Below are 72,089 nucleotides of genomic sequence, written 5' to 3'. Positions count from 1 at the left end.
ATCATTTGTTAGTGTGAAAAATATGAATGAGTGCAGTTTTAATGTAAAACATTTGCAGGTTTTCATATAAAACGTGCTGCTTCACTCACATAATGAAACAGTTTCGAGATGTTGTGCAGCAGAACTCTAAAAGAATCTGTATTCTGCCTGAACGCAGCAGGACATCTGTCAGAGGCCTCGTGCAGATACACCACTGCAGATCAACTCAATGCTGAAGCTGTGTGGAGCCAGCACAGAGGTATTTACAGCAGGGGGAACGTCGCCCTAATAACACTGTAATATTATACTTACTCCTTATTTTTCTTTCAAAAAGTGCATGTGTCATATTAGGCTCCCTCCTACAAATATGAATTGAGGGTATTGCACCGTGGCATTTCTGTCTGGCTCGTGAACACACGATCCAAATGGAACCCAGGTCCCGTCTCTCTGCCCAAAATGGCCCAGTTGTTAAGAAGGAAAATATATGAGACGAGAGGCTCTGAGATCAGATTATCATTAAGTAGCACCAGATCCTCTGGTATTTTGTCAAAGATTTTGGTATTAAATCTCCGCTTCAAAGCGACTAATTACACTAAGTCCTGATTTCATGGTCACAGCTGCACTGTATTACCAATCACAACAGCTCGACGTAGACCGCTGTGGTTTCTCTGCACGAGGAGATGCTGCGGCTTATCTTTGGTGGTATCGATGTCACCGAGATGCTCAACAGAACCATCTGGACTGATAGCTCCATCTCATCTTCATCAGCCTCAGCAGCCACCACAGACAAGACCCACATTCCAGGGGTTTACCTTCGCTTTTTGTGTTTGAGGTAAACGTTTTCTTTCTCATCACCTCCCTCCATCCCTCTGCCTTCACGCTCTATTTCATGACTCACACACACTTTAAGCAACATGTCACACTTGATCGACAGAGGCACCGGGAGTCCTGTTATACAGTACAGAGCTCAGTGACCACGGGAGCTCAGCCAGTGTGTGGCTGGCCAAGAAAAGATGTCCACAGCACAGCTTAACTTTATGCATCATCAGCTGTCAACAGCCAATCAGATTTGTGTGCTTCCCCGTGTGATTTAGTTTTATGAACAAAAGATCAGCCGTTGAGTATAAAATGTCAGGTTTTATGAGCCATGGCGTCTCCTGGATACTGCAGCTTCATTACAGTTCACAGTCAGAAATAGTTACACAGAATCAACAGTGTCCTGAGACTGTGGGCAAGAAAGCAGGTTACAGGTCACACAGCCTCATTACTTCTACCAACGACTCCCGAAACATCATATATCACTGTTCACAACTCAACAGGACTGTTGCAGCGTACCAGTGACGGACAGACGGACCCTCGTCGTGTACGCTTGTTAGGTTTAGAGAAACAAAGAAATGTTACGTAGTTATTTAACTTCACTGTACCTATGTTACAGTAATGTTATGTACATGACATAACTTAACTACATTACTAATTTAAAATAACTCACCTTTGACTTTCGCTCTCACACTGGACCAACTGGTTCCTCTGCTTCCAAATGTTCTGCTGGTTTTAAGTGGGAGAAACAAACTGATGTGATTGGACAGTTTGGACGGACGTGTTTACCACCCAACCAATCACAGGAGTCTCCTGTGATTGGTTCACCCGACTGTTCATGCCCCTCCTCCTCCCCATGTGGACTTTGTTGCTCTTTACACTACTTTACCTGACTTCCTCCTTTACGGCCGTAATAATCACTCCGGCCACTAGAGGTCACCACCTCACAAGAGACGTAAATATGGCTCGTAATAAGCTGCGTTCACAGTGGAAATATAGGGTTGTTTTTCTGATGAGGACCAGCTGGTTACATTAGCTGACATCTGTAGATTGAATCATCACAGTCTGTGCACGTTTGACCTCCTGTAAGACATTAAACACACACTTAATGTTTCTGTCACATCAACACTTGTTCTGTGTTAACACCAGTGTTGGTTACTACTAAAAATGTAATCTATTACCTATTACTAGTTACTTTCTTTAGAACTTTTGGCCCACTGATATCACAGAAGTGTAATGATGATGCAGAACAATCAAACAGCCTCGACGTCTTTAAAAAAACCAGCAAGGAGACGGGTCGGACCAAAGTCTGGTCAGTTATGTATAAACGTCTCTAGATTACGCCTGATCATTAAGTTGTGTCCTTTTTTCTGTTAAACTCAAAGTAAAGGTGGTATACCCATGTTGAAAACACAGAGTCTGACTTTACAGCCATTTCAGCATCTTGCCAACACGACTCTCTTTCAGGGGAGATATTTTCTGGCGGAGGTGACGTGATGTGGATAAATTCTTAAAATCACATTAATAACCACTTGATTTTTGTTGGTTGGGTCACTGGATGGAGCAACTGTAATAATATTACCAACATCCTGTTAGATACAAGGTTTAGTACTCCTTTGATGCTTTAAGTAATATATAACTGTAACCTACTTTTGTGTCACATTACTCCAGGCGGTGGTTAACATGTAAACTGCCCTGTCCAAATAGTGCTCATTTCCTCAAAGTCACATTTTGATAACCCACTGTGTAAAGGCAGTCTCTCTCTCTCTCTCTCTCTCTCTCTCACACACACACACACACACACACACACACAATCAGATCCTCCATACATCAGTGCCAGTCGGTCTGCTGCGGTGCTGTATGAGCTGCAGCGTAAACATGATACTCAGACCGAGGAGCTTGAAGAGATCAGTGTCTAATTTAAACCGACACACCAATTTCTGTGGTCTGACGCTCAGAGCACACAACAATCACTCGACTTAGTTTCTCTTCTAATAATGCATGTCTGCTGCTCGCGTGAGATTCCCTCAGAGCAGCAGGCACAATCAAGCTAATGTTTTCATCTTGAGTTACTAATGACTAGTAATCATAGGCTAACATCGTGGAAATATTAAGTCCAGCCCACTCAGCTGGGCTGTGCTCCTCCACACAGGCACCATAGCATAGTGAAAGTAAGTTTCAGTATATTCTCTGATAAACTCACTGCAGCTCCGCCATGTTTAGCAGCTGCTGTAGAGACACGAGCTGATGAACATGGTGGAGCGTTCAGCAGCTAAAGAGCCAGATGTTCCTCCGAGGCATCACAGAGAGGAGAAGCCAGCCTGAGTCCGGTCGTCCTGCTGTTCCAAAATGTTTTATTTCATTTTAATAATTAGATTTTGTGCCAAAATGGGCACAAAATTGCATCAAACCTCGATGAAAACAAGTTCCACACATGCAACACACAAAAAATGGACCTGCACCGGAGGAAAATGACATGAAAACTGTGTTCCACATAAAACATCATTATGAAACATTGTTTACATCCATGTTGATCTGCAGGCAGTTCTCTTCTTTACTGCCCTCCCTGCAGTACTGCCGTTACCTGCAGATCAGTTGAAAAGTGTAAAACACTGTCATGAGTAAATAGCTCAAATTTTGAATGTGTACATTTTAAAATATTAAAGTAGGTGTGGGTGAGAGAGGCCTGGACTTCACTCTCTAACATACAGCACACCTCTTCAGTCAGGGCTGCTCCTCCCTCCATGGTTTCTTCTTCTACTGATTCATTCAGTTTCATGAGAAACGTGATAACATATGTAACCGGATGGTTTTATGTTTATATACATTTCATTTCTCTTCTGTGTCCCTCAGTCTTTGCAGCAGGCAAGACGATCGCAGCAGGTGTGTGGCACGCCCCTTACCGGCACCTGTAGTGTAGCCGCGTCATTGGCCGCTAATGCGGACCTGTTTATATATCCCCGCTGTTTGTTTAGTCGCTCTCTCTCCTCTGCCGAAGCGAGTGCTGGCCGGTGTGTGGCTCTGGTGATTCGTGGTATGTGCCGTGTGTTCGTTCTCCAGGTATGTAGCACAGTCTCATCATGATGGGAAGATGTTATAAGGTGCCGTGTTGACAGTCCTCTGTTGTAGGTTGGCGTGTCGAGCTGAGATGCTGTGTGTGTGTGTGTGTGTCCCTTCCGGTTAGCCGCTGCTACCATCATAGCTGCTAGCGGCGAGAGCATCAATGTGAGCTGGCTACAGCTAACCACGCAGGTAACCAGAGCCTCAAGCTTAGTGCTAGTTGTCTGCTAGTGTTTATGTGTTATTCCTAACAGCTGGCTCTGTTTCTTTTAAAGCTTGCCTGGCGTTAGGCTGCCATTTGCCCTGCCTTGCCTCTAGCCTCCTTTTCTTTCCTTTTTGTTCGCCTCGCTCATTCAGGCCTGTAGTAAATAGTCGCTCTGCGCTCTGCCTTCGTCGTGTAGACGCTCTTAACGTTATGTGTTGTAGTTCAAGGTGGTCAGCCCCAATCAGACTCTTGGTGGGGGGGGGGTTAGTACAGCAGTTATAGTGGAGGACCTGCCAAATTTAAGCACGTTTTCTTGTTTTTCTTTTGCTTTGATTTGAGTTTGCATCCGATTTGTATATAGATATTGTTTGGTTTCGTTTTGATTATTTGAGTGTGCAGTGACCTCTGCTACAGCTAAGCTACTGAAATTGCCTCTCTTCCTAACTGAACCACTGTGGGTTACTGTGTTGGCTGAACATAATATTCTTTGGAAATAAAAAGAACTATATAAATGTGTTTTAGAGAAACAGAACTTAATAAAGAAATTATTTTATTGTGAGTAATAAATAAAATCTGTTAAATGATCTTACATCGTGCCTGTATTCATTTTGTGTACTTACCTGTGCATGGGTTGTGTTTGTGGGAAACCCTCTGAGAAGTTAAGGTTAAAGCAGTATACTCTTTAGGTGCAAGTCCTAAGGTGGCGTTGTTGGTGTTGCATAGATTCTCTAGATCTGTCACTCGCAGTTCAACTGAGATTGCCACAATTTTCTTGGCGTTGTTGGCAGGATATTCACAATCAGGCACGTTTGTAGTTTTATTGTTGTAACTAGTTTAGTGAAGCAGAGCTGTGTGTTGCAGAGCAAGGCTTAGTGGTTTGTTTTAAGACTGGTTTGAGCTAATAGTAGGCAAAGCTTTTTCTCTTTTTATTTGGAGGCAAGGCAGTGGCTCAGGCTACGGACTGCTCTTTTCTGGCCGCCCTCTGAGACGACGGCTGAGGTTCTCTAAGATGACGCAGGACCTCCAGGGTCGGGTGGAGCAGCTCCAGGCCGAAAATGATCGCCTACGACGGGATCGGGATGCAGCCCAGGCGGGCCCAAGTTCAAGAGGACTCTCTGTGAACTCTGCCACACCTGAGCGTGTTGTGTATCTCCCACGTGAGAGACGATGTCCTGTTTTCAGGGGCAGTCACGGTATTGGTATTGATGAATGGATTGAAGAAGTTCAAGTCAGCATGAGGGCTAGACATTTGGGACCCAATGACCAAGCATGTTTCATATATGATCATTTAGAGGGTGAGGCTCGAGATGAGATAAAATACCGGCCCCGTGCCGAACGAGAAGATCCTGAACGTGTGTTTGTTATTTTGAAAGAGCTGTATGGGTGCCCTAAGTCTTATATCTCATTACAGCAAGACTTTTTCTCTAGGAAACAGCTGGGAGGTGAATCACTCCAAGAATTTTCTCATGCATTGAACTGTTTAATGGAAAAGGTTGTCGCAAGCTCTCCAACTAGAGTTCCTAATTCAGACATTTTGTTACGTGACCACTTTGTAGAACATGTCAATAACTCTGACCTTCGTAGAGAGTTGAAGAGACTGGTCCGTAACGACCCTGACCTGACCTTGCTTGACGTTAGGGCAGAAGCTATTAGGTGGGAGCGGGAGGGAGGGCCAGTTAGTAAGGGTAATGGTCACACTATGTCTGCTTTTTGTGCTACCCAGACCACCAGCCTGCAGCCTCAATTTGACTGTTTGCCAGTTAGTTCCACTTCTTCCCAACTGGCAGCTTTAACAGCTCTAGTACATAAGCAGCAGGAACAGTTAAACCAGATCACCCAGACACTAGCAGCCATGCAGAAACCTCCAGCATCCCAGCTTAGCCGTCCAAACAGTGTTATTTGCAGACGATGTCAGCGTCCAGGCCATTATGCTAGGGACTGTGAGAACGAGCTTGTCCGCCCTCGCCCCGTTTCCACTGTCAGCGTCTCCCAGGTAGCAGCCACTAGCCCTCCACCGATGGAAAACTAGCTCCCCCTAATGTGCAGAGCCAGACATTAGGTGGGGACACGCAAGGCTCAGACAGTGGTATGATTGATGCTGCATTAAAGGAACGCCTGATTGCTCCCTCTCCCCAGGTAGTCATTAAGTTGGCAGGTGTGAATGTTAAATGTATTCTTGATACAGGGTCCATGGTTTCCACCATCTCAGAGAGTTTCTTCAGACAGAACTTCCGGAATAAGTTAAAGTCCTGTCACTGGTTAGAGCTGAGAGCCGCCAATGGGTTGGAAATCCCATATCTGGGTTATTTGGAACCAGATGTTGAGGTGCTGGGCTGTGTAATCCCCAGGCGTGGTGTGTTGGTGGTTAAAGACCCACCTGAGCAAGTAACACCTCCTGAAGTGCCAGGCATCTTAGGCATGAACATTATAAAGGCATGTTATCAGGGGCTCATCCGCCAGTGTGGCCCTGAGCTGTTTGACCTCTCTGCGGTGGTGGAGCCATCCGGGCCCTGGCTGCCAGCTTTTCAGTTCTGTCAGCAGGCAGAGGTCCAGTCCTCTCCTTCACGTTCCTGTTTGGCTAGGTTGAGGGGTAGAAAGCGGGTTTGTATACCTGGAGGCTCCACTAAGATTGTAGCTGCTACCTGTTCTGCTGTGTTTGGTGCCCCCAGGTCCATTTTGGTTGAGCCATTGAGCCCTGAGTATTGTTTGCCTGCTGGCCTGTTGGTGTCTTCTGCCCTAGTATGTGTTGTCCGAGGCACCGCCTACATACCAGTAGTTAATGTGGGAGTGGCTGCAGTTACCCTTAAGCCCCGCTGTCCCATAGGCCTGTTGTCGTCAGCAGAAGTGGTGAGTCTTCCTCCAGGGCTGAGTGAGGTACAGGGTGAGGTAGAGCGTGTTACTGCAACCATGATGTCTCAGACTGCAGGGGTGAGCTCAGTTCGGAAGGAGATCAGGGACCTTGACCTATCTGTACTCCCTGAGGCAGAGCAGCACAAGGTTAGAGCATTGTTATTAAAACATGAACCAGTGTTTTCTGCATTTGAAGGTGACCTCGGTTGTACCACGTTGATATCTCATGACATTCCCCTTTTAGACAGCACCCCTGTGCGGCAGCGGTACAGACGTATCCCCCCTTCTGAGTATGAGGCAGTAAAGGCACACATACATCAGCTGCTAGAAACCCAGGTAATTAGGGAGAGCAGTAGCCCCTATGCCTCACCCATCGTCTTGGTGAAGAAAAAAGATGGCAGCCTGCGGCTATGTGTTGATTATCGCCAGCTTAACAAGAAGACAAGAAAGGATGCCTTCCCCCTTCCCCGCATCGAGGAATCCTTGGATGCACTGTCTGGAGCCAGGTGGTTTTCCACAATGGCTCTGGCAAGTGGATACAACCAGGTACCTGTGGCTGAAAAAGACAAGTTAAAGACTGCATTTTGCACACCATTTGGGTTGTTTGAGTTCAATCGTATGCCTTTTGGATTGTGTAATGCCCCTGGGACATTCCAACGCCTCATGGAGCGAATGTTTGGAGCGCAGCACTGCCAGACTCTTCTGTTGTATCTAGATGATATAATTGTCTTTTCTTCCTCTGTAGAGGAGCACCTGAGCCGTATGGATGTTGTGATGAGCCGCCTGGACCAGGAAGGGCTCAAAGTGAAACTGGAGAAATGTTCGTTCTTCAAGAAGGAGGTGCAGTACCTGGGCCACCTCATCTCTCAAGAGGGTGTGTCCACAGATCCCAGTAAGGTCTCTGCTGTGGCTGACTGGCCACGTCCCACCACTGTCACTGAGCTGAGGTCGTTCATTGGGTTTGCAAGTTATTATCGACGATTTGTTGAAGGTTTTGCCAAGCTGGCTGCCCCACTGCACAGACTGGTTGCTGAGTTGGCTGGGAGTAAGCCACGAAGAGGACGGAGCCCGCTGTGTGGAGAAGCATGGTCGGCGGACTGTGAGAGGAGCTTCGCCGAATTAAAGGCTCGCCTAGTAAGTGCACCCACCTTGGCGTTTGCTAACTTCTCCCTGCCTTTCATTTTAGAAGTCGACGCCAGCCACAGTGGTTTGGGAGCTGTTCTGTCACAGGAGCAGGAGGGAAAAGTGAGGCCAGTTGCTTATGCCAGCCGCAGCCTGCACCCAGCTGAGAAGAACTATAGCTCTATGAAACTGGAGTTCCTCGCCATGAAGTGGGCAGTGGTGGAGAAGTTCAAGGAGTATCTGTGGGGTCACCAATGTGTTGTGTGGACTGACAATAACCCCCTGAGCCATCTGGAGACAGCGAAGCTGGGTGCTATGGAGCAGCGTTGGGTGGCTGAACTATCGGCATTTGATTACAGTGTCCGGTACCGACCAGGCCGCACCAACAACAATGCCGACGCACTCTCCAGGCAGCCAGCCACTGGGGCCCAGATCCTGGAACAGATGCTGCCTGGCACCGCTGTACCACCAGATATCCAGGGGGCTGCTGGAGAGCATCAGCACACAGGTGTGCAGGCAGCTGTCATTGCCCTCCCATCACGGTCTCCAGCTGATCTCCAGGCACTCCAAGAGGGCGATGCAGCTATTGGGGCCTTCCACCACTTCTGGCGTGACAAGCGGGTGCCGAGTCGGGCAGAAAAGGAACATCTAAGCCCTCAGGTGCGTGGTCTGATACGGCAGTGGGACCGTATTGTGCAGAGAGATAACTTGCTGTATCGCCGGCTCTTCCGCTCTGACGGTGGGGAAGAGATCCTCCAACTTCTCCTGCCTGAGTGTCTGAAAGAGGATATCCTTCAGCAGCTTCATCAGAATCATGGGCACCAGGGCATTGAGCGGACCGCAGAGCTGGTGAGGCAGCGGTGTTACTGGCCGAGGATGGTTCGAGACATCAGGGACTGGTGTCAACAGTGTGAGCGCTGTATCCTGGCGAAGTGCACACAGCCCAAGGCCCGGGCCCCCATGGGTCATCTATTAGCTGCAGAGCCCAACCAGGTCCTCGCCATTGACTTCACCCTGCTGGAACCGGCCCAGGATGGGCGGGAACTCGTCATGGTGATGACAGACGTGTTTTCAAAGTTCACTCAAGCTGTGCCAACCCGGGATCAGAAGGCTTCTACTGTGGCTGAGGTATTAGTGAGAGAGTGGTTCTATCGCTATGGTGTCCCAGCGCGCCTCCACTCTGACCAAGGGCGAAGCTTTGAAAGTGCCCTGGTTCAACAGCTGTGTGAACTGTATGGGGTGCAGAAGACCCGGACCACCCCTTACCATCCCCAGGGCAACGGGCAATGTGAGAGATTCAATCGGACGCTGCATAACCTACTGCGCACCCTTCCATCTGACCAGAAACGCCACTGGCCCAGCCATCTTCCCCAGTTGGTGTTTCAGTACAACACCACCCCTCATCAGTCAACGGGTGAGTCCCCACATTTTCTGATGTTCGGTCAAGAACCACACTTACCTGTTGATTTCCTGCTGGGTCATCTGCCCGAGCTGACGGCAGGGAAGGTGTGTGACTGGGTGGCAGAGCATCAACGTCGGCTTCACCTGGCCTTCGACTGTGCCAGGGGACGGATGGAGACTGCAGCAAGACGGAGGAAAGAGCGGCACGATCAAGGAGCACTGAGTGAGCCACTGGAGATTGGTCAAAGAGTCTACCTGCAGGACCATGGCGTTAGAGGGCGCCGTAAGATCCAGGATGTATGGAGCTCAACAATCTATCAAGTGGTGAGAGCGCCAGGTCCAGGTGAAGTGGTCTATTCCATTGCTCCAGTGCATGATTTGACCCGGGTGCGGAGTGTGCACCGGACGATGTTGAAACCAGCCTTGACCCTGCCTCCTGAATGTCCTGAGGAGGAGCCACAGGATTCCTCAGAAAGTGTGTCTGAGGTTAGTGAGGATGAAGAAGGACTTTGGGTGGTTCTGAGGGGACCAGTCCGGCATCCACCCACTTCAGTGCAGCCAAGCTCCCCACCCAGAGAGCATGTAGTTCTACCTCCGGTGGCAAGAGAGGCCTCTGTCCCTTCCCCTGTCCCAACGGGGGCATCCAGCAGCGGCTCAGCTGCTCCCAGGAAGTCTTCCCGGACCACTGCAGGCCAACACTCGAACCTTCACCGCCTTCCAGGGCCTGTAAGGGGTGAGGCAAACAGGGCTACTGCCTCTCAGGTATTGGGTGCTAGTAGTAGGGCTGCAGCCATTTTTAGACCTTGGTCTTAGTGTCAGTTGTGTCTGTGTAGTTAATCGGTGGGTCACCGATAAAACAAAGGGGGGGAGGAATGTAACCGGATGGTTTTATGTTTATATACATTTCATTTCTCTTCTGTGTCCCTCAGTCTTTGCAGCAGGCAAGACGATCGCAGCAGGTGTGTGGCACGCCCCTTACCGGCACCTGTAGTGTAGCCGCGTCATTGGCCGCTAATGCGGACCTGTTTATATATCCCCGCTGTTTGTTTAGTCGCTCTCTCTCCTCTGCCGAAGCGAGTGCTGGCCGGTGTGTGGCTCTGGTGATTCGTGGTATGTGCCGTGTGTTCGTTCTCCAGGTATGTAGCACAGTCTCATCATGATGGGAAGATGTTATAAGGTGCCGTGTTGACAGTCCTCTGTTGTAGGTTGGCGTGTCGAGCTGAGATGCTGTGTGTGTGTGTGTGTGTCCCTTCCGGTTAGCCGCTGCTACCATCATAGCTGCTAGCGGCGAGAGCATCAATGTGAGCTGGCTACAGCTAACCACGCAGGTAACCAGAGCCTCAAGCTTAGTGCTAGTTGTCTGCTAGTGTTTATGTGTTATTCCTAACAGCTGGCTCTGTTTCTTTTAAAGCTTGCCTGGCGTTAGGCTGCCATTTGCCCTGCCTTGCCTCTAGCCTCCTTTTCTTTCCTTTTTGTTCGCCTCGCTCATTCAGGCCTGTAGTAAATAGTCGCTCTGCGCTCTGCCTTCGTCGTGTAGACGCTCTTAACGTTATGTGTTGTAGTTCAAGGTGGTCAGCCCCAATCAGACTCTTGGTGGGGGGGGGGTTAGTACAGCAGTTATAGTGGAGGACCTGCCAAATTTAAGCACGTTTTCTTGTTTTTCTTTTGCTTTGATTTGAGTTTGCATCCGATTTGTATATAGATATTGTTTGGTTTCGTTTTGATTATTTGAGTGTGCAGTGACCTCTGCTACAGCTAAGCTACTGAAATTGCCTCTCTTCCTAACTGAACCACTGTGGGTTACTGTGTTGGCTGAACATAATATTCTTTGGAAATAAAAAGAACTATATAAATGTGTTTTAGAGAAACAGAACTTAATAAAGAAATTATTTTATTGTGAGTAATAAATAAAATCTGTTAAATGATCTTACATCGTGCCTGTATTCATTTTGTGTACTTACCTGTGCATGGGTTGTGTTTGTGGGAAACCCTCTGAGAAGTTAAGGTTAAAGCAGTATACTCTTTAGGTGCAAGTCCTAAGGTGGCGTTGTTGGTGTTGCATAGATTCTCTAGATCTGTCACTCGCAGTTCAACTGAGATTGCCACACATATATTGTTAAATAACATAAATTGCTATTTTATTCTTTCCAATATCTCTTAATTATTGTCTCTATTGTTTGAGACTTGCTGCTTCTTATTTCCTCTGTACTGCTGTGTTACCTGACAATTTCTCCTAAGGAGAATAAAGGAACATCTTTATCTTAATCTTTATCTTTATACCTCTTTTCCACTGGTCAAAAATCCCACTTAAACCCACTAAGATCAGCCTTTTGTGTGCAATGTGAATATATAAACTCTGCATTTACACCCGGGTCAGTTGACTCTGCAGTAGATCTGGGTTTTTATCACCTAAATTCTGCCACGTGAAGTGATGACGCGTTATCAACATCCGGTGGTGGCGCATGAATAAAGAAGGAATTTGGGATTCAGGGACGTTTTATTGCTGGATACATTATTGGAGGCGGAGCCCCGTTCAGTCCTATGAAAGCTGCTCAGTGGTGTTATGAAGCCAAAAAAGCTCAACATCCCAGCTATGAAAATGCCCTGATCGCTGACCGAGCCGGCTAACTGCCGGTTTAGTTCTTCTAGACTTTCCAAATGTTATCGGACCAAACAGCTCAAATTATGGTAGTGAACAAGCCATGTTGCTGGGGTTGTGACACTTTAAATAATTTATCCACCGTTTTACAGACGCTTGCTTCACAATGAATCTGTTGTTGTCTTCTCTTCTGTTACAACTGTTTCTGGCGCATTCATGACATCAAACGTGACGTCAGTGACGTACAACGTAACGCTTCAGATAAAAGTCACTTGCCTGCGGGAAGTGGGAATGTGGTCAATACGCAATTTTTAGCAGGTTGACCCACGTTTAAAGACCCGTGTAGACCCGGTAGTGTTGGTGGAAAAGCAGTTCTGGTCTCATTTTGAGGAGAAGCACTCAGAAATGTTCTGTGGAGCAAAACTTTAAAAGCCAAAGTGTCCTTTACTTAAGATTCAGTTTCCTATTAAAGGATTGGTGCTGTGAGCGTTTTAACAAAATGAATAAGTGCTGCTGGAAATACAAAACAAAGTTTGATATCAAAAGATCAAATCGTTTGATGTTATTGACGATTTGTGGTTAATGGCGGTTTGACATCAGCCAGTCCATAAAGTGTCTCTTCAGATGAACACAGTCCTCGTGGGAGGAGATCAAATCTGATTTTCTCTTGTGTTTGAATGAAGTGCACAATTAGTTGAAATGCAATGAGAGCGAGATGGTGACAGCGTGCGGTCCATGAAGACGAGCACGGAGCCAAAGCTGATGTGTTTTTGATATATTATTATCTGTATAATAAGGTTTTTTTTTCCAGGACAGTTGACCGATGACTCATGTGATAATACACACACACACACACACACACAAACACCAGTGATGTGTGAGTATCTCTTTCCATCAGCCAGCCTAATATCATACTTTTAGACTGTGATTCACCCCCTCTAGTTCAGCTGGGCTCATATCATATTTAAAGTCTCTATGATTGAGTCCCCCCTGTTGATGGCATATTTCTCATTTAGGTTAAATCAAAGAGACGTGGTGTCAGACCTAACCACTGCTCATTACCATCATCGCAGGAGTACAGGGAGCAATTTACCTGTGGAGATGTGGTAATGCTGAATGGAAATAGGCCAAGCAGGAGCTGAAATGATATTTTTAATTATGTAGCACCTCTCCCACCGTTCCCATGCTGTTCCCCGAGCCTCCAACGCCCAAACCTCATTTCAATATTTGCGTCTCATCAGATGGAGTGGAGAGGGAAGAGTATCTGAAGGGTGTCAGAGGACCTGTTTTGGCAGAGGGTGGTGAGCCTGAACACAGCGACTGCTACACAAACAAAACAGCAGCGGCCGCAGCATCGCAGAAAGTTGACATTGCATTGATTATCTGCCTAAGCAGACGCCGTCAGCTCAATTTCCTATTCTCTAACACTCTCTAAGGCTTCAATCAACAGCTTGATTCTCATTTACTTCTGGTTTGCACTGGTTTCTATTACGGAGGCTGAAGGTGCTTTGAGATCAGGCGCTACTGATGACAGCAGCTGAAGCTGGACACAAACAGACTTACAAAGAATGAGAGGAGATATTGTCTCCGTCCAGTCGTCTGACCATCTTTAAAATGAACGACAGCAGCCTGAGAAACACTGAGACCAGAACACTGAGAGACGTCTCAATCTGATCAGGGCAGACTGGGAGGAACCTTTGACCCAGACCGGTCTGTAGAGTGATACATGTTACAACAACTCCTGCACAGTGTTATCTAATGACAGTAACTGTAATCATATATTTATATAAATATGTTATTTATACAGTGTGACATTCTATAGTGGTTTGATAAAACAGCTCTATAACACCGTTGATCTTATAACAGTACTTTTATTATATTTGTAGAAAATTAATTAACATCCCAAAAGAATGAATAAATCAAATGTTCCGACAAAGAATTAATAAAAAAAGGTGTATTTCTGTCGCAGGTGTGGATCCAATGAGAGAAATCTGGATACAGCGTGAGCGCCGGTCACTGCTGTGGTTGTTCAGTGGAGGATCTTCAGCTTAGCTTCATCATTGATGAAGCTAAGCTATGCCTCTTCTACTTTTTTCAAATATTATCGGACCAAATTTCAGTCAATCAATGAAATTCTCATGGTGAAACAAGTCTTCTCAAGGGGATTGTGCCACTGAAAAAAAAAAAAAGTCTTCCACTGTTGCTAAAGCTATTAGCGTGAGCACTAACTGTCAGGTTGGGTAGCCTTTTTGGGCCTTCATGAAAAAAGGAAAAAAAGGAAAGCTCGTTGAATGCAGCAAACTAGTCGCCCACACATCATCTCCCTGCTGGCCAGCAGCTCTGGAGGGAGGAGGTGGATGTTTCAGAATGTATCTCGCTCCTGCTGGTTTCAACAACCTCACCATCTCTACAGCTGAATGCTTTCACTACATATTACTAGAAATGTTATTTTTCAGGCTTTTAACTTATATTCTCTGAGCTTTTCAGCCATTCATTTACATGTTTAGTTGTGTTTATTAACATAAGCACCAAACACTAAATGTTCCTTGTTGTTTCTGCAGGCCGTGCGACACACGATCCACCTCAGCTTCTTTGTGACCCACTGAAGTGAAACTGTGTACTGATGGTGGGGGACAAACTGTGTGCTCATTTGAAAATATCCCACAATGCCACAGAGCTTTAAAAGCTGGAGAACAACAGGACATTGTGAGGTTGAGGGGTGAGCTGTGTGTGCTGACTGACAGACACTTTAGCACTAACTGGGGACATCAGCCCTGCAGGTCACTACACAACTTTTATTTCCATCCTTCAACTCACATATTTATTCATGGCCTCCTTTGTTTTCACAGTGCAGAATAAATGACTCATGTGACACAGCACTAGTCTGCACATTATCAACACAGGCAATAAGTCATCATTAAGCCGGCTCCTTCCCACAAAGCAGAGCTCTGACCCTCCACTGCTCGCGACCGGCTCCACCTCAGGTCCGTTCAGCTCTCAGCAGAACTCTGCAGCACATGTTGATTTCAGAAGTACAACTTATTTTAAAAGTTCACTAAAATTAATGAATATAATAATTTTGTCAAACCGTCAGTACACGCTCATGTTTCTGACTTGTTTCTCCGGTCGTTGTCTGGACTGTACGACCCGGTGAACACATCGACTTTCACAGTAATCTGCGTTTTTATTAACAACAGCTTCTTATGGAGCCATCAGAGCAGTTACAATAATGTATTACACACAGCATCGTTGAATATATATATATATATATGAGGGTTAGTGTTAGTGTATTTATGTATTTATAGCATTAATGTGGAGTGATGGCAGGACTGACAGAGTGCAGTAAAAGCTCCTGCACCAGCTTCGACATGCATCACGTCTGGTCTTCAACCAGCCAGAAACAGCTGGTGTCGCTCACTTTCATTTTGCTCCAGCGACTCCCTGGTGTTCAAGTCACTCATGCTCAGCCTCATAGAGTGAGCACGAGCTCACCACCACACCACTGTCTGCCCTGATCCACAGCCGTCACTGGATTCAAACTAACATTTAACTGACTGCTGCACCACTGATGGAGCATCCCTTTAATTAATACTACTCTGTTGATATGATTACAGCATGTTAGCTTCAACAAAAGATAAGAACTTATTTATATAAACATTAAATGAAGTTGGTGGAGATTGATGCAGTGTCTGCTGCTGTAGGTGTCACTTGTAAGATAGAGCCACACTTTGAAGGTAGCTCCAAAAATATATGGACAAGAGATCCGGTACAGAGGTGATTTACAGCGGCTCTGAGCAGGACACTGTGGAGACGAGAAGACATGGCAGGTGTGGACAGTAGAGACACGAGCCTCAGCAGCAGGTCATATCTGACGTCTTACTCTGTGAGTGGAGGATTTCTTTGGACCGAACCAGAGGTGACTGTGGAAAGAACTTTGATTTAGTTTCTGTCCAGTTTGAATGAAGTGTGTTTTACAGTCAGTTAACGAGGCCAACACTTGAGTTCATCTGTACAGTTGTTTATTTCTGTTTAATAAGAAGAACAAGTATAAAATCATTCTGTCACTTTACTGTTTTGACTCATTAGACTAAAAGTGAACCTCTGAGCTGAAGCTACATCAGTCTGTCACCTCTGGAGGGACAAGGTGGTGTCAGGAGACAGGACGGGCCGGGCTAGCTGCTTAGCATGCTAACAGAACATCAACACTGTTGTTTCACACTCAGTTCATAATGTTCATTTATTGAACATTTTATACTAAAATCTGGTCAAATCTTACAAATTGCCCCTTTAAGCCAAGTCATCCCTGTGTCACTGAGGTTGAATCAGACATGTTAAAATTTTATACTTCAACTAAATGACTGAACTACTCCTGTAAGGATTTCAACCCTGTCTCCAGCTGAGATGTCCTGATGGTCTCATGATGGATTCATTGGTACAATAATGATCATATATCTGTATCTGGAGTTAATGGCTCTGTGTCCACTGTTCACTGCCTTATAAATGTCTTTGTTAAGATAAAACTGCACATTTTAAAGTGGCCTTTTATTGAGAGCCATCCACAGCACACGTGCACTAATCATGCATTTTGATATGTCACACCTGTCAGGTGGAGGGATTAACTTGGCAGAGGAGAAGTGCTTCTCTGAAACAAATTTTGGCTGAAAATCTGAGATATAATTATTTTGTGAGCATAAAAAAGTCTTAAATCTTTGACGTGTGCAAGTTTTTCTGTTAAACGCGTGTCACGGTTCAGTTATTGTTCAGTGTACTTGTGCTGGATAACTCTGGTGGTTTGACCTCTTAGCACAGATGAGCAGGTAGATACCAGGAAACTGACCTAAACAGAGACCACTGCTGTTAGGAAAAGTATGAAAGAAAATGTGTCAATGACAGAAAACAGCACTATGTTACAAAATCATACTTTTGAGAACAATGTATTGATGTGATGATTAGATTTAATTTATCTAAATGATTTTTTGTTTTGTATTGAACTCTGCAGCTCCATGGTTACCTGCCTCCCCTGCAGCTGACCTTCTCTCTACCTGTTCACCTCATCGACCAGGCAGTCCTTCAGATCAGTCACTATATATCTACCTGGCAGTACGAGCAGATAAGGAGGCAGCTGCTCACCTCAGGGTCAGGTCCAGATACTTTGATCAGTGATCCGGGTCAGCTGTAGAACCTCGACCAGTTTCAGAGATTAAACCTTTAATCTGACATCAACATGTGTCGGCCATGTTATAAAGTCTTGTGCATTTTAAATAGTTGATGTACCAACTTGAAACATGTCCACTCCCACTACATCTCCCCTTAAACTGTACTACTAGTTAAATCAACAGTTATATATTTACTCATAACTGTAGATAGATGCACAATGAGTGTTATCGGCTGGTGCAACTGGATCTGATTTAAAGGTGAGTGGACTGTAAGCCTGAACCTGATCCTGGTGGTGAAACCGGTGTGTGGTCTCCAGGGAGCTCTAACCCTGCTGTCCTGCTCACACTGCTGCGGTCTGCAGTCAGCAGGCACCTCAGACGGAGCCAATATGGTGGGTGCTGCTGACGAAGCTCAGAGCAGCAGCCTGCAGGAGCTGAGCACATGACGGGCAGGCAGCTCGCACAGAGCTGAAGGAGTGAAGACAGAGCGCTGCAACATGTCAGGACGTGGAGACGAAGAGGAGACACGTTTGACCTGAATCAGTGAATATTGTAACAATCCAAGCACACGGACAAGATGGATGTTTCATCTCTGGACATGTTGTCTCATGTTGTACACAGGTTCCGTTCATGGATAATTCTGGTTTGTTACAGTCTGGGTCAGAAGTAGAGCCCGACCAGAACTCAATACATGTTTGGGGCACTATCGAAATTATTGATTAAAAAATATCAGTATTGATATTAACTGATATATACACATTAGTAAAACATGTGACAGTGACATGTAACAGATTTAATAATAGACTTTACTGTGAACAGTTAACTTCACTAGTCATATTAAATCATCCCGAGCCTCTTTGTCTGTATCATAATCAATAATAAATACATAAAGTATTTTAGACCCTGGAGACAATAGTTAGACAAGACTATCACAAACTCAGACGGATTCTCCAGAGACTTTAACACAGACTGAGGGGAGTTGTCCTATATGTTGTCTATAATGTGTGTCAGCAGGTGGTGGAGGACTCAGGGAGGTCGAGTGTCTGAAGAATTAAATGCTCTGTTTCAAAAGTGCTTATAAAATCTACTGAATAATTATTTCAGTGTGCTTGAGCTAATTTAAGGTTGTTTTAATGTTTGATGTTTGTTATCTCTGCTCAAAATTTTTTTATTTTAAATACATATTATCCATCACATTAGAAGAAAAACTGTACAAACAGATTGGGTTTGGGTTGGTGGGTGGGCCACAATGACTCATTGGACAACCCTGGTACACACAGTATGAAGACTGTTGTCATATTGTTATGTTTCTGTGGATATATGATTTATCATAAACATCACAATCCTTATCAATCACAATCCTTGTATCAGAGTATGTTCAGCGCACATTTGTCTTCTAATTGAGCTTAAACTGTGTGAAACACAGTTTAAGCTCAGAGTCAGTGGACTGTAAACTCAGAGTTGATACTGTAACACTGTTCAAACCCGAGGCCTCCTTCACACACCTGAGGCCTCCTTCGCACACCTGAGGCTTCCTTCACACACCTGAGGCCTCCTTCGCACACCTGAGGCCTCCTTCACACACCTGAGGCCTCCTTCGCACACCTGAGGCCTCCTTCGCACACCTGAGGCTTCCTTCAGACAACTGAGGCCTCCTTCGCACACCTGAGGCCTCCTTCAGACAACTGAGGCCTCCTTCACACACCTGAGGCCTCCTTCACACACCTGAGGCCTCCTTCAGACAACTGAGGCCTCCTTCACACACCTGAGGCCTCCTTCGCACACCTGAGGCTTCCTTCACACACCTGAGGCCTCCTTCACACACCTGAGGCCTCCTTCAGACAACTGAGGCCTCCTTCGCACACCTGAGGCCTCCTTCAGACAACTGAGGCCTCCTTCACACACCTGAGGCCTCCTTCACACACCTGAGGCCTCCTTCAGACAACTGAGGCCTCCTTCGCACACCTGAGGCCTCCTTCAGACAACTGAGGCCTCCTTCACACACCTGAGGCCTCCTTCACACACCTGAGGCCTCCTTCACACACCTGAGGCCTCCTTCAGACAACTGAGGCCTCCTTCACACACCTGAGGCCTCCTTCACACACCTGAGGCCTCCTTCAGACAACTGAGGCCTCCTTCACACACCTGAGGCCTCCTTCAGACAACTGAGGCCTCCTTCACACACCTGAGGCCTCCTTCAGACACCTGAGGCCTCCTTCACACACCTGAGGCCTCCTTCACACACCTGAGGCCTCCTTCAGACAACTGAGGCCTCCTTCAGACAACTGAGGCCTCCTCCAGACAACTGAGGCCTCCTTCACACACCTGAGGCCTCCTTCAGACAACTGAGGCCTCCTTCACACACCTGAGGCCTCCTTCAGACAACTGAGGCCTCCTTCACACACCTGAGGCCTCCTTCAGACACCTGAGGCCTCCTTCAGACACCTGAGGCCTCCTTCACACACCTGAGGCCTCCTTCACACACCTGAGGCCTCCTTCGCACACCTGAGGCCTCCTTCACACACCAGAGGCCTCCTTCACACACCTGAGGCCTCCTTCAGACTCTGATGCTGATAAAATGTTTTGCCGTGCGGGTCTGAACAGGTGAGGAGTGAAAGCAGCTGGTGATCAGGGTGTGGTGTTTGCAGGCCTGTCTCCAGGTACACTCAGATGCTACATGATGACTTTGTGTTCACAGTTCTTGTGTAAATACTGAGAATAAACTGGCTGGTCTGAAACACACCAGGCTGATCCAACTTATTTGGAAGCGACAGCAGAGAACAACCATGAAGTTATTCCTCCTACAGCGCCAGGGTCTGAAGCCTTTTCCCAGAAACACCAGAACATCCTGTTTAAAAACACTCACCTTGGCCTCTGTGGCCACGGGGCTGCAAAGACTTCTTCCTCTCTCTGGACACACTACACTCACAGCTATCTGAAGGTATCCTTCATAGTTATATTTCTACATGACTGTGAAAGCCACCTTAAACCAGCAGTTTACAGTTTGACCAGCTGGTGGCAGTAGAGGAAGACTTATGAGAACCACAGTTGTGTCTCTACATCTGCTTGTGTTCAGATTCAACTAATCATACGTGTTATTCAGTGAGTTTAACAGGTGTTAACAGGTGATGCTAGATGTAGTCGTGAATGTTCCCACGTTTCTGCTCGTTATGCCAAGCTTGACTCATTAGCTGTGTACTCCACATACACACACGAGGATAATACAGACGCTCTCGTCTCCAACACAAATGAGACGGTGAATTATTGTGTGAATTAGTCTCTTAAGATCTGGACACTTTCAAAGTAGAAGATGAAATGTGCTGCCAGAGTAAAGACCAGGGAGTTTCCATATTCTAACACATCTCATAGAGGTCTGACCAGAATAAGTCCAGCGATGGTTTCTAACATGCACATTGTTAACATCACAAAGCTGTCACACAGAAACACAGAGCTCAACACATCAGCTGACACTCAATGAACTCACAGGATTAATGTAAATGACCATAGCATTACTTTTATTGTAGATATACTGGGCTACAATTATAAAAAAAGAAAGAAAAAGAAAAAAACCCAAACAAAAACAAATTAAAGGTATTTGTGATCCAATAAGGTGCAGACCGCAAACCACTGCAGCACGGTATTACAGTATGAGTGAGGAGGTTCTGTTCCAATGTCCCTTCAACAGCTGCTGCAGTTGTGATGGCCCATAATTCCCCGTTCTGATAACAGTTCATCCATCGATCCGGTTAGCTCCACTCTGCTGGTGTTCTGCTGATCCGTGACCCGCCTAAAGAAACAGTCACTGTCGGTGCCCTGTGCTGGCTTCATGAGACCACTGATCCACCACACTGTGAGCAAAGACATTTCACTTCAACACATCTCCACACACCTTAAAGGAAAAATCCACCTAGAACTCATATTGTTGGAAAACACAGTGACCATCAGAGTGATGTTCTTGTTGGTGTATTTCTTTTTCCAGTTCCTGTGCAGACCTGAACCACACGTAGATGACAACACATCACATCCACATACACTGCTGAGGAAAATGTAAAGGCACTCCAGACTGTAAATCACTGCAGATGTAATCAGGACCAACGCTGACCGACAGAAAACTTCCACTGCAGACAGAACTACTGATCATAATCCTGAATCACTTTATCCCAGAAGTCGGACTCAGTCTCTGCTTAGCTCAGAAACATGTTCAGAAGAAACTCAGCACATGTTAAGAGATGTCGTGCACAGTAACAACTGATCAGTCAGGACAAACTGAAGATATGTTAGCGTGTTAAATGACCACAGTGTAGCTCCTGGCCACCAGAAACAACTAATCCTGCACCATCTTACATTTCATATCATTTGTATTAATTATCAACAGAAAAGAAAGATAAGATCTTAGATGTAGCAGAGAAACCGACTCACTATCTAGCAGTGTTGGAAAGAGACCAGGTACACTTACAAGTAATGTGTTCAGGTACTTGTAACTTACTCGACTACTTGAGTTTTAAGCTACCCACTACATTTATCTGACAGTTATATTTACTTTTCTACAGAAGAGGGTTAAGACCACTGTGAAAATAAATATTTGAGTTAGTTTTTCTCAGAATTTTGACTTTAATATCAGAAATATGAGAAAAAAGTCAGAACTCAGACTTTTTCTTTTGTACAGCGTCTGTTCTCTTCTGTAGAAGTTTCATGAGAAACTTTCTAAAATGCAGCATATTGATCAAGATGACCTGTGTACTTTAATTTATGAAAGATCACTGAGTTCTGGGAGACAGTGATGCCGGACTGCAGGACATATTAAGGTGGTCCTGGACGAAGGCTAAGAAGTTACGAGAACGGATTATACACAAATGTGTTAAAGGTTATTGAAAATCACAAATCGGGAAATACAGGAGGAATCCCTCAGGGGACAGGAGATCAAGCATGCATTTGTTTTTTGGAAGAATCTGACAGAACAAAGCCTGTGGACCTGACACACTCTGTTTCAAGTGCCTCAGGCCACTAGTTTCAGTTTTAGTTCATTAATATCAAGAAGTCCAAACTACATCAGCAGTGATTCAGCGTTATATCAAAGTTAAACATAATCAAGTCCAAGCACCATGAATTCTTCTTACAGGCAGTGACTTTAAATGGGGCTACAGGTGGTAGAGGTGTGAAGGAACACAAACATCAAGGCCAACACGTCGTCCAGGATCAAAATAGTTAAAAGGTGCCATTATTTTTGGTCAACAAACACAAAGTAAAGTTTCACAAAAGAGGCAGGTGACCATATTTCTTCACCTACTTCAGGAGACTTCAGTCTCAGAGGATGCAGCCTCCAGGCCTGAGGCCTTCAGAGGACTACAGGCCTGGAGGCTGAACCTCCAGGCTCCTGTCCACTACAATGGATGTTAAGATACTAAAGCTGTTGGCAGTTTGAGGCCCTTTCACAGCCTCCATCAGCCCCTGCTGTGGCTGATTCTGGTCAAAAGAAACACACATTAGGGCTGTCACCACACACACCCACACCCACACACACAGCAAAAAACTTCTGAAATGCATAATTGTAATGTATTATACGTATTCATCTTAATGAAGCAACAACAATGCTGAGTAAAGGTTTGACGACGACACAGCAGGTAAGTTAGTTAAACTGAAATGTTTGTAATGCTTTAAACTGTTAGCAAGTTTCTTATAAGTGCATTTTATACAATCTAACAATAAATGTGTTTATTTTGCTATAATGAACACAGTCTTATTAATTTCAATATGCATCTCATAAGGACTAAAGATAATGTTTGTATATCTGCCGATGTATCGAAATCCCCAACGACCTGAACATCATCGGCCCCACAGTCAAGTATCAGTCAGGATCCACTGAGAAGTTTGAATCTGAACGCAGTATCTTTTTTTTTTTTTTTTTTTTTAAATACTAATAGTAGTTTAAACTGAAAAGCAAAAAAAAACTAAACAAACACAAACACACGGTGACAGCCCCACTCGACAGGAGTTCACAAACTGGTGTGAAGTAGATGAGGCTGGTGACAGACCATTATGATCTCTGCTACACCACCTGATGACACGTCAGTGTGGAGCACAGGACCAAGTTTGAGTGGATTTTTCCTTTAAGTTGTGAAAAAAGGGCTGCGGGAGGTTTTCTCTCTTATTCCAGACTAACAGCGCCGGAATAGAAATGAGGCTGGAGCATCGCTTGGAGTGACATGTCCATATCAGAGTAGTCAGAGGAGAATTAAACCGAGCGTCTCAGTTCATCATTCAAGTCATGACTGGACCTGGTACTTTCTCTCTCCATTCATTTCCAAACATGTGTTTAAGGCAGGGCGTCCGTCTACGTGACGTCCAGACGTTTTGGGCCCAAATTGCAGAGAATCTTTTTACAGTGTATTTGTCAGACGATGACTTGCAGGCACATTTCGTCTCCTCCCAGAGCCCCTCATTCTCTTTTAAATAGGTTTGTATAATACCAGCAATTGAATCAGCAGCAAAGCCTGAACCACAAGTTAGTCCTCTTAACATTACGGCATCATATATACACGTCTTCTTCCCTCCATCTGACACTCCCTTTCATACTCTGACATGAGGTAAAGTATGGCGCCCAAGTGCAATGCTCAATTGTGCTACATGTACAAAAAGAAACCAAAAAAAAAAAAAGTTAAAAAATGAGAGTACAAGAAAACTCAGTCGGCTTTGAATAACAAAGGACTACCTCAACTTCAGCACTCCCACACACACCTCCCTCCTCAGCTACAATGACAAACTAAAGAAATAAAACATACAGGTTGTTGATGTTGATGCCACGTGTGGTCGACAAGATTATTTGAGATTCTCATTTTCATCAGTCACAGACAAAAACAGAGTGGGCATGGCACCGTCTGAGTGATTCACATTCTTATTAGTAATCTCCTTCTCTCTCCTGGAGACTTACACATAATTAGTGTGTTGAGCCAGAGGAAGTGTGTGTGTGTGTGTGTGTGTGTGTGTGTGTGTGAGTGAGAGTGTGTGTGTGTGTGTGTCACACTCCTAAAGTCTGACAATATGTTGAACAGGGAAATGAAGCAGAGCCCAGATGTACACGGGTCAGACAGCTGCTTGAGATATAATGACAGATTGCACTCTAACACTGACAGATTGTACAGATGTTCTGGTTTCATTTTCAGAATGAGAACTAAAATATTTCACTAATTCACACTGTAGTTTTCACATGGTTATAAAGTTTTAGGTGAACTGTTCCTTTAAGTGAAGTCCTGACAAATCGATTTCTGCTCAGGTCAACCTGACAGAGGTAATACAGGTGTCACACTGTGAGGTGCCCATCACTTTAGTTTATAATGTTCTGTATTGATGCATTATGAGATTCATTTGCCAGCGATCACACAACCCCAGCCCACTGCTACATGGTGAACCACGGGGCAGGCATCTGCTCACTGTGCCTGATTATAATCTAGTGTTGAACAAAGCACCAGAAACTTTCACTGTAACTACTTTATTCTACTCAGGAACCAGTTTCAGGAGCTCAGGAGCCGGGTGGCTTCCAGCAGCTGGGTGGGTTTAACAGGTGACATCATTACTTGTATAGACTGTTGGGTTGATTTACAAACTGCAGGAGGCAGACCATATCAGCCTCCTCTGGTTTCAAATCTTTAGTTGAAAAACATGATCCACTCGTCACTTTACTTGTTTTTTGAGTGAAAACTAAATGACATCAGAATTATAAAAATGAAACAACTTCCCCTTTATGATTGAATTTAAATCCAGTCTCTGCAGATGCTGACATCCAGCAGGGAGCACTGAGTTTGTTGGTTTCTCTTCAAGAGACTAATGACTGTGAGGGAAAGTCGACTCAGTGCAGCAGATATCTGTATGTTGTATACTGTGTGTGTGACGGACACACACACACACACATTACAGTGTGTGTCTCTGTCCTACAGTTATGAACTGATTTGCAGTCTTTTCCAGAAGGTAACACTGAGCCTGCTGTGAGGTAGAAGCACCTGTGGGTGGGATTACATGACTGAAGATAGTTACGCACAGAGTCAAGTATTTTTCCATCTATGTATGTTTAGAAGTAAATGTTTAAGAGTGCAATCTGATTAACTCTACAAGCATGAACCCGTCTGATCAATCAATCCTGTTTGTTTTACCAAGAACTCAAAAACAGATTCTCAGCTGATGAAATTAATCGCTAATGAATGTGGAAAAAAAACAGTTAGGCTTCTGTGCAGAGAACACCTGCCTGCCCCCCCCACCCCAAAAAATAAAACATCATCAACCTCAAGTATGGGAGGGGGAAAAGACGACGACGCAGCTCTCCTCTACAGCTTGACGGCTGACAAACGGGACAACCAAATCAAACAGATTTCAAAAAAAAAAAAAAAAAGGTCAAATAAAGAGGTATTATAGTTACAGTGCAAAAAAGATGAGAAATTCAAGCTTAATACAAAAACATAGCACCAAACAAAAAGAAAAAAAAAGAAAAGAAAATGCATGCAATTAACTGAGGTATTCAAGTGAAAAAGGGCTTACTGATGAGAAAAAAAAAAAAAAAAAAAAAAAAAGACATTTAGCGAGAAGCAAAATTTGTCGGAACAGAAACCAGAAAAAAAAAAAAAAAAGAAAAAAAGGCTGGTATCCTTATCCCTAGGAATCAACTTCAACCTCATAGTGTCACATCTGTTATAGCTTTGGTAGGTACGGGATGTGAGGAACACTAGTGTGTTGAAATGAATTGGCCTTTTTCACAAAGACTGTATTTGAAAAGGTTCTGTGTGTCGTACACGAGTATCCAATTAGTAGAAAAGTCTGCAGCATATTGAATGTGTGATACGTCTTTCTCTTCTTATATCAAAACTGGATGATTCGCTCTGTGGAAAGACATTTAGTGCGCAAGAATGACTAATTAAATTCCATCCATTCTTGGTATCAAAACATTTTAAACCAAATCATCAAGATAATGCCATAAACATCTAATCTCGCTCTCACACACTCTAGATATATCCATAGATTTAAACATTTATAGAAGCCATCCAGTTGTCATGGTTTATACATAAGCTACAAGAACATGCAACCTCAAGTGCGGTTAAAAACTAGTTTAAATTACAGTAACTGGGAATGTTGAAATTCCTATCCATTTTGCAGGATATGAGGGTGAGCCTTAGCATCTAAGGCCAAGAATATCATTCATGTTATCATTTTTATATATATTTATATTTTTTGCTACGTATATGATTTTGGTGTCAATGTGACCACACAATTCTCAAAGTAACAGACCCTAATGTAATAAGTGCAAAAATGATTAAGAATACCATTTCAAGACAGATTTCAGACAGAAGTGCCACCAGGTGTTTGCTCCAGTGGTTCTGTTAGCCACGTCTGCCGTTAGCGTTTTAAAAACCGCTTTAAAACTGACTGGCACTAGTGCACAGGCTGAGGAGTTTAGCGTTTTTTTTCTTCCTACTACATACTTTGATTTACACCTTTGATTGAACTATGTACAGTCTAATACTACACAATAAGCATAAGCCTCATCTCACTGACATGGAGGTTAACCAAAACAACACAAATCAAACAGTGAGGAATAGACATTGCGACCTGACCTTTTTTTTTAAAACACTTTGCTAGACGTTAATAAAGCACTCATGTGATTACACAAAGCAGAGAGGGAAAGTAAAGATTGTGTTTGCGCAAAAAAAAAAAGACAAAAAAAAAAAAAGGTACAAGATCCGATGTGAAATCTGTTGTGAGATCAGTCTGCTTCTTCTGTTGCGTCTCCACACAGTGTTCCCTGGCTGCCTTGGTTGTGCCGTCGCAGGCTGAAGATACAGGGCGAGCATCGCGCTGTGTTGGGAAGCCGACGCTGCTTTTTCTCCGTTAGCATCAATAGCTTAGGTGCTAATGCTGAGCTCAGTTGTTTTGGACCTGAGGTTGATTGGCTTTGAGGCTGCGCAGAGCTCGTCGCGCTGCCGCAGACTTGGCAATCCGGTAGCTGCGGCCAACTCCTTTAAACTTGCCCTTACCGACGACCTCCACCGTCACCCGGACCTTCCCATCATACGTTCGCTCTGCCGGGCTGCACACAAAGGAAAGAGGACAGGGTTTCAGACTGGACAAACAGTAGTCACTGTCAAGTTTAACTTCAAAAACACTTTTTTTTTTCTTTTTAAATCAACACATGACTTGACATTACATAGGTGCACATCTTGATGAGGACTTGATAAGACTGCTTGTGTCTGCCTCTTCCATAATGAACGTAATGACTGATGAGAGTTTGGAGAAGGTTCTGGTCTCCTACCTGAACTTGGCCGTTTCTGGTTCCATCTCGAGCAGCTCCCTCACAGGAGAGCGTGGCACATTAGCAGAGAACTTCTCTGGAAGCGGTGAGGAGAAGGAGGGTTAGGAGGTTAAACATGTGGCATCACAAACATCTTCAGACATTCACTTCTTCAACATGTCGACACAACTGACAACAGTCCTGAATGTTTGTGATCACACTAATAACTAAATGTGCTTTCACTCTTCTCACCTATAAGTGGCCTCATCATTGGATAATACACTTGCCACACCGTCTCCAAAGACATCCTGCTGTCCATGTAAATTGCTCCTGCTAGCGACTCAAAGATATCTCCCATAGCCTTAGGGACCTCGATATCCTCCTCCTTCTCCTCGTCTTCTTCAGAGCGTCGCAGCTGGAAACAGAAACACACAGAGCTGTTAGCTGATCCATCACAACACACAGTTTGAAACATTTAGTTACCAGTTACTGATCTATACCTCTCAGCAACAGCTGTCTTAATAATGAGTCAAATATTTTAAAAATAAATCTGTGAATGTAATAACCACTCAGCTCGTTCTTAAATTAGCACACGCCGACACGCCGTGTCTCCAGGAATAAACATCGCCTCATGCTGGTACAAAGTGGTATTACAGACAGGACGGGCTGAGGCTGGCTGGATCCACACTTACAGTTCACGTCTCCACAACATAACACATACAAGTTGTTTGAAACTTCTGATCAGATCTTACAAATTGCTCCTTTAATTGACTGACTTCCTGTGCAAAGTGTAACGCTGCCTGCCATGACAACAATATGAAGAGACATTAATATTATGGATTCTACCATTTAAAGAGCATATCAACCTCACAAATAATAAATACAGAGTAGTATTTGATTGAATGATCAGTGACAGACTCACAGTGCTTCAGTTAATGTACTGACACTACATGTAACAGTTTAAACATGCTACATTAACAGCTCCATCATGCTATTGTTACTCTTGATTGATGAAGAGTGAGCTGTGGATTCGTACCATGTTACTGCGGCACATTTCTTTATTTCTTACAGCTGTTTGTTCAGTGTGCTTGTGTATGTGCCTGCTGTCCCACGGCAGAGAAGTACCTCTCCAGCAGAATGAGAGGAGATCTGGTGCCAAGATAGCCATTTCCCTCAAATTAAATCCAACTGCATTTTCTGTTCAGGACTGAAATCATTGGAATATGAAACAGATTCATAGAAGCTGACAGCCTCGTTATTCAGGCAGATCTGTTTGAATGCTGACCATTATTTCAGGGAACGAAAAAACTATAACAGCAAAGATTAGGTTTCTTCCTGCAGAACTTTGCTGTTCAGGACTGATGCGCGCAGTGTTTCTGGTAGAAAGAGGACTCACCTCAGAGTCCATGCCTTGCATCTCGTTCTTTTCCAACTGGAACTGCACAAAGTCGTCAATGACGTGGAAAAGCTCGGGCGAGATGGCCTTGAAGTACTTGTGGTAGTCGTACTTGACGGCCAGAGAGGCAAAGATGGTGTTGTTGACGAGTGCTGAGCGCAGGTCGGTCAGCACGCCAGGAGAGTGCTGCCGTGGGTCTTCATAAAGGTGCTTTGTTATGAGGTAGTCTAGAATTGCATCACCAAGGAACTCCAGCCGCTGGTAACAATCTGAAGAGGAAGTACATAAACAACAGTCAGAGCTGTGGCGAGGTGAAATACTAATTTGCAGAGCACAGCAATGAATCATGACTCAAACCGTGAGTGGATTCTACAGTAAATAACACCTCTTTTACTTTCAGGACCGTGACACACGAGGCTGACAGCCAGCTGATATCAGACTACTGTTGAAGGTCTGTTGCTCTAGTTTTTGCTCTGCTTGGTAGGTAAGAATCTCTCTCTCTTCTTCTATTTAAATCTCCCACTTGTGGATCGTACACAACACGTCGCCAAAATGTCACACCGGCTCACTCTTTGGACACAGATGTCAATTCAACACTGTTACTATCACCACTACTAACTTAGAGCCCAAGTGGAACAACAGTGACTCCACCTTTGTGCCTTATGTACATATATACAGATACAGCATAAAGGAGCAACAGTCCAAACTTTAACAGGCTGTGTAAGAGAGGCTGGTGTAAATCTATTAACTACGTAAGAACTATTTTCTGTGGTGCAACCAATGTTAATGTAGTGTAAATCTCCTGTTAGTATGTAGCCTGCGGCCAGAGATACAACTCTAGTAGTAGATAACGGAGTCCTGTTGAATGTGTAAACAGTGATAATACTCTGCATCAGTGTTTACAGCTGGTTCGGCTGCGACCCAAAGGGGGCAGAAATGTTTTGCAGCTTTAAACATCAGTTTCACAAGTATTGAAGGAAGTATTAAACATTAACCTGTCTCATCTCATCCTTTACAGAATAGTCTGAACTGAACAGTAAACAACGATAAAACTGTCCCCATACTGTGAGCTGAAGTCTGACCTGTGATGGTGTTGTAATGATAGGAAGCATGGGTGAAGGCTTGCAGGAGATAAGCCTTGTTCTGAAAGGTGTAGTTGATTTTTCTTTCAAAGTTCTCAAAGCCGGAGATGAGGTGGTTGAGAGTTCGCTCTGCGTCTGGATGGTCCAGCATGCAGCGAGGCGGGATCTTCAGCCAGCCATAGCACAGGTCGATGGTTGTGGTCTGACGGCTCTGCACCACTGCTCCTGTCAGGATCCCTCTCTCCAACGGTAACACCTGTTTTAATCAGAAACAACTCATATATCTCTTCACTCTTGTGTCATTAGTGAATCATACCATATTGAGACAGAACAGTGTCGGAGTTCCTCACTCACCTTGAGGCCCAGTGAGCAGAGGAACATCTGGGCGGCTCTCTCTCCACAGCTGGTCAGGTAGCAGCCCAGCAGAGCCTCCACACAGTCAGCAATGCTCTTGTCGGCGATGCACTGCTCCGTGTGCAAGTCGTAGGAGATGGACTGCTTGCCCAGCTCGGCGCCACAGTTCTCCTCCGATGGATTCCAAAAACCCACCACAAAGTCGTCCTCCTCTCCGGCCTTGCTTGGATCCAGGTAGCACATGGCATCCCATGAGCTGTAGTCAAACTCCTCTGCAGAGGGCCCGCTGGGCGCAGGCTCCGGGGTGTAGTGGGCCGTGGTGGGATGGAGGGGCTTCTTGGGGGCCTTCCACTCATACGGGGACTCCATGGCGGGAGCGGAGGCCGAGGTCGGGGTGAGAGGGGGAGGGAAGCCGCTCAGAGAGATCTTCTTACCAAAGGCACCAGATCCCAACAACATATTGTCGATGAACTTGATGTGCTCCTTGTAATACTCCAGATCATCTTCCATGTTGACTTCATCCTTTGGCTCATCCTTCAGCATCAGCTCACCGTCCTCGTCCACCTCCTCACCCTCCTCAACTTCCTCGTCGTCCTCATCATACTCATTTCCAGACTGCCCGTTAGCGAGAAGCTCCTCTTTGGCCTGAATGATGGACACAAACAGGAGGAGTTTCACATAAATCCATAACTAAAAATAGATTTTAGGTATTCTTCAATAAAATACACCTCCGTGGTTGCAGGGGTTCTAATGTGCGCTGCCTAACAAAATGTGAATTGATAAGTAAAACACAAACAGATTACAGGTTTCAAGTGCTACAAAAATATTTTCATCATCACCTCAGTGTAGCAGTATTACAGATTTAGTTCCTTTCATGTAGGAGCAGAAGAGACCATGAGACTTAAACAGTGTGTTTCCAGACAAGGTGGAAGCCTGCCGCCTAGTGGCCTGACAGCATCATAACACCAACAACATGTATGACAGGAATGAACGGATCAGACTTAACAAAACATAAACTGTACTTTGAATTCTCTAAATCCTTCTGCATACTCGTATTTTAATCCCAAACACAATCAAGTCAGAGCCAGGTTCAGTGTCCTCACTCTGCAGGTGTACAGTTCACACAGTGTCACACAGTGTCACACAGTGTCACACACACACACACACACACACACAGAGGTGATAACAGAGCAGCAGGCAGTGCACTGACCTCCTCTGAGTCCAGCTTGTCTGTGCTGCTCTTGTCCTGGTTGACCACGTAGCCGGGAGGCAGCCAGTTCACAGGGGGGTCGAAAATGGACACCACCATCCTGCTGGGGAGCCCCTTCTTCTTCCCCAGACGGTACAGGTTACAGTTGCTCACCTGGGCGTGGGCAGACCACAGAGGATGAGTCAAGACCTCAGCAGTAACCAGCTAGCTGAGACAGAGTCTGACTAACTGAGACTTCTACTCAGTTAGATGGTAATTTTAAAGCATCAGAGAATTTTCAATTAGCAAGTAAGAAAGACACCGTTTCTAATAATACATTAATATTTACTTCAGCATTCACTGCAGCAATAAAATGTCTTGAAACTGTAGATTCTGATCACAACTGGCATTTCACTCATGATGCCCTACTGTCCTCAGAATAAGTCAGGACCTGTCTTACCTTCTTGCTGCGCATGTAGCTGAGCCGTCCCTCGTGAGCGTCGGGGTAAGTGCAGAACAGGTATGTGGTGATGGCATGCTTGAGAAAAGAGTCTCCCAGCATCTCCAGCCGCTCCAGGTTAAAGCCGTCGCTGGCATTGGATAGAGTCAAGGCCTGCAGGATGAGGCCCGGGTTGGGGCCCAGGCTTTTGGGGGAGTCTCCTGCCTGGCTTCTGTGCTGGGAGACAGTGACCAGGTCTGTACAAGGTGCTGTGGGAGCAGTGGGAGCAGTGGGACCCGTTGCTGCGCTGCTGCAGACTGAGGTAGCTTTATTGGTGTGGTCTGAGGTCCTCCCAGGTCTACATTCATCACTAGGCTGTGGAGGACTGGAGCTGGGCTTCTTCAAGCTGTGAGAGGGCTGCACAGGAACTGAGGTAGTGGTTTGTATTGATTCAGGGCTCTGCAGCTCAGGGGAGCTGGGCTGGGAGCGTTGGCAATTGACATATTGGTGAAGGTGCTCATCTTGGTGGCCGTCGTCGTCACAGTTGGCGAGTAGGGCAGTGCCATTTATTAGGTTCCTCGTGCAGGTGGCTTCTCCAGGATCAAGGGCCGCAAGGGGGCCCTGCTCAGGCAGGGGAGAGTGGTGACTACTGGGAGGTGTTACAGAACTGGGCTCAGGGGTTACAGTCTCTTGGTGCTGACAGAGACCCTCACCATCATCGCAGCAGGACTCAGGACAGGAGATGAAAGTTTTGCTGTCGATGGATCTCTTCCAGCCAAAGTCCAGGTTTGGATACCTGCCGCACACAAACAAAACATCTATACATTAGGGCTGGACGATTAATCGAATTTTGATCACGATTTCGATTTTGACTTCTCACGATCATGAAAACACTGTAATCGAAGAAAAACGATTAATGTGCCGCCGCGTGACGTGTATGCAAATTACTGCGCTGTAAAAGCACAGTGAATGCACCTGTGTCGCCTGCAGCTGCAGCAGTGAGTTTGTGGATCAATTGTGGAACGAGTGATTGACAACATGGCAGAAAAGCAGCCTGAGCCTTTTGTTGAAAAGAAAGGTAGGACAAGTTCGGTCATTTGAAGAGATTTTGGCTTCAAATCGTCGGACGTGGAGCAGAAAGAGGTTGTTTGCAAAGTTTGTCACGCCGTCGTGTCTGCACCCCAGGGCAACACGACAAATTTATTTAACCATTTAAAGTTCAGCCATAAAGTGGTCTATGACAAAGTATTGACGGAGCAAAAGACCCAAAAAAGTGCAAGAGCGCCAACTTCAGCCACCGCCACCGCAACACAGTCCTCCATTGAGGACACTCTTTACAATGCCGCTCCATATCCCACCGGCTCCCGGCGACAGCAAGAGATAACGGAGGCTGTGACATTCATGCTAGCTAAGGACATGTGCCCCATCAGTACAGTTAGCAACCCAGGGTTCAAGACACTGGTCAAGACTTTGGACAAGCGGTACGTGTTGCCATCCCGCAAACACTTCAGCAGAGTTGCACTGCCTGCTTTGTATGATAAATGTCGCGCTGAAGTTGAAAAAGATGTCTCCACTGCCGAGTATTTTGCCACCACAACGGATCTGTGGTCAAGCCAAGTGGTTTTTACATTGGTATTGCTATTATTCGATCACTGAAGCCAGAAGAAGCCTGAAGTGAAAAGACTGGTGTTCCTGCCAAAAACCTCAGTTTGTAGGAAGCAAACTGCAGGGAGAACAGTCTGAGTGCATGTAGACTGGGTATTTTTTTTTATTTATTGTTTTTTTATTGCTATTATTTTTATTATTATTTATATATGTTATTATTATTTTACTTTTTTACTTGTTACTAATTTATTTCTGGTTGTGTTTCTAAAGTTATATTTAAAGTTGAGTTTTGGTGGCTCAATAAACACTTTTTTTGAAATCAATGAATAATCGTGTTTATTAATCGTGATTTCAATATCAATCAAAATAATCGTGATTATTATTTTTTTCCATAATCGTCCAGCCCTACTATACATAAGAAACTTTAATCACAAATGATCAAAATCTGAAGTTTACTGACACACTCAGATCATAAAAGGCTCCATGGCATCACTTGTGGTGTCACAGAATTCCTGTAGAACTGGACTCTGGGTTTGGAAATCCTATCAGGTGTGTTATAGACACTTCACTGTGTGTTTAATGTGAACCACCTGCAGCGTTCACCTGGCAAACAAATCTCTTCATTCAGACAGATTTAGCAGTTTAGTGTTTCCAGGTGCTACCAGCATCATTCTTATGTTGCACTGTAACACTGTCGGAGATCACACATGCTTTTACAAGTACAGCTGTAGTATCACAGTAGAGTATCAGTAACAGTGTAGGGCTGAAGAAAGTCCTGAAGTGGAGTAACTGAACGGACTCATTTTCTTTACACACTGAGCTCATATGTTGTGTAGTGTGTCTGACAGGGACCTGAAGTCAGGGGGCAGGGTCTGGGCTCCCACTCCAGCTTCGCTGGCTGTCTGGGCTCTGAGCTCCTCAGCGGTCAGCAGGCAGTGGAGGCGGTAGAGGATGCTGGGCAGACACACTGCTTTCCTCCACAGGGAGGCAGGGATGGGGTGGATGGCACACAGCTCTGGAACCAGGATCTGACAAACACAACACACTGTTAGACTGAGTGTTGTAGTACAGAAAGTATGTCAAGAGATGTTGCTGAAACTTTAGTGTCTACACCACGTCTACATTTATACCAACAGCAGTTAAGGAAAACCACAACTTAGGTTAATCACTACAGTGGATTTGTGCCAGTGCAGAGTCACTGACTACAGAAGCAGTCAGTACCTGTTTGTTCTGCAGACTCTCCCACTTGGCCTTCCTCTTCTCTGCACTGCTCAGCGGCAGGGCTTTGCCCTTCTGGTTCAGGTGCCGAGGGGTTAACAGGTTCAGTCTGACAACACAAGAAAGAGTCACAAGACAGTGTCAATAAGAACAATCCATGTACAAAGAGAAATGCTTACAAAGTGCTGTTATTACGCTGGGATATTGATTCTGGGCTTTAAAATGTGGCTGTTAATCATATTGTAAAACCAGACCTACAGTAGGTACATTTAGTCTATATTGTGATACCTGAGGAGAATTATTTCAATTTATTTCATACACCTCCATTTGGAACCACAAAAGACTTTCTCAAACTCTTTTACATATGCAGCAGTACTCCACTTGACTAATCAGTTGAACAATCACATCAAACTAATAGAAAGTGGACAGTGGTTCACAGCTGTATAAAACCATCATGACACCCGTGCTGCTGACCTGGAGGAGGTGTGGTCTACGTCCAGAAGCGGCTGGTTCAGGTTGGACAGGTCCAGGTTGTACTTGGTTTTGTAGTACTCTGCAAATGTCTCATACTCTGGTGAAGGGAACTTGCTGAGCGGCGTCAGGTCTGTATACACGTCAGCAACATAGAAGCGATGAGGCTGGTCGAAGTTGCGATACCTGTGAGAGGAGAGTGTGACAGTCAGTGTGCAGCTCAACAACACTTTATAACTGTGTCATGTCACTTTGTTCCTGCTATATTAGAGCATCTACACACAGTGAAGCTGCTGTTACAGTATCTGATATGAAGTGACTTCAGTATGTATCAGAAGGTGCAGTGGTACCTTGGAATGATGACAGCATCCTGGTAGTCCTCAAGCTTGAAGGTGAAGGGGTTCTGCTTGGTGTACTGAGTGGTAGGAATGCCGGTGCGGGCCTCAGACTTCTCGATGTCCTCCATGAACTTAAAGTCCATATCTAGTGTGTTAGAGTCTCCAACTGAACGAGCCAATGAAACAGCAGAGGGAGATAATAGAGAGATAAAAAAAAAGAAATCAATAAGCATCTGCACACATCTTATAAATCACTGGCCAAGCTCGACTGACAGTGATTCTACTCACCAACATTCAGAGGTAGAACGCAATAAGCCGAGTCAGCCAGTGTGGGCTTGAACTCCAGGGCAGGTTTCTCCAGGCGGAGGATGTGGGAGAAGATGTACTGGTGTAGGCGGGTGATGAGGTCGAGCTGTGCGGCGCTGAGTGTGAAGCCAGATTTCTGCAGCTCGATGGAGATGGTCACCTCACCCGAGCGAGTGTACACCGGGAAATGTGGGATCTGGACAGAAGGACAGCATCAGTTACCAGAGGATGGGCTGGAGACATTGTTTCCTTTGATAAGTCAATATAAGGACAACAGTGAAAACATGTTCCTGTGGTCTGAAAGAACTAAGGGGAGTGTTGACCAGGTGACATACTCGAGGTATGGGTTTGGCAGTCAGGATGCCGAAGCACCTGGTGGTGTCCTCCGGTGGGTAGAGCTTCCTTCTGCGGAAGTTGAGTTCATCAGGGAGAGGGGTGGTGAGGACCATCCCAATCACATATAGGTAGTAAGTCTGCTCCGGTACAGCGTAACTGTCCCGCAGACACTCGGGTATCTGGACAGGACAAAAATAGACAAGTTACTTCATTTTACAAGAACATTTCATGTTTTGAAGTGATGAGTTTAAAACAATATATGCTGTTCAATGTGTGCCAGCTGCCTGTCATCCACTCAACTCCTCAACAAACTGCTGTGTGAAAATACTGTGATCTCATTGAACATTTTGCTGTAGTTAGTAGAATAGTAGCCAAATCATGGAATTGAGGTTTATCACTTCATTTACCTTTATAGCCAGTAACAGATTGTTAAGACATTTAAGATTTAAATTCTAATTCAAATTGTGTTTAAAATCTTAATGTTAATATAAAACACCTATGATGCATTTTGAGCAACTATCAAATAAAAAACTAACAATTCTGTCTGTGAAGTTGTTTTAATGCGAGTGTATCTGTGATAAAGTTTGTCTTCACACTGTCCCTGAAACAAACCATATAAATAAACTGTATGAATATTGGTTTTGCCTTGAGAAACTAAATCTCAGCATCATGTGAGATTCAGTGAGGTCTAGTTGTGATGGACCACACTTACGGCTTTAGGGTAGCACTGCCTCCTCTTAGTAGAGCCGGGCCGGCCTGGTACAGTGGTCTCCTCTTCATCATGAAGGTCCAACTCCTCCTCATACTTCACTGTCTCCTTCCCAACCGGCATCAGGTGATCGTCCAGCTCACCTGGGAAGCAAAATAAACCAGTTCAAATAGATACAGAGAGAAGTTTTACAGAAACTCACCAAATCCAAACCAAGGCCAATCATAAATCTGGTTGTGGTTTTACCTATTTTGTGGAGTTTCTCACAGCAAACTAGTGCAACTGCTTTCTCTGCCAGTCTGGTGCAGTTCATTATAGGACCCTGTAAAGACAGTGACATGTCAACGAAATGAATCCAAGGAGGGAGGCTGGAAAGATTACAGTGTATTAGTGTACGTGGATTAAATAAATGAGGTAATGAAGTGTTGAAATGTGGGACACAGCTGCTTCAGGCTGTAGCCTTTAAAAAAAATGTACATGTTTCTTGCTCACCTTGACAGGAACTCTCAGAGGAGAGTTGATTGGCAGGTAGAGTGTGGACTGGAAGCGTCCGTCCCGCGTCTCCGCAGTTTTACACTTTGGTGCCAAGTGGGTGAATGGATCACTGGGCAGCCGAGCACAATACCTGAGTATCAAAGCAAAAACATTAATATCTGTTCATCTTATTTTCTTGAGAACTAAGGATTTAAAGACTTTGCTGAAGCACCATCGACCTGTTAATGTGTCCGATGGCTGTGTTGATGGTGACCCTCGGACCTCCATCCTCAGATCGCAGCACGTAGGGTGGGAGGATGTTGTCATCGTCCATCACCTGCTCCACTTCAAACTCGCTCACTTCCACTGACTTGGAGCACTTGTTCCTTAAGATCTGCTCAAAGTGAAATGACATCATCAGTTCCTCACTCTGCTTCACATTCTACTATTATATACTTTGTACTGACGATCAGTCTTCCTGTCTCATCAAGGATGTTCATTTCTAAATTTCTTCTAACATCATTAAATCAACTATTAACTAAATTGAACGAGGCAGAGACGACAGGTCACCTTCTCTATGGCCTTGTAGGTGGTGAGATCTTCCTCGAAGGTTTTGGTCCTCTCACTGTCAGCAAGCATGATGTAGTTGGAGACAGGGGCCCGAGCTCTGCCTTTGGACTGGACGTAGGACCTGTACTCTGTGGGCAGGTCAAACCGCACCACCAGGTTACACTTTGGAATATCAACACCTTCCTCCACGATGCTGGTGGCGATCAGCAGGTTGGTTTCATGAGCCCGGAATTTGCGGAGTACCTGTGAAAGAAAGAAAGGGGGCCATAAATATACTTTATTAGCTGCTGCATTAGTTAAAAGAAATCCAACTACCACCATGTGATGCTGGTCAGCTGAGGAGAGGAGCTGCAGTTGGTGCTGAATTAGTAGAATCTTTTTATTGAACAGCACAATCCGATTGGACTGAGTCCTGAGTCGGGTACAGCCCGTTCACATCATCCTGATACACTCGTCTACAAAATTCAGATTAACTAAATAGTGGTTTATTTCTATGGTTTCAACACAGTGTGTCTCCTGAGCAGTGAAGCATCTTCTGTCAACATCGTCTCAGAGAATATAGAATAAATCAGAGCCGATTCTTCTTGACGGTGACCCAGTTAGTTTATTTAGGCTAAAACTCTGATAGTTGAAATCTGTGCGTCAGGATTGGTCTGTTGCAGCAGAAAGTATGATGTCATGATGATTGAGATATGCACAAAGTGTGCAGAAGGTCACAAACACTGACCAGCTGAGTTTTTGTCTCTGTTTTCTTTTATAATTATTTCAACACCGATTTGTTGTTTACAGTGAAGCATTATCAGGAACAAAATATGTACAGTTCACTGCTTTGACAATATGTTTCATTTGTGAGCAGCTGTCAGAAGGAACAGTCTGTCCTGTGTTCACTGTGTGTGTTTGTGATGGTGTGTCCTCTGAGTGGGCTTTTGATTGTGTTGATTGAAACTGAAAGCTCAGCAGCTACACAGCTGCAAGTTATCAATCACAACATGAGCCCGCTGTTTCCTGTTTCCTCTTCAACTCTTAGAATTGTTCCACAAAAACTTTGACATGTTGACTATGATTCAAGTTAAAGCTACAGAGTATAAAGGTCCTCTGGTTGAAAAGGCTGCTGCTTCGCAAAGCAGACTCACACATCAATAGTCTCAGCTGGTGTGGACAGTGTGTGCGGATGACAGTGTGAAGTGAACTGAAGTAACTACAGCTGATTACAGCAGCATGTCTCTATGTGACAGTTCTGAGACAAAAGAGCTCCTGTGATGGTCAGGTGTTCAAAATAAACAACACATTATGTATATTTAAATATCACATTAGCAGTAAGAAGCATGAGTTTGCAACATGGATATCTATGTCAGTGTCAGCGTACCTCCTCTTGTTTCCTGAACTCAACCTCCATCTGTTTATTCCGCGGCTGGTTCTTGCCGATGCTGTGGCCGGTGATGAAGTTGCTGCTGATGTAAGCCAGCTCCGGGTCCTGTTTCCCCGCCTCTTTGATCAAACTGAGGAAGACACATCAGTTATACACAGTGTATTCAACAGGGTCATGGTTCTGGTTGAACTAGGATTACAGCATCGTGGTTGTTGTTTGCCTCTGTGCAGTCGAGTTGATGTTCCTGAGCTGTGGCACTGAATAATAGCCAGACCAGAATATGATGTCACAGTGCATTTAACCTCTGACCTTTTGAACATCAAATGTCATTAATGCATCGGTCTATCCTGTTCGACATTTGTATGTGAAGTTATATCTTAATTATCGTATGGATTCTTGAGTTACGGCCAAATATGTGTTTTGTGAGGTCACAGTGATTTTGACTCTGGCCAATGGATTCTCATCAGTTCATCTTTGAGTCTTTGTGAACGTTTGTATGAGATCTGAAGAAATTCCCTCGAGGCGTTCTTCAGATTTTTCATTCACATGAATGGGCCACGGCTGTCGCCGGCTCGGAGGCATAAAAGGAAAGATGGGAGCCATTTTTCAAGCATTAAAGGCCACGACAACCAACAATCATGTTTTAAAGTCAAATAAATAGAGAATCTGGATTATTTTCAGTTGATAAACTCTGTGTGAGGCACAGCTGACACAGCTCAGGGCAGACAGCTACCCAGAAGACGGAGGCCTACCGATTGAGGACGACAGCTGTGTATCGCCTCTCCACGAAGATGATCCCACACAGGATGTTGGTGAACGGTGAGGGAAAATTGGCTTCTGGCCTCTCTTTGGCCTCCACCTCCTCATCCTCATCCTCATCCTCAGAGTCACTCCAGGACACATAGTTGTCTTGGTTGCGGTTGTTGTACCACTCCACGCTTTCAAACTGCTGCCGCTCAAAGGGCTTGTATTCGTGCAGGATCTCGAGCAGCCGGAGGACCTTCGGGGTGACGAACTTGAGGTCCAGTGAGGCGGGGGAGAAGTGCTCCTCGCAGAGGGCGTGCACTTTGCGCAGGATGGTGTCGGTGAAGAGCAGAAACTTGCGGCTGAGCTCCTCCTGCTCGTGTTTTATGTACTTCTGGAGCTCCCGCACCATGATGCCCGCTGCCTTATCTGCACACCAGGGTCCCAGAACCTGCAGCACGGCCCAGCAGTCACTCAGGACCTTGGTAAGACAGGGTAACAACAGGAGGTTAATCAGTGCTTTTTTTACTGAAAACAGCTGCCTGCTGCCAAAGACTAGTTTGACAAGGGCAGAGTTTGCATGCTGGAAACCTGAAACAATAAGCTAAGTCAATAAGCAGTGTAGAGCTGAGGGGACCCCATTGGCAATAACTCTCTGTGGGTTTGTAACTACAGACTTCTTTCACTTTACACAACATTTCCAAAAATGACAAACTATAGTTAATGGCAAGAAATGTGATCACATGTGAATTTGCAAAAAAGGGAGAATTATATGATCAAAGAATGAAAGGTATCACAGACCTGTTTGGAGATGAATGTGGGATCACGGTCCTCTCTGGCAACAGGTATGTTGCAGTCATTCAGGAAGTGGAGAGCTTCTTCCAGCTCCACCTGCAGACGGGAGGAGAGGCCACTCTTATCCAAGTACGGGCCACAGTCCAGCACCACTTCTCTGGGCTGAGAGGCGTACCTGAAACATAGTACACAGCACACAGGTTGGACTCTGACACACCCGAGTCTGTGTTGTCTTCAATGTTCATTCATCAGGTGAATGAACAGTAATCAGTGAAATCCCTTGTTCAGCTGTAACTAACAATACTCTGTGCACATTTATCCACAGATATAGTAATTCAGCCTCATATAGGTCATATACAGGCTTGTTGTACCTGTCCAGAACCACAAGGTCAGTGGCAGTTTCAGCATTGCTCTTCAGGATTCTCTCCAAATTCTGGATCTTCTGCTCCAGTTCTGACGGGTCACACTTTCCGTTCAGAATGGAGGCTGTGAGACCGAGGACACGAGGACCACCCGAGCATCCTTCAAACAGCTGCACACACAGAGGAGAGTCAGCTCATTCACAGTTCTCTTAGACAACTCTGACACACATTCTGCTTTGCAAACACAACCTCACCTTCATTATCTCACAGTAGGGGTGGTCTGTGATGGCCAGGTGACAATCATCAAAAACCACCAAGTTGATTTTAGACAATTGTAAGATTTTATTCTTCAGAATGTGCAGGAATATGTGGCAAGTCATGACCAGCACCTGTGTGAGAGGAAGACAAGAGGGAGGAGAAGATGAGTGTCAGCAGAGACCACAGAGGGTTTTCTTCTTATAAATGATGATATCAGATTAACAGTTTGACTGAAGTTGAATACTCCACACATTAATGGAAAACCTGCTGACTCATGTTATGTCTGACAGTGTCCACAAAACTTCTTGTGATGTCACAGACTGATGGTCTTTCTCAGTCTTCAAGTGTCCCATAAATGTTGACTGTGGTTGAGGTCAGGTGACTGTGGAGGACAGTCCAAGAGAGTCAGGACTTCTTGGTCTTCTGTGGTCTTCAGGAGTTGTGTCAAAGCTTTGAGTGTTTTGTCTGAAGAATGAGGTGATGCTTCATCAGTAAATAGGACTTCTTCATCATCCTCTGTGACATTCTGGTATTTCTCAGCCCTCCTCAAGTGTTTGTCCAGGTTTCCCTCCTGAGAAGAGGTTTAGAAACTGCTGCTGGTCCTCTGAGACTCTACAGGACAGCTTCTTCTGACAGCACGACTGCTGACTGGAGCCTTGTGTTGTTTATGTAGTAAATTCTGTATCTGTGAGTAAGTTGCTCTTCTGTCTCTCAGGGAATTAATACAAATGTACTGATCATCTGATGGTGTGCTCACTTTGGGTGCTTTCCATGTTCCCTTAGAAACCTTCGGTCTGCCATGATCTGACACTGAGAAAGTCTCTCTTTGCTTGATCTGCTGGAAACTTGAGGCACAGTCATATTTATGTCAGGTAACACTGGCTGCAGGTGAACCAGCCACTGCTGAGTGAAACAAACCCACCTCAGTGTGACCTTAGTGATTCAATGGAAGGGATACGATTCAAGGACATCTGACCTTTTGGAGGTAAAGTTGGTCAGATCACACATTTCTTACTTACAGTCGCTGCTGACCTAGAAACAGTGCAGGATCATAAATGTATCTTCATCTTATGTGTCATAATGTAACTGTGTTCAGCAGGATAGTTATAATGCCCTCTGTGGTGTCTGCTCAGTTATGATGCACTTCACTGTGCTGTGATTGGGTTGAGCCCATTAATGATGTATTGTTTCTTTCAATACCTTGTTTACTGTCTGTAACGGCTTGTATTGTACATCTGTGTTAAAAGGACCGTACCTGTTTCTCCATTATCTCTTGACTCCACTGTTGGTCAGTCCATGCGGACGTCTCCTCCAGATCTATGTACTCTCCCACCTGGAGGTCAGAGTGAGTCCTGACTGCAGCTGCTTGCTGAACCACAGACAGAGCTGGACAACGTAGACAAGATATACAGTCAGCTACTTGGAAAAATTAACAAAGAGGTGAAAGCAACTAGAGAATTAACAAACTCTTTTTTACTGTTTCCAAAGGTGCACACAGAACATTCAGCATCAGCAGGTACCTGTGTTCACCAGAAAAACAGTCCTCTTCGCATTTTCTTGGTAATGTCCACGGATTTGGTGGGAGAGCTCTTTTGTTAGAAGTACTGCAATAAAGGTCTTCCCTGAGCCAGTATTCAAGCAGACGATAGTATTATGTTCAAGAGCTGCTTCGAGAAGTTCTACCTGTGGAGGGAGGTTCACATTTACAGACAGTGAGCTGATGAAGAAGAAGAGGCAATTAAATAAATACAATACGAATTAATTACAACAGAAAGCAGCGATCAAAGCTCTTAATCTGTGATTCTTTAGTAAACACATCCAACAGTGTCCTCACCTGATATTTCCTAGGCGTATAGATGTTATCATGGATAGCCTCCTGCTGCCATGGCAGACCAAAGAAAGGCCCCATGGGTGAAGTGGCAGGGGTGACAAGCTGTAGGCCTGCCATGCTTCAAAGAGGTGGAGGTGGAGGTGAGGGGGCTGGGCTCCTCCAGTCCACTTTATCTCATTTCATCATCCTCTTCTGTGCAGAAGTTCACTGGTGGGGGGATCAGGATGCTGTGTTAATGTACTGAAGGCAGCAGATACAACACTTTCTCTCACTCTCCATTCACAAAGATGAAACACCACATCAGTGAAGGTAGAGGAGAAGAGACAGACAGACACAGACAGCAGTCTGAGCAGGTCTAACATGGAAACAGAGTTTGTGTCAGATATGTTTGATTAGAGACGATGCTGTGAAAAAGTTGTTTAACCAGTCGACTGGTCCAGAACAGAGAATGAGAAGATGACCTGGTGAACAGGCTGGAATAACAATAACAGAATTAATGTGTTAAGAAATCAGAAATATACTTACAGGTAATAACTGAGACTTTCTGGATAGGCAGACAACACTTAATCTGGGCTTCATGATAAAATATCTCAATCAACTCCTGATGCTCTCCACATGTAGGTGGAAACAGATCTGAGGAACCAGAAAAAGAAAAACATTGTTATAGTCATGTATTGAAGACGTAGAACAGACGTACAAAAATCTATACAACAGTGTAATAAATCACCATGAAACAGTGATTCTGGATGCAGACAGCAGAGCAGAACCAGAACGTTACACTGACATCATAATGTATTTTCATCATCTTCTGCTGCGTTACACCTTCACTCCACTACATCTGAGACAAATATTGTACTTTTTACCCCAGTGCATTTATTTGGTAACAGTCTTTACTAGTTACTCTGTTTCTGATGCAGCATGTGAAGTAGTGCATCGTTACATTTATTTATTTTATTGACAATCTGACAGAAAACACTGACACCGATAATCAGAAGAATGCTTGATATAGGATCTGATAATACAACAGCTGGTTGACCTGTGTTTACATTATACAGCCTGTATTCATTCAGAAATATGTGCATCATTTACTTTTACTTTTGATACTCGAGTATATTTACTGTCAGATTCTTTAAGACTTTTACTCGAGTACTATTCATACGAGTCACTTCCACTTTCACCAAAGTCATATATATTTATTGTTATGGGATCTGGATCAGTATGTGGATCGTCAGGATCGGATTGCGATACTGATATTGGATCAAATCAGTCCCAGCTCTGATAAAAAGCAGCATGATTAATGGTTCTAACCCATGAACAAGATCATACACCAGAATCTCTCTATTGATCACTAATATACAATGTAGAGGAAACACTCTGCTGCTTCATGTTCTGGTAACAATACTGTGAGAGCACTATTACCCTCTACAGTATCTCCTGTCACCTCTACACTAACTGAAAGTGTCACGGATTGTGACTAAGTTGTTTTCTAACACAGACCCGAGTCACCATCAGACCACACGACTCTGCTGTGTTGACTGCTGAGCCTCACAGCTGTAACTGATCCCAGCAGTCATCTCGGGGCAGGAAACACAAGTCTTCACACTGATGCTGGTGATTAACAACACAACACAACCTGATGCTCATCTACAGAGCTTCATTCAAGCAGTGAACCTGAAGAACAAAGTCCAACAGCTCTGGAGCGACTGACTGAACCAGAACAGAACCACACCAGTGATTCAATTACTGACAGCCACAAATATTTAAATGTTGTTTTATTACTCACTATTACTATTACACAGAAGCTCAAGCTCAGTGGGGTTTAATAAATGTGATCAAATCAAATCTATTTTATATATGAAGCCTAAAATCACAAGCACATCACCTCAGTGGGCTTTAAATCTGTACAGTGAATGAATTCCTCTGTCCTCAGACCCTCGATTACAGTGAGGAAATACTACATACTGAAATAAAAAACAGGAGGGAAAAGATGGAGGACACCTCAGGAACAACTAAACAACACAGTTTACAGGTTTCAGTGACAGAATATCTGGTGGGGACAGAGTATGGGAGACACTAAAGGTCCTGGACATCTGAAGTAACTCTTTTAATGAAGACATCCTCTGTTTTGTTCAGTCAAATGCAAGTCAACAACTATTTTGCTAGTGTTTGTCAAACACTGAAGAAGACTCTGCACTCTGCAGGACACAACCTCTCAGTGGAGCGTGCGCGCGCACATGCACACACACACACACATATTCATATAAAGCATGTGTGGACAGCACTGATACAGACAGCACTGACACGGACAGTCATTGCACTGGTGTTGTTTTGGAGTCGCGGCTAGCTGCTGTAATATGTCACTAGCACACATCAGCATGTGGCACATGCCACTGCTGAAGATGTGTATGCCAATGTTTTGCACCCATATAAAACAAATGACACATGTTCCACAGACAGAGACACTTTTCACTGGCAGGTGTAAAGTACTAGCTTATACTAATCATGTTACACAGGATGATAACCATTCACTGCAGACTAAGGCCCAATCCCAATACACCCCCTGGGTTAGGGTAACCCCTGGTCTACCAGGATCAGTGCTGGTCTAGGACCTGTGAGGTCGCTCCTTCACTGAAGCAGCCGGTCGCTGCAGGAGCTCTCCGGTGCTGTCAGACTGTCCTGTATGTGCTGGGAGTCAGTATCCATGTCTTTTAAAGGTAATTCATTCTGTCATCTAAAACTATTTTTTCCTAACTTTTCCTCTGTTTGTCTTTTAAAATGACACTTAGACATGTTTAGATATTTGGATCTGACTGTACCTGTGGATGTGATGCACTGGATACAGTTGTGAGTTGTGTGAAAGTAACAGAAATGTACTGTTGGGTCCGAACTGGTCTGACCGCCAGACCAACATAGCGTTACAGGGACTTAACACTGACAGAGTGGAGTGCTGGTCTGACAGGATCATAAGTAACCTTCATCCCAACATGTCACCTCTTAAATACAGACTCGTTCACACGTGTGAGCTCCTGCTGACATCTCAGTACATCTGCTGCTGTCCCACAGTTTGTTACAGCTGCTGCCACAGAGGACAGTGTTCCTGTCAGCTACATCAGGCACAGAACACAATGTTCTCAACATCATCCACAATAATTCATTTTTAATGCATCAGATCCAATAGTTGATTGACTCTGTGACCTCGGGCCACTGTGACGTTTATTTCTACCAGTCTGTCCTCAGTACTGTTACACAGAATTAAACCAGCTGGTATCACACACACACGTTACACCATGTAAGCTTCCTCTGTCAGGATGTAAGCAGGAGCTCATGGTTACACTCAGCTGAAGCTCTGAGTTAAAGTTACTGGCACAGACCATGCTGAGTAACATTAGCTAGCTAGCTAGCAGATAAGCAGCTCAATTTCAGCAAAGCACTTATAGATAACTAACGTTAGCACAGTTAATACACATGAACACAACATTAAAGTTATTTCAGGTCATATTTTGAGGAGCCTATTTGAATTATATGTAAACTTAAGAGCAGCAAAGCCTCTGAAGGTCTTTGGCCTCATTACTGGTGGCAAAGTATGAACCGTGACGTGAGCTAGCATACATTAACAATCCGCTGGCTGCTAGCCTCACCGCATTACAAATTATTTTATTTACGCTGTGTTAGCTGCCTCAGCTGTGCTGTAAAGAAACGCTACAAATGCATGAGCTAAACAAAGTCTCAGATAGCCTGTTAGCAGCTTACATAGCGGTACCGACTGAGCACAGACTCGCATGACTGCGATGGAAACCCTCTCGCAGCGTTCAGCGGGGTAACGTAAGCTAGCATGCTAGCGTCTGGTGAACCATACGGATCGCGCCTGTCTGGAACCAGTTATTGACCCGGTTATTTTAATGGCCACAGGCAGGTCTGTCTGGGTGTGTTCGTCCAGCCCCGACTGTGTGATTTATAAAGCGACACTGAAACATGGCTTCACCCAAAATGTAGAGCGTGCAAAGCAACACAACGTCTGGGACAGGACCTGCAGCACCACGCACCATCAACATGTCAGCCAGCTAGCTAGCTAGCTAATAGCTAGCAAGGCCAACACATGCACAGAATAAGGCTGTTCCAGAGACACAAATCACACAATACGGTACATAATCTCACCTGCTGTGTGTTTTTCAATTGATGGTCTTGACTAAAAAGATTTGAAAGTATTCGCTGGATATCCTCAGAGCCATTCACTCTAGCTATGTCGGTCTGGAGGCTACTCGTCCACGGTGGGACCGCTTCCTTTCACCTGGGCCTGTGCTACGTCAAAACACTACGTCAACTGCGTAACTGCCGGACGCGCTCCGGCGCGAGCTTGTACGACTGAACACAAACCAACATGTCTACGTAAAGTTCTGACGTGTGCACGAGCTGTAGATAAAGTCAAACAAGTGGACAAACTCAACAGAACCAGAACACAGTTACAACTTATTGTTATTATTTGTGCATCATATACAGAAAATATTAACTGTGAAAGAGTCTGTGACTCTAATCTGAGTAAAAGATTTTTATAATTATTATAGTTATTAAAAATAAGAATAATAAGAATAATAGAAATATATTAATTATGTAACTTATTCTGTAAAGCTCACATTTACATGTGCTATTAAAACAAACGTGTCCAGTCCAGCAGGTTCTGGATGCTCAGCCAGGTGTTCAGGACGCCAAGCCAGGTGTTCTGGATGCTCAGCCAGGTGTTCTGGATGCTCAGCCAGGTGTTCTGGACGCCCAGCCAGGTGTTCTGGACGCCCAGCCAGGTGTTCTGGATGCTCAGCCAGGTGTTCTGGACGCCCAGCCAGGTGTTCTGGACGCTCAGCCAGGTGTTCTGGATGCTCAGCCAGGTGTTCTGGATGCTCAGCCAGGTGTTCAGGACGCCAAGCCAGGTGTTCTGGACGCCCAGCCAGGTGTTCAGGACGCCAAGCCAGGTGTTCTGGATGCTCAGCCAGGTGTTCTGGACGCCCAGCCAGGTGTTCTGGACGCCCAGCCAGGTGTTCTGGACGCCCAGCCAGGTGCAGCAGTGAGAATATTCAGCTCTCCTTAATGTGTTAATCTCTTCTTCAGTGCTGACTGTGTGACATGGTGTCCTCCAGATGGCAGCATCACTACACATACACACAGCGTTTCTTGATAAGAGTTGTTGATCAGCATGTGTGAGGCACATATAGTTGTGTTACAACTTTAATACTTCACAAATCACAATGACTCATGACCAAACTACTTTACAGTCATCAGGAAGCATTAAAGAGGCAGCGAGGCTCATAGTTCTGATCCGTCAGGTTATCATGGTGGTGAGACAGCTAGTGGGCCGATCCAAACACAATGCAAGCAAACTCAAATATGTGCATGTTAATTACCAGTGCAGCAGCATGATGATTATAATATTACACACCAGACCTCCAGCTGAGGCACCTCCTCCTGTGTGTGTGTGTGTGTGTGTGTGTGTGTGTGTGTGTGTGTGTGTGTGTGTGTGTGTGTGTGTGTGTGTGTGGTGTGTTTGGATCTGCCAGTATAAGTGAAAACAAAGACACACATCGGGACACTCAGGGTTTAAAACATTTATTGCACTTGTCTGGTGCTGTTCAAACAATTAGAGCGACTGAGGTTCACACAGAAGACTGAACTGATCTGCTTCTACTGGGTCAGTCCTGGAAGTGTTCTGGTGGTGGTGTTGGGGTGGGGGGGGGGGGGCTGGTATGGACCTGCAGCCATGGTCACTGGAGAAACATACACACACATGCACACACACACACACACACAGTCTACTGTGTCCTTGTAAAGACCTTAAAGTGCCTTCCCTTGTCCCTCAGCTCCTGTCCCCGACTCTGAGGGACGACCACGGCACAGTACATCAGGTCCAGCTGGTGAGCTCACCCACTGTATGTTGGACTGAATCCATCTGTGCATGATAACACTGTGTGTTCAGTAGGTGCGGCTGCTGAGCACCCAGATATAGTTTTACAATCTATATGTTGATCTGGTGCAGACTGATACATGTCCAGAGGTTTGGTCATGAACATTAACTCATTTAAAACTAATGCTAATAAACTAAAGCACCAACATCACTTAACTCAGATCTAAAGTCAGTTCTGTAACTAATATAACCTCAACTCTCACCTCAGTCTAATCCTTATCTAATCTCAGGTGTTACACTCGAACATAAAGTTAAACCTATAACTTAAAACTGACCCTAATTCTGTGCTCAACTGTAAACTCTACATGGTTAATACTGCAGGAGTCATTATTTTAAAATGATGTGTCATCGTCAGAAAGTAAACAAGCCCTTTGTTAAAGTGACAACTGGCTGAATGTCTTCTGTAAAACTGAGCTCTGTCCCGCTTCCATACTAACACACAAGACTTTGAGTAAGTAGGACATTATATTATATAATTATGTACTAAGCCTTCAGGCAGGCTTGATTTTAACAAGCCTGTCTTTTAGAAATGATTTAGGTATTTGTGATGTCACTGAATTACATGTTCACATATTATATCAAATAGACAGTAAGAAAGTACATTAACTGAAGGACTGTGTGTAAAGTGGAGTATTTCCCTTCATGCCACAACATTTATTTGATAGTTCTGTTGTTACTAGTTATACTGTTCAGATTAAGATTTAAGATTGAAACATAATAAGCTTATTAAATACATATACAAAGTAAAAATATGCAAACGAAGCATTAAAACCTGCCGACACTTGAACAATAAAATGCAACACGCACATTGATGCTCCTGTCACGATCTAATAAAGCTGTACACATTAACAATCAGTCACAGGGGTCAGTAAGTGCCAGATATGAACTTTTATTTTAGATATGTTGGGTACATGTGCAGATAATACTTCTGGAGCCTCCTCACGCAGACTTTTGAATGCAAGACTTGACGTTTACCTGAGCAGCAAAGAACTGTGTGAACGTTAGAGAGAAGATGGTGGAAGCTTCATGTTCACTGTGTGACAGCTGGCTGTGGGAGAAGTTGACTGGAAGTTTGTTTTGAAGTGTTCAGGTTCAGTGTGGAGCTGTGTGCAGCGGGTCAGTGTGGAGCTGTGTGCAGCGGGTCAGTGTGGAGCTGGGACACAGCTCCAGTTCTCACAAGGATAAAAGTACAAAAACACACCCACACACACTCTTGAGATGTGGCTGTGCTGTCGGGACGACCCAGTTGGTGCTGGACAGGAATGAATGGCTTTTTTGCTGCTCCTCAGTCAGAGGACGGAGGAGCTGTATTATATTCAGTAAACAGACACGTCACCAGCGGTCGGCTGGTGTGGAACATATTCACTCTGTCTTAGTGCTTCACTGCAGACATGGTTCAAAAATAACATAGAAAGATATTTCATTGTAAAGCGTTCTGTTTCCACTGGCAGGCTGGACAAGCAAAGCTCAGTCACTTAAAACATTTCTTTGTCATAAAACTTTTTAAAAATCCATTCATACATCTTATGAGCCATAAAATATTACAAATACATGTTCTGCCTCCACTATTATACAATGTAGTGATAGAGCTGGCTGATGCTTCAGTACAGGAGCTAACTACACTCTCTACATGTTAAAAACAAGAGTTGTGGTGAGTTGTGTACTTTCTATTCAACACTATCTTTGGCAGTTTTATTCCTTTAGTCAAGTTCGCCAGATCCACAGTCCACCTTCATCCAGGCTGATGAGTTCTGGTTACATTAGTTCAGGTATATCATCCCAATCAGCCTCATCACAGGCTTTATCAGATATATTCCTGTTTTCATTCTTCACTATCTCCAGTTTGTATCATCAGCCTGAAGCAGTTACACTTCTAACATCTCCATCTGGGTTAAATGGCTATTCAGATAGGCAACTGTGCATCCATACACCCAGAGTATATACTGTATCTATCTACAGATCAGAGTGTGCTGTACAGTCATATAGTCTTAAAGGTCAGCTCTGTCAGCTCTATCAGCTCTGCAAAGCAATGAACCACAAACTAAGTGTTTTTATAAGAGGAGCACATCTGCAGCAGTTATCAGGCCACTGTGTCCTGAGACTTCACAAGGAACATGGTCATATTTTGAAGGACATGGCTTTGTTATGAGAATATTATAATGTTACACAGAAACAAACATTATTTGTTAGAGTAAATAGTAATAATGAGCATCGTCATGGTAAACATGTTGAAAATAAAGTGTCAACTTTACAAGAAAAGTCTTCATATTGAGACTAAAAGGTCTTTTTTTCCCCCATTTTCATTTTTCTCTTCATTAAAAATGACTCTTTATAACATTCTGACCTTTTTTCTCATAACAGGAAAACTTTATTCTTACATTTATAAAACCTTTGCTCACAAAAAATACCACTTCAAGAGGCTACATGTAAGAATTTTAGTTGAAAACAATTAAAACTAAGACGATCAACAGAATGTGAAGAAAAAGCAGTTTGAACCTCACAATGTGACCTGTGTATTAAGATAGGGTTAGTGTTACCGCTAGCTGCACGGCTAACTGAGCTAACTAGCTAAGGGCAGCTACAGTTAGCGGTGACTCAGGTGATATACTGCCCTCTATTGTTTTAGTATGAATTTAATCCATAGCCAGTTCTTACAAATTGCACCTTTAACTGTAATGAGTTTAACCTTTAATATGACCTTTTCCTTTACATTTACAACTACTTAACTTTAGTGTTAAACTATTATTACTTTACTTCTCTGAATCATTTATTCTTGAAATATTATGACTTTTCCTTGTAAAATTACAATTTATGTTGCAACTTCATGATTTTATTTCTGAAAATATTACAACTAAAGTCTTCAAATTATGAATTTGTATCTTGTAACATTATGAGTGTTTCTCACAAATCATAGTATAATGACCTTTTCTCAAAATATACAATGTTTTTCTCAAAATCCCAGACTTCATTTCCAGCAGTGGTCCTGATACACTGGACAGATTACTTCAAGCCACATCAAAAGCTGAAAAGCAACAACCTATAAAAGCTGCAGTAGTTTAAAATACACATCTTTAAATGCCTCCACTTGATCTGAGTACAGTCAGTGTGATGAAAGGAGAGAGTAGAGTGGCAGTAGAGCTGTGTGTGTGTGTGTGTGTGTGTGTGTGTGTGTGTGTTTAAGTGATGGTGCATTAAAGTTTATATATATCTATATACTATATTCTCTTTATCCTGTAACTATGTACGTGTGTGTGTGTGTGTGTGTGTGTGTGTGTGTGTGTGTGTGTGTGTGTGTGCATGTGAGAGTGAGTGTCTCAGTGCTGGAGGTTCAGCAGCAGGCTGGGCAGTGTCTTCAGGTCCATCTGAGGCAGCAGCCACCAGCAGTAGAGCAGCAGCCACAGCAGCAGCAGCAGGTACAACTCCCAGCTCTCTCTCCACCTGCACACACAGACACACACACACACACACACACACACACACACACACACACACACACACACACACACAGAATAAGGTCAGAATACAGTCAGCGAGATATATAACATAAAGAGATGACTGTGAGCAGCCCTGCAGCCACCAGGTCACAGTCATTAGTCAGAGGACAGACAGAAAACAACACGGTGAGTCTGGATCGATTCTTGGGTATTTTGGGTTTCCTCATGTGCTGTGTCCCAGTTAAGGAGCCGGGTCGTCTGCAGTTTGCAGTTCAGCACTCACTAAGTCACATCTAGTCGACACTAGAGGACAGAACCAGAGGAACCACAGTCAACAGTCTTGATGATGCAGTTAATATGTGAGTACATGTTAAATCTGTGAACTTGAAATATTTAACAGAATCTTGCCTTTAATCTTTGTTTTGACAGCCCGACACCCATTAACCAGAAACTAACCAGCTAATATGTAATAAGCAGAATGATGTGTTATAACAGAGGAGCTTTGCTATCAGTCCATCAGCGTCTTGGCTCTGAGTGAGGACCACGCTAGTCTCACACAGCTGGACCTCCCACACCTGGTTTGTCCCTGAGCCAGAGGTGAAGACAGGAGCGCAGTGAGGTGCACCTGTCAGTCAGCACTGATGAAGTTACAGGTAAGCACAGAAGCACGACACAAAGCTTTCTGTGTGTATTTCATGATACATGTGTTTGAGTATAACTGAGCATTAGGCCACAGGAAGTGGTTTCTACTGAGGTTAGCTAATGAACGCTTCTTCATGTCTTCAGCACCTCTTGACTTCATGGATGAAGAGAATTATGATTACATCTCTAACAAAGCCTGAAGGATGGCAGGTTATAAAACAACAGGGACTGACTGCAGTTATCTTTTATACTGATAAAAACCTCTGGCAGCACTCTGTAGTGAAGGATAACACATGATGTACCAAAAAACTGCTGACATCCACTGAACTGTAAATCAAACCTATACCAGTATCTATAGCAGGACTTCTATTAAACCTGTGTGCCAAGTATAAATCCATGTGTTCAATATCTGCTTACTCTACATGACTCCAACATGTGAACACATGCGACTACTAGTGGACCACTACTTTGTAGAAATGTGTAGCTGTTAAAGCCCTGTGCAGTATATATTATAACTAAAGGATGGAAAAGTTCTCACCAGAGATCAGAGTCTCCATCGTCAGCTCTTCTGGCCGCTGCAGGCTGATTGTCCTGTGAGTGAGGAGAGATGAAGAGCAAATACTCAGTATACAGTATCAGACAGAATGTTTATCTGAGGATGATAATACGTCCATAGAGAAGGAAATGAAGTGTCAAACCAACCGTGGACTCAGTGAAGCGGAGCCCCTTTCTGTGCCGGAGGACTGTTGGGATCTGGTTTTCATCTTGTCTGCTGGATCTTAGAGTGTCAATCCTGAAAAGACAAAATCCATGAGTTCAGGTATCAACAGGAGAGAGCAGGTCCAGGAAATGCTGCGGTAAGAGCACCTAATGAACACTGAGATCTTGGGACCTGGTCCAGATCTGATAGTATAAAACCAAAACTAACCAGAACCGGCCCTCCCTGCAGACACTCTGTCTGTCCACTCTGCACAGCCCAGAGCGACGTGGTGAGTTCACAGCCCAGAACATGTCTCAGTTTTTTATAACAAATATTTGTATTTTCAGTGTTTCACACCCTAAACTGTGAGAAATACAATGACTTGTTTAAGAACCCATCAGTGACACAAGTGGAACAATGACTGAACTTTGACATTTTGTCTTCTATTTTACAACCTGGTTCCAAAAACGTTGGTAAAACGTAGAAACTAAATGCATCATTTGCAAAAGAAACTGTGCTGAACAGTTCTCTGTGACCATGAACAGAATCAAGCTGGCTTGCATTAATTAAACTGCCCACATTAATGTCTGCAGCCCTTCTGTTCATGCTACAGTCTCTCCACCCTCATAAGGCCTGTCTTATTTCCCATCACCAGCCTACACTGATAACTTTGTTCAGTACATTTAAGGAAATATCTGAGCAAACCGAGAGAGGCCGGGTCAGAGCAGTCCCATTCCTTGCCATAACAGTGGTTTCCTCCAGGGTCCAGTGTGTTTCTCAGCGCACTAGGGAGCGGACTATGAATAGAAAGCCTACCTCACGGGCTCCGTGCTTTCCCTGGCAGGGCCTGAGATCTGCTGCTCAGCCTCGCTGAGATCGCTGCCATCTACTGGAACATCACCACCCCAGAGACCTCCTGTCTTCTCCCCGGGCAACAAACAGTGTTCCTGGGGTTCAGATGCTTTGTCAGTCTCCTGGTTGGTCTTGATGATCATCTAATAAGAGTGAAAAACAACAACAGATTCTTTTAGCATCTTAATAACCTACAGGAGGAAAATATGGCATCCAGTGCACATCTGCCTGCTTTTGTCCCACTTGGAGGTTTAGCACGAGTACGATGCAAACCTGCATGCTGGTCTTTCTGTACATGGTGTGAGTCATCAGTCAGTCACTGATGTCCAGAGCAAGACATTTCAGCAACTACTGGTCAAACTGCCAGAGGTCCACAACAATGACATCTGCTTTTACTTTAGTCCTGGTCTCCAGAGGATGAATCAGTTTTGTTGGACCTTTTCCTTTACCACCACCGTCAGACCAGAACTGTTTACAAAGTGTTTCTTTTTAATGGCCAGATTGCCTTGAAAGATAATGTTGCTCTGTAGAACAACAACACCTTCTATTTTGGACACTATGAGTAATGTTGTGGTTCAACCCTCAGGCCAACACTTTCAGATTTAATCAGCTATCTCATTTACACCCCACAAATCTGCATTTCCAACACCAAGATCGGCTGCGTCAGAAAATACTTGTAATTGTCTGACAACCATAACCACTTACATAGTGACTGGTCAAGTGTCTGGAGGTGTGGAAGCAGGAAGGATTTAAACGTCTCTCCTGAGCTCTCTTTTTTATTCAAGTACTTCCGTCAATTTTCATGTGAACAACCATTTACAACGCCTTGATTGCCTTCAAGGAATGACTGTCCAAAGGCGTGCACTGTTGTCCCTATCATTACCCTGTTTACTCTTTGTCTTGTGACAGCATCATAAAAACAGCTTTGTCTGAAGTCTGCTGAAGACTCGTTTAGAGGAAAGATCAGGAGAAAGAACATAATCTCAAGTCCTTCTTATCGAATCTTATTTCAACTAAATTCTCATTTAAGAATATTTTTACAATCCACATGTCCAACTGAAGAATAACAAGTTACAACTTTACCACCATCATCACAGTGTGACATCTTGACTGTGAACTCTGAGAGTCATGATTTTAATTCTAAAGTGAAATCATTGAAATGAGAGAAGCAGCTGTAAAAGCTGTTGTTATAAAAAAAGAAACCTATTTTCCAAGGAATCGTGACAGCCCTACTGTGAAGATGTATTTTTTTGAAAAGAATGGGATTTAAATCTGGTAAAACACGGAGACAATAAACACTGGATGGCTCAAACAAGAGTTTAGATAATTGTCCCCACGTCTCTGAATTGTCATTTTGCCACTCCTTGTAACTGCTGGTTAAATCTTTCAGGCAGTATTCAATGTTTGTTTAACTTTGAACATCCAGTTTTTCTTGTCAATTATTCATAATTACAGAGAACATTTGCATCATCACAGTGACAGTCAAGCTTTCCAAGAACATCAGTGAACAGAGTGATGGTGTGACTGTGGGTGATGAATTATAGCAGGTCATCTGGTCATTAGGTGAGATACTGTGGAAGTGTGAACTGTCACATTGCTTCATGTTCCTGTTTGGGCAGTCACACACATGCACGCACACACACACACACACACACACACACACACACACACACACACACACACAGAAGGTTGAAGGCAGTGTTTTCAGAGATGCATGCTGAGTGTCGGGATCCCACAGTTTGCCATCCTTCCTGCTGAGACCTCGTGTCTTATTGCCTCTAACCTCTTTTGTCTTCTTAAAAACTCAGGTTTTGGGTTCAGCAGCTAATCAAACTTAGTCCTGGGTTCTGTACCCTGTCTGATGTGCATCCTAACATCAGTGTTTGGACAATTCTCTGTTGTTTGCTAGCAGACAGAAATGACATGGTGCACCTTCACACAGTACAAAGTCAATGGAGAGCGCTGAATTGTTTTTACAATTAATGACTTCTTGCTTCTTCACAGAATGTTCTGTTGGTACCCCACCTGCCATTTTAGAGAAAACTGCAATGCAGAGCAAGAGTACTGTTCACATCAACTCTTGACCAACACTTCATGTCACTCACTGACACATTTTGTTTGTAGGGTTTACCCCATTTTGCTGCACTACAGCCAAAAATCTGTTCAGCCATGATGATGATGGGGCTGGTTAAAAAGTCAGGGGATCACCAAAGTTACTCTTATTCATTCTGTGGAGAAGATACAGTAAAAACATACGCTGCAAATTACATCACAAACAAGAAGCTGAGATATTCGCTCAAAACCAAAAATATCAACTTCACTGTGGTGCGAGAAAAAAAGTCATTAGGACTTATCCTCTGAGGACTTAGATTAAAATTTAAAATGTAATGTCAAGTGGCACAAGTATATATGTCTGATATTTAAAAAATACTTCAGTCTTGACCAAACTGCTGAACAAACTTACATCTGTATCTACATTCTCTTGGACAGAATCCACTCCATTCCTGAAGTCTTCACCAAGCAGGGTGAGCGGTGGGTCATCTGGCAGAGTCTCTGAAGTCGGCGCTGGCTGCAGAGGAGATACACTCAGAACAGATGGCCAACTCTGCATCTCAGTATCAGGTGGCTCTGTGAACATGGGTTCCTCTTTGTCAGGGTAGAACAGATCCATGGGTTCAATTGGGTCACCAACTAAATCGTCTGTGGGAGAATTTCGATCAAAGCCTGTATAAAACAAGTCCATGTCTCTGGACACACTACCTGCGGTACCATTGTGTTTGGAGTCGACTGGATCCACAGTGTTCTGCTGCGTGGCAGCCTCTTTGTCAGACAAGGTGCGACCCAGTCCGACCTGGCGTCCATCCAGTTGATCAGTTAGATCTTTTTCCTGCTCAGTATTCACAGGTTGAGATTTAACACCTGTAGAAGAGTTCTGAACTGTCAAGTCCATCTCGGTGGTACCTGTCTGAGAGTCATGCTGAGGAGACACACATTCCTGTTTGACTTCACTTCTTTCACTGGTATCTGTTGTGTCTGGCCCTGGCCTTATTTGTTCTGAAGGAATCTCGACAGGGGTTTTGTCTTTATTGTCACTGGAGTTACAGCTCGATTCATCTGGATTTTGAGGGCTGTTAACATCTGTGTCAGTTCCCTTACTGCCAGCGGCATCTGCCTGATGTGCCCCATCATCCCCAGCATGACCTTGTCTTTCTGGGTCACATGTTCCCTCTTCGTCCGGCTGCTCTGGCTCACTGGAAATAGAGATCAGAGGGATATTCATGCCGGTGCTTGGGTCCAGACTTGTTTTTGAGGCTCCATCTTGGTTGGTTGGATGTGCATTTGCTAAAGCATCACAAGTCTCTGAGCTAAAGCTTTCTGGAGGATCTGGGTATTCTTTTAGAAATCCTTCACTTGCTTTGTCTTCTGTTTCTCCAACCCCTTCATCTCTTTCCTTTGAAATCCCTGACCCCTCTCCTGACTCCCCTCTTGTCACGTCTGAAGAAGACTTTGTTTTCTGACATTCGGTTTCCACTTCAAGTTCCTCAGATTTATTTCTCTCATCCTGACTTTCAGTTCGACCATTAATTTGTCCTGCATGGTCTTGAGCATCCCTGCTGAAGTCCACAGCTTTCTTTGAAGGTTCTCCAGTGCTCTGTTCAACACTGGTTTGCTTCACAAGTTCTTCACAATGGTCAGAGGGTGGTAGCTCAGTGTTGGAGGCCAGTTGGGACTGGTTAGTTATTTTTTTAGTTTCAAGGAGATCTTCAACACCAGAGTTGGCCAGTGCTTCTGCATCAGTCAGTCCAGAAGAAGGTTCTTGTTCTCTGAGTACTTTGCCTTCATGAAGTAGACTTACTTCGCTATGATCAGGTACCTGTTTAAATGCCGTGTCCTGGTTGTGCTTCTCAGGGTTGGCCTCTTTCTCCCTGGCTACTTCTGCTTGCTTTTCCCCAGAATCCCCTTGAATTCTCTCCTGCGAGCTCTCCAATGTGCTCATTGAGTAAATCCCTTCATCAATATACGAGTCTGTGATCGACTGATCATCAGGGGCTTTATCCTCCGTGGATGGGACGAATCCTTCATCGAGCGCGGTGATCTCCACAGGGGTCGCACGGTACACATCCCAGGCTGTTCCACTGTCACACAAAGAACTGTCACTTCGGCTCTCACAAAACTTCTCTGGCGTGACCCCAAACTCGCTCTCCACCCAGGAGTCTGGTGAGCCGATGGCAGAGTCTTCAATTACTGACTCAGTGTTGACAGACTCAGGCACTGATGAGCCAGTAGGTGAGTAAGTGTAAGACAGTTGTGGGGAGTTAGAGGTTGAGTTGATTAAGACCTCACTGGAAGTTTCCTTGGGCTTTTCGATCATACTGTTGGCAGTGTCCTCCATATGGGGGGAATCTGCCAAGAAGTCCTCACTGGACCACGAGCGAGCTGCAGTTCGCCTGAAGGAAGATGGCATGGTGCTTCTGTCTTCTGACACAGAGGAAACCAAGATTTTGGGTGGAGGTTGGGCAGAGTCCCTCTGGAACATATAGGACCTCTCCTTCACCCTGCTTCTGTTAGCACCATTCCTCATGTAGTCCAAGTCACTGTCACGGAAGTTGAGTCGGCACATGGAGATGCTTCTTTCAATCACCTGGCTGTGCTCCTCCGGCTGAGGAAGAAATGAAGAAGTTGGTAGAAATCTGTCATTGCTCACTTTCAGAAGTTAGTGATTTGTCCAAATCTGATGTTAAACACATCATCCACGCACTGTAAGAAGGGACTCTTACCTCCTCTATGCCGGGGAAGTGCTCCAGGAACTGTGACACATATGTCATGATTGATTGCTCATCTGGTGGGCTGATAGCCACATCTGTCCAGACAAAAAACAATTAACACAGTGGCATTTTACCTATAGCCTCCCCAGTCAATAAGGCCTCCCTCTCACACTTATAATGTCTACTTTATTATGTAAAAGTGCTGCACTTTTACATGGAGGTTTCATGGCAAAAAAAACCCAACTATTAAAAGTGTAGTTTGTAAAATATGTCCAGAATTCGAAGGTAGCTCCAGAAACAACTGACAACTTCTGCTCTTTGCTGTACCTAGCTATTGTTAGCTAATTAGCTCATGACTCAGTGAGGAAAATACAGTGTAAACTTGGTTCATCATGGTGTTACAGTTCAATGTAAATAGGAACCAGATTTATACAGGGATAGCTATTTTTTTTGTTACCCTCAGGCTCCAGGAGGCGTGGGATACCCAGGCTGTAGTGGGCTATCCTGAAGGCGTCCTCCAGATTCTCTCTGGCGGTTCTCAGCAACGCCTTCCTCATGTCCACTAAGCTGGAGTCAATGGACTTAATGACAGCCAGGAAGGCCAGACCACTTGTCCAGCTCTTCCCAAAGTCCTGCACTGCCACACTGAACCTACAGGACGACAGGATATATTCAGTGGACAGAGTCAGAAATCAGAAATTGTTACATTTTTCACACTTCACAATCTTTATTGAAAATGGCAGACCACACTCACTTGCGTGTTCGCTTCTGTACCCACTGCAGCAGTTTCTTGATGGCCCTGCCGTGTTCTCGCATGGCCGTGGATGCCGACTGTCTCTCATCAGACGGCGTGCTGCAGAAGGACGTGTCAGAGTCGGAGCTGGTGGGGATGGACGACAGGCTGGAGGTGGAGGGGAACTGGCTCCTGATGTTTCCGGTCAGCTCCTTAATCTTGAAAGAGTTGGATTATATTCCGCTTTAGTCGACTGTTTTACCTGTCAGGTCAGCTGTTGAGTATCAAATTCATCCATGTCTCTTCAGCAGATCATTTACCCAAGTGTCAGCATAAAACACTGCTGAACTAAAATCATTTTTTAAAAAAGTTATCAGCAACCAAAAACTTGCTTAGTGGGTTACTTTCATCAGAGTGTGTGACTGACCTCGGACAGGTATAAAGTATCATTGTTGTGGCAAGAAATTCCTTGAAAAGACTACAAACAGACGAAAGGCCAAGTCAAATTCAAAGCCATTAAAATACTGAGAGGATCTTTTCAGAGCCGAGTCATTCTTCTTCGAGAGGAATTAAAGTTTACACCTACAATCAGTTCATTCATAAAGGTCAGTCCTGCTCAGCCAGTCAAAGCAGAGTCACTGCAACGTCTTCTGTGGCACCAAAGGAGCTTTTCTACAGTCTGAGAAAATAACTCTTGTAAATGTCAGACTTGAAGATTACAAATGTATAATTTAAAGCTGGTCTAACAAACCCGGGATGGGTATCACAAGCCAGCTGACAAAAAAAAAGGAATCAGCAGCTTCTGGCGCATGTTATCATGCAACATTAACCATCAAGTAGTTGAGTCCTAACAGGTTAGAATCTGGAATCTTAACATGCTAAAGGCACATTTACACATTTACAGAAGGCAAAACGTTCCAGTGATGTAACAGGAAACAAGACCCCCTTTATTTCTTGTGTATTTATGCAATATCAAACCACTGACTGGCTTCGCTTCACTCCCTGTAATACTTCTCTCTTTTTCAAACTATTATTTGAGTACAACTAAAAAATAAAGGGGTTAGTAGATTCATCATCCTGAAGTGGTCAGCCTGGCATGGAGGAACCACAGAAAAACATTACAGCTAAGCATTAGCCATGTGACAGCCAGGTTATTATGGATCCCACTGATTTTCTTGTAAGACCCACCCCACTCCACGTCTAATTGGCTTGCATCTATTGTTTTCATATGATGAAAGCCTTGATAGCTTTGTGGTCCTGCTACTCCATCCTAAATACATCCAACACGTTTTTCAACATGAGAAGGCAAGAAAAGGGGTGGAGTTCAGCTGATGGGGGCCTTCTTCCCATCAGAAAAACTGACAGAGATTTTTGCGGCCCTGGTAGTTGTCAGACAACTGGGGGATGAATTTACTGTTTAATCACACCACAAATTACATAAGAATTAGCTTCCTAGCATGCTATTTTCCAACTGTATGCTCAGTGGTTGTCTGGTATTAATAGGTTGTGTCTGTGTTTTTCTTGTGGTTGGTTTGTAAATCAAACAGCCGGCAGCGGGGCTGATACAGCAGATTGTGAGCTGTAGTTTCCCCGGTAAACACACCGACCCCTTTAGCTGTCAGTGCTGCAATGTCTCTGGACTTATTAGTAAACCAGCCACAAGGCAGCCCGCCAGCCCTGCAGACACCTGGCCTGTCCACTATGCCTAGCCCAGAGACACTGAGAGACAGCGAGAAGAGCAGCAGACTGGAAAGGAGCCCGAAGAGGTTGCTGTGTTTACCGGGGAAACACCAGCTCACAAACCACTGTATCAGAACTGGAAGAAAAACAGAGGTAACCAGAGCTACACTATGATTTAACAGTTTAAGACAAGAACAGAGACTGCAACCAACCAAAGTGACCAAGTAGAAGTAGGGCAGGAAAGAAAACCAGTGGGATCCATAATAATGTACCTCAACTTAGCCAGAAACCTGAACAGATACAAGAGCCATGTAAGTGAGTGACTTTCCATCATCCATGTGAAATAAATGGGGCCATCACTTTGTTAAGTACCTTTTACTATCGGATACTGGCTTGAAACAGAATACAGGCCTACACGCAGGTATCATGGAAAAACATAAAAAGAAAGAATGACGAGAGAGAAGCCAGTATGGTAAGTGGAAGCTACTGCTCCCAATGTCTATCATTAGCACCTACGCATTTATTTATTCATTGTCTCATTCTCTGCTATTAATTGGGCAAAACAAGCTGAGAGAGTACATGGCAGAGCTGAGGTGAAACAACAGAATTGTTGGGGTTGAGTGATAAAGGCAAAAGGTAGCTGTTACTTGTTGGTTTGTTCTGACTAGCATGGTTTCATTTTATCAGACACTTTGGTGATGTTGCCCATCAGTTGATCTGAGTAGATTATAGACAAACGTCTGTAAAAGGTCCTGACAAACGCTCAGTGTATCGGTCTCTTTATCGCTATTAGTCCCAGCTCAGACCTGGCAGTGTAGACAGTTTGATACTGTGGAAAGCCTGCAGAATGAGAGGACAGTCTGTGTGAACTGCAGAGATAATTGTTTCCTCATGGTGTCTGTCCAAAGCATTGAACCGCAGTGTGGATTACATAAACTACTCAGCGAGCTGCACTTTGATGGGCTTTTGTGAATGGAAAATCCACAGACTGTGAAGTAGACACTTTATTCTGACACTTGACCTCATTTTGAGTGAAAAAAGGGGCAGAACAGAGGGGAGATAGAAACTCAAAGAACAGATGAGAGTAGATGACGAGGTATTAAATAAGAGCATAGATAAAACAGGGGCCAAGCAGATTACCTGAAAGAAGAGGATGATGTTCCAGATGAGTCCCAGGATGATGGAGGAGTTTCCATCAGCAACATCAGCTGCATCGATACTGACCAGCTTCACCTGAGGTAACACATACGTTTGTTAACAGTTCAGCCAATCAACAAGCAGCAGGTAGACATGTCTTTAAGCTACTTGCTGTGGTACTCACATTTCTCTCCTCCAGGAAAGAGAGGACCTTGGCAATGTTGTTGAGTCTGAAAATACGATGGGAGGACTTTTTGAACCCATGAAGCTGCAAATGATTCAGAATGACAAAGGTGTTATTGAGTATTATAAAAATGATCAACCATATCAGCTCCTACCAGCACTGCTAAAGGAGCTACTATTATGATTATTGTGCACAATGCTATACAGTTACATGTGAAAACAACGTGTCAGAGTCTGACCAGCTTGCAGCCAGAGAGCTCCTCCAGCAGGGCCATGAGGATGTGTCCATCCTGTATGTCTCTGAACAGGTCATGGACCTCAATGGGCGGGTCACACTGAAAATGAAGGCAGAGAAAGAAAGAGAGCACAGGTGAGAGGTGAGAAGAAGAGCTGCAATGATGAGGTAATCAACTACACAATCAACAAAAAGTTTAGCCAATTAGCAACCATTTTGATAGAGACATGCAGCTAATAAGCTAGCTAGCTGCTTCAGTTCTGGACTCTGAGGTGCTCTGTTCTCTAAAAATGTAAAAACTGTCAGCAGCAGTAAATTGTGGTAGAGTAATGTGCTGATGACAGGTATGAAAATAGGCTACTGTGTCACAAACTGGGAAAATGTGAAAATCATGTATTCATTTCAGCAGCCCCGCAGGTCAAAAGACAAGACATTTCACAATACACAACAGCAATTTCAGCAGTTCAGTGACACTGAACTGTCGCCAGGTTCTGTCCACTGACAAAAGTGTGTTTCACCATTTCTGGGATCTGAAATGTTGTTGTGTTTTCCTAAATGTCATTGTGTTTTCTGAAATGCTGTGGTGTTTGGACCCTCAGGTCCACCATCATTTCCTGTGATCTGTTCCAAAGATAACATAAAGGGCTAAATCAGTGCTACGATCAACACTGTGACAACGTCTGTCTAACACACCCTGGAGCTGAGATTCAACACCTAACATGACACTCGGTAGCTTCCTATCAGCACCTGTCTGTCACCAAAACTAATTAAAATCAAAATCAACACAGTCATTTCTGTAGCTGTCAGTAACAATGAGGACATAAGTTGAGATGTTCATGCTGTGAAAAATTTATGTAATCAAATACACCAACAGTTGCCACTTAAGTAAACTCTGCATATTTATCTTTGCCAGTCAGTCAGTAGCTCCCAGCATGCACTGCCTGAGTGTAGTCTGTTATCACAACCAGTCGTTACTAACTCAGACATGTGAACGTGTCTGGACATGGTGAAGGGTTGAACAGTGGACGGGAGGTTGGGGGTAAAGTGACTGGAACTTTCCAAGATAACAGAAGACAAATGTATGATTGTCAATTAGTGGGTCAGAGATTTGATGCAGGGCCAAACAGTGAGTAAGACAAGAGAGGCTCATTGTGTGACAGAAAACAAAAGATCTGATCAGACGCTCAGACTCAGCTCACACTGACTCACCCCTGGCTGGGACTGAAGCCAGGGAGGACAGACAGGCTCAGGAGTGAAACGCCACAGAAACACAGTACAGTGAGTCGCTGTGTCTACAGGTACAGGTGTACTGTGACTATGGCAGGGTTAGGGTGCAATCATTCAGTATGTGCAGCCTATCAACACTTCACATGAGTGAGAGAGGAAACTGATTAACCATTTTAATCAAGACAAAGCATAAAATATTCTCTGGTTCCAGTTTCTCTGCTTCTGGATCATTTGTTGGAGAAAACAGGACATGTTAAGACGTCAGGTTAGACTTTATAATGACATTTTATAGATGAAACACTGAATGGATCATTTTTTTAAATAATTAGAAAAAGAAATACATTCTTTAAAATGTATTCACTCATTCATCCACAGTATTAAATCTAAATATTATATGATGACCATTTATTTCTAATTTATCCATTATAATTATGCATTTATGTCCCCTTTGGGCCTCCATACATCCCCTGTCTGCAGCCCCATTCACTGACTAGATTGTCATTGGTTACCTCGGAGCATTTCTCCAGGCAGCAGAGGAAGGGCCCCTCACCCACTCAGCCATTGTTCACATACAGCAGCTAGCTGGGTGGTGTGGAGCACAACGACCACCTTGGGTTGCCAGACCTGTAACACTGTCACTGTTGTCTCAGATTAACACTTTACAGCCTAATAAAACTTTAATGCTGCACACAGGCGGCTCCACAGAACCACATGTATAATTCACAGAGCAGGAAGGAGCGACTGCAGTGGTTTACGTACAGCACGTGTCTCAGCTGCAGTGCAAACACATACATGAGCATGAGGAGTAACTCAGCATCATGATACAGTCTGTGGTGAAGATGGAGCGGGCCTGGGTTTCAGGGTGGAGCCGCAATAAAAGAAAGAAATTGTCTTGTTCCACCGAGGTAGTAAATAAAGAGTCAGTGAGCAGCTCTGTAATAAGTGAGTGTGCAGACTGAGCATAATTACTGTTTCTCCTCTGCAGTCACAGCTTCATGAAACTATCCACAAACCTTCTCTAAATGTAGGTTCATCCATCGGGTGAAGGTCCTCTTCTGAACCACTTCTCTTTCAACTGCAACACAGAGGGAGAAGAAAAACGAGTTCAGTCGTCAGGAAACTGAAGCCGGCGAAGTCGCAGTACACATGAGACTGAAGAAGAAGAAGACAGGGAGCATGAATCACCTCTCGCCAGAGGCTCATCACCACAACAAAGACACATCATGAGAAACAGTGGGCACGCACACACACACACGCACACACACACACCCACACGCACACACACACACACACTGTTATCTAACCATCTCTCACACTTCCTGACAGAAACATCAGTTTCATTTTGATATTTTCAACAGGACACACTTGAGTTGTAATAATCTCCATACTTTAAGCTTTGTGCTGTACATTCACTCATACAGGTGTTTCCACATATTCCAGCTAGTTAGACAGTCAGTCTTCCCCTTTGTTGAGTTTGGGCTGTGATGGGAATCATGTGAAGTAATCAAACTGCATGTACCATCGAGTATAATGTTACTTGTCCAGCTTGATAGTTCCTAATGGTAAGTCTCATATTTTATCATTATTACTGCTGGTGATGATTATAGCATTTGTGTGTGTGTGTGTGTGTGTGTGTGTGAGTCCATGTGTGTGTGAGTCCATGTGTGTGTGTGTTTGTGTGTGTGTGTGTGTGTGTGTGTGTGTGTGTGTGTGAGTCCATGTGTGTTATTATGTTATTTACTCAATTCTTACTACTTTATAAGCAGATTATGACATCATCAGTTGTGATGACATCATCAGTTGTTATGACATCATGCACCAGAACATTATCCACATTGTTACATCATGAGTTTCTACCGCTAGAAAATGATTCAGTATCACCTGATGATACAAACATTTGAAGTTACTGTTTCATAAAATGATTAAAAAACAATATATGTTTGATGTTTGTGTTTGTTAAATGTAATGTATTCCTGTTGAACCGACTTCTTTACATTAAACATTATTTTATATGCTGGATTAATTTTGCAGAGCTTTTCAATATTGTTAAACATTTACATTGAACAGTTTATATTAATATTGTTATATTTATATTTATTTATATATTTATGCAGCTGCTACATCAGGCAAGATGGCGAACATGTTGATCTGTGTACAGCTTCACATGTTGCTCCTATAGTCGGGCTGATGGACCCACATGAGAGCCTGCAGAGTGAAGGAAGTTAAGACGCCATCAGTTTAGCAAACATAGCATCATATGAGTGCAAACGTACTGCTGGTGAGTCGTTCATGATATATTGTTTCTGTACTGGGAGGGGGACTGCAGGCTTGAGTGACTCTGCTGCACCAGAGCACTGACAGCAGACGTATGGGGGGGGGGGGGGGGGGGGGGGGGAGGACCTCTGGAGGGGTTACCATGGCAGCAGTCAGCTGTTATTCATCTTTATGTCCAGTACAGCTCACTGGAGGCACTGGGGCTAACTCTACATACACATCAGGGTGATGAGAGCTGGAAGGTATTGATTGTTTTTCCTCTAGTGGAGTCATGACTGCTTCACTGAGCCCTGATGGAGAGGACGGCCCGGTGTTACAGCAGGAAACACAGATCAAGGTGAAGAAGGTGTTGTTCTCCATCATGGGAGGTGGGGGGTCATACTGGACTCTGAGCTGTAGGGCAGTGATGTGAAGGGCCGAGCCACCGATCTGTTAATGTGCCACATCTATGGAGAAGCAGTCTGTCCTGTGTGGTGCTTCCTCACAGGGAAACGCCTCAGACACAGAGAGTTTCCTCCAGTGTTCTGCAGGAGTTGGGTTGATATTCAGGAGGCGTAGCTGAGGCTTTAATGCATGAATCTTTGTCAGAGCAGACACAGGGAGGTGGAGGAGGAGAGGGAGGGGGAGGAGGGGGGGGGGAGGGGGAGGAGGGGGGGGGAGGGGGAGGAGGAGGTGAGAGGAGGAGGAGGTGAGAGGAGGATGGAGGTGAGAGGAGAAAGAGGATGACAAGAACCAGAGTTGATGGGGAAGAAGTGAGAGACAGCCTGAGGGGAGAGGAGCGTTATAGAGGAATAAATGAGGAGCACGTTCTCATGAAACAACCAACACTACAAACACACCAGATGTGGGCTGGGTTCTGAAAGCCGGCTCCATTTTGGATTTGGTTCCCAATTGACACAATACCTCGTACATTTGCTCAACGCCAACACTAACAGCCCTTTTTTGAACAGCAAGAAGAGCAAAGTAGAATGCATCTAGTCTGCACTGACTGTCACTGTCACCTGTTACAGTGACGAGCTGCTGTCTGCACACAGACCGAGAAAAAGAAAAGAGAAGAAACATCCTCTGACATCACTCTGACATCACTCTGAGACTGACAGAGTATCTCTACATGTCATGATGGACAGTAGAGACGGAAGAGTCTCATGTTCATGACATGTGAGCGTCCACGTCATCACAGCCCTTCAGATGGTTGGAGGATGAGTTCATATGTATGTTTCTGTATCTGATACATGATTTATGTTGTTTCAGGACCATCACTGCAGCCGACCAATCACACAGTGGGTCAAGTACAGGACTCTCAGTAAGGGGACAAGGCTTGGTGTACAGTTTGGAACGTATTATACAGTTCACTTATTATTTTTACGTTAATTTCACAGAATGTTCTTGCAGTTTGGTTATGTTTAGGAAAAGACTGTCTGGGTTAAAATAATCTTTTTCACAAAGCTGAACCCACGTTTGAAAGGAGAACTTTGTGTGCTGTTCCAGTCATTTTCCTCGAGTCACTGAGCTGTGATCAGTCAGCTCCACTAATGGTTCTGAAGCAACACCAACACAGAGATATCACATCGGGCTGAATCATCCACCTTCGTTTGGTTTTGGGTCACCTGTGTATAATTCAGTGTCAGAGATATGTGAGCTTTCAGAAAAGTCTTGCTGATGTGAACAAATTTGGATTTATTGGATTAACAAGTTGAAAACTGATGAAGACATTTCTCTGATATGACACAGAGTGGTGACTGATCTCATTTTCATCAGGTCAATTTCAAGAGAATGTCCTAAAACTAAAACTAAATCTAAACTTGACTGTACACTCAGTGTTTGAGCTGATCAACATGATAGTTGTACACTAGGACCTCCAGTATTTGGATCAGGGAGTAAAGTCTATAAGCTTCAACTGTGTTTCTGTCAGACAACAAAAGGTGACAACATACAGTATCTCAATTGAATATCTGTGACTTTTAGTTACTTTTAACTTCAGTTACTTCAAACATTGATGGCCGCACCTGATTTAACATAGGGGATTCAAAAGGATTCAGATTTGAAAAAAGGATTTGATATTGGCTCTTAGGGCTGGGCAATATGCTGATATTATATTGTTATCGTGCTATCCACATTAATTCACATGCTACAATAAACACTGTGTTGTTGTTTATTGTTGTGTTTCATATATATGTTTAGGCACATCTATTTTTTCACCTACTGATATGTACTGTCTGTAATACAGCAGTTAAATGTTGGTTTCTGTCTCTTTATAACGAGTAATGTTCAGTGTACATGTACATACTTAATAAAGCTGATCCTGATTCTGAGTTAAGGTACCGTACACTGCACTCTGTGGCAGGAAGGGTCTAACTGAACAAAAACCAATAGCACAGTGTGGAAGAAAATGAGTTATGGCTACAACAGCAAGAACAGGCAACCAATAGTGGAGCGACTACATAAAAATGACAGCTCTCTTGGCCACTTCCATAAAATAAATGAGCAGAGCTAACAATACACACATTCATAAGAAGTCCCTGCTGTGTGTGAGCCGGTCCGGATACTGTGACCTAATCTTTCATAAAAGTGTCAAACACTGAAGCCTCTGCTGACGTCAGACGCCACGCTCTCAGCAGTCCTTCCCTAACACAAACCAGAGCTCCACTTTGGATTATATACCTGGAAAAATGACATGAGGTGACATCACTGTTACTGCACATAATGGGCTTCTTTAAAACTTATGGAAAGTTTTAGTTCACCAGTCTGACTCCATGTGTTTTCTCATGGTGACAAATTACATAATTACTCACAAAACAGGTGTTATTAAGGTAATGTGGAAAATAATGTGCTTGTATGTGCTGCAGTGGATCTGTGATCATCTTTGTCCTTGTTAGTTTGGTGTGTACGTCACCAGTGGAGACTAAGTCTATGTTTTCTGCATGATAAGTCAAATTCAAACATTCATCACTTTTCTAGTAACAAATATGAAAGCAAACAGCATCAGTGCACGCAGGAGATGAAGTCTTTTAAATGTTACATGTACTGATGAGTGGGAGACAAAGTATACAGAGACAAAGACATCGAGTTAGATTGACAAGCTTCAGTGGAGAGGAGCTAATTACATTAGACAAGTACAGCCCTTTATGTTGATGTGATTTATCTGAGGTTTTTTATTTCATGCCGCTCCACTTCATTTCAGAGGGAAACATTGTACTTTTAGATTTGTATTATTTCCCTCCTCTCTCAACACGTACATGCAAATTGTGTTGTCTTTAACAGTAAAAACAAAAATGTCCACACTGGTGAAGACATGTTTGTAGAGCCACTCAGACTATAGACAGACAAAGATTCAATCTGATGTCATGACAGCAGGAACAGTGTGCTGTACATGTAATTCTTCTTATTTTCCTTCTCCTACTTCTTCCCCTTATTCTCCTTCTTCCCCTTCTCATTTCTCTCCTCCTTTCTCCTTCTCCTTCCGGCCCATAATGTAAATTTCCCATTATTTGGCCAATAATTTATTGCCATGATATGATATATTGTGCATCCTTAATCAAAATATGTCCATAATTTTGTGAGAGTGTGACTTAAGTTCACAGGGATGTTGTAAAGGTTGTGTCAAACAGGGATTTAGTGATGAGGTCTTGAAACCAGCGAGCTCTGCAGTCTGGTTTGGCTTGTAGCCACAGACTGGAAGTTCAAACACAACAGGATCCTCTCCATTAATCATATTGTGTCTGTGTGCAGGGCTGCCCCGGCCTTTATGTGAGTACTGAGTCCAATGTATTAATGGGGCTCCCCTCACCATCACAACTACCATTGAGCCTTTTTCACTCATTCAGCATCCACTTTTCATAGCTGGGAACAAGCCAAGACTTGGCACTGTGACAGGAGGAGGGGCCTGGGAACAGAGCCCAGCCTTCTGGGATAAATAGGGACGACTGGATTGTATTTCTAGAAACAATTCCACTGACCTTTATATAGTGAAATCATTTCCAGAAACCAGCTTTTACTAAAGTTACTGTAATAGTCACTTTTACCTACGAGCACGATTTGTTTCAAGCATTGAAGAAACAACACAAAACCAAAAACATGTTGTATTCTACTGGTCAGAATAGATGGTCAGATGGTGGTTTATCCCAATCCCAAAAAAGTGAACAACAAACCCTTTTGTTTTTAAAACGACATTTTTATCAGGCTCCAACATCCCAGACCTTCACAAACACTACTTTTAATGTGACTAGTGTTCATTTGTTCATGGAAATCACAACAAAACACATGCGTTACATTTTCTGTGACAAAGATGAGACTATGACACAAAACAGGAATATATATATGTATATATACACATATACTGTATATGTATATGTGTATATATACATATATATACATACTGTATATATGTATATGTGTAGAAATAAATGATGAAAAAGTCATCTGGAGAAGCATTTTATCTGATTGCATTTACATCAATCTGGTGCTTTTTCACTTCTCTTGTGTTGTCAATTGTTGCATCATATGGCAAAATGGGATGCAGCAGCTGATGCACTGTAATGCATTACAAGAACGTAACAGTAAAAGGTATATGGTAAACTAAAAAACACAAACAACTGGAAACAAGGCTGAGCTCAGGGGATTAATGAACTACAGGTAAAACTTTTCATACTGTGTAAAGCAACTGTGTACTGTGACACTGTAAGAACAACTCATGTAATCTACAGTACGTCTACAGACTGATCTACAGTACAGATACAGACGGATCTACAGGCCCGTCTACTTTAAACACTTATTTGATACATCTTTAAACACAGTGCGAGTTATTGATTCAAATCGTTTATTAACATGAAGCATTATTCTCTTACCTCTGAACATTTGCTGCACAAACACAGGATATTGTGCTTTACCGCCTTTTTTTACATTTCTGAGTTAGTCTTTGTAAGATGAGCTCTCTTTGATTTGATTGATTTGACTGGTGCATGAATGATGTGTT

The 72,089-nt window shown here is 44.1% G+C and overlaps 2 protein-coding genes across 2 annotated transcripts in view; both read right to left on the bottom strand.

Annotated features, from left to right (window-relative positions):
• Window positions 1-20,680: 20,680 nt before the first annotated feature.
• dicer1 (dicer 1, ribonuclease type III) lies at window positions 20,681-47,552 on the bottom strand. The gene is made up of 29 exons (XM_073466191.1): window positions 47,460-47,552; window positions 43,830-43,937; window positions 43,308-43,511; window positions 42,994-43,156; window positions 42,729-42,859; window positions 41,470-41,604; window positions 41,225-41,385; window positions 40,860-41,028; window positions 40,067-40,539; window positions 39,312-39,444; window positions 37,946-38,188; window positions 37,615-37,769; window positions 37,394-37,526; window positions 37,148-37,223; window positions 36,905-37,044; window positions 36,192-36,371; window positions 35,839-36,052; window positions 35,563-35,716; window positions 35,216-35,398; window positions 34,745-34,850; window positions 34,376-34,551; window positions 31,940-32,714; window positions 31,501-31,653; window positions 30,291-30,935; window positions 29,937-30,192; window positions 28,855-29,123; window positions 27,711-27,873; window positions 27,480-27,555; window positions 20,681-27,257 (listed from the first exon to the last, which is right to left on the bottom strand). The coding sequence occupies exons 3-29, from the start codon at window positions 43,419-43,421 to the stop codon at window positions 27,092-27,094; spliced, it is 5,742 nt and encodes a 1,913-aa protein (XP_073322292.1). The 5' UTR covers window positions 43,422-43,511; window positions 43,830-43,937; window positions 47,460-47,552; the 3' UTR covers window positions 20,681-27,091.
• Window positions 47,553-50,127: 2,575 nt separating this feature from the next.
• clmna (calmin a) overlaps window positions 50,128-72,089 on the bottom strand; it is a 42,255-nt gene continuing 20,293 nt past the window's right edge. The window contains exons 2-13 of the mRNA XM_073465960.1: window positions 65,857-65,918; window positions 63,621-63,716; window positions 63,383-63,466; window positions 63,202-63,294; window positions 60,403-60,599; window positions 60,106-60,299; window positions 59,661-59,743; window positions 57,347-59,542; window positions 54,847-55,025; window positions 54,033-54,123; window positions 53,869-53,921; window positions 50,128-52,692 (exon numbers count right to left, since the gene is read on the bottom strand). Of these exons, the coding sequence (XP_073322061.1) occupies window positions 52,569-52,692; window positions 53,869-53,921; window positions 54,033-54,123; window positions 54,847-55,025; window positions 57,347-59,542; window positions 59,661-59,743; window positions 60,106-60,299; window positions 60,403-60,599; window positions 63,202-63,294; window positions 63,383-63,466; window positions 63,621-63,716; window positions 65,857-65,918 (3,452 nt within the window). The 3' untranslated portion in view covers window positions 50,128-52,568. The remainder of the gene's footprint in view (window positions 52,693-53,868; window positions 53,922-54,032; window positions 54,124-54,846; window positions 55,026-57,346; window positions 59,543-59,660; window positions 59,744-60,105; window positions 60,300-60,402; window positions 60,600-63,201; window positions 63,295-63,382; window positions 63,467-63,620; window positions 63,717-65,856; window positions 65,919-72,089) is intronic.

Source organism: Pagrus major, chromosome 5 (genome assembly GCF_040436345.1).
Source record: "Pagrus major chromosome 5, Pma_NU_1.0".
In the NCBI taxonomy this organism is placed as follows: Eukaryota; Metazoa; Chordata; class Actinopteri; order Spariformes; family Sparidae; genus Pagrus; species Pagrus major.
This window is presented reverse-complemented; position numbering and strand designations above follow the sequence as displayed.

Coding starts and splice junctions, on each gene's coding strand:
- dicer1 (XM_073466191.1), bottom strand. CDS start 43,421: ATGGCAGGCCTACAGCTTGTCACCCCTGCCACTTCACCCATGGGGCCT. Junction 39,445..40,066: donor ACAGCTGTCGTCCTCAATCG/GTAGGCCTCCGT, acceptor TGTCTTCCTCAG/TTTGATCAAAGAGGCGGGGA. Junction 34,552..34,744: donor AGAGTCTGCAGAACAAACAG/GTACTGACTGCT, acceptor TGTGTTTGTCAG/ATCCTGGTTCCAGAGCTGTG.